Raw genomic sequence first — 72,089 nt, forward strand, 5'->3', positions numbered from 1 at the left:
CCATTATAGGTCGCCAGCCTTTGAGGAATATATAATGCTCAGTGGAATACCATACAAAAGTCATAATGGAGAATAGATAAGTGTAGATGTCGCAAACAAAGAATTAAGGAAGAGGGAAGAGGAAAAAATAAATTAGTAGAAGAGAACATCCGATCTTTAGATGACTATAGTACCCTTCCTATATCTTTAGAGGTAGCATCTCATGACCATGAGCTTATTAGGAGAAATTCTGAAGATGCTACCTTAGAATTATCTAAGGAAGTTGGAAGTCAAGTCCCCACTCGACCCATAGACTCTAAGGGTGATACTTTTCTTAAGAGCTCCAGTTTGCCGAACCTTGCTATGCAAGCTCGTATTGATCCCACAATCATAACAATGCTATCACGAATGAAGGATAAAATGGTTAGCTTCCATGAAATAATAAAGAAGATGGAGAACTCTAGAATTATAGAGCCTAATAGGAAATTGACTAAGGAGGGGGAACCTTTATCCCAACGCCCCGAACTCGATCAGAAATTTCAGAAGGGGGACTATCTAACATTAGCATAGAGTTGAAGAGGATTAGAGAGCCAAAGGACCCTAGATTATTATGTGGGATTACAGGAAGTAAATTCCACAACGTGATTATAGATCTAGGGTCGAACTGTAGTATCATCCGTCCATTTGTCTCAGAGCGACATCCTATAGGTAAGGTGATGGCCTCTTCCCACATTACAAGCTTTAATGATGCGATTCATATCTCTTCTAGAGGCAAAATCACCAATGCATGTGTTGATATTAATGGATGTCGATTTATATCTGATTTTTTCATGTTAAAGGGAATGACAAAGAAGGATCCCATTTTTTGGGGAGATCTATTTTAAAATCAGCAAGAGAAATTGTAGAGATTGAGGATAGGGAAGTTATCCTTATCGAAGTTTATATGAAAATTACCCCTAAGCTAGTTCACCTCTCTACGAGTAGCAGTGGACACTTTAGGGTTGACGTTTAGGAAACCTCTAAAAAAATATCAAGGAGGAAAATCATGCCTCGATGACCAATTCCATCCTCAAAATCAAAATTTACATGTCACCACCGACTAGTTCGGTTACCCAAACTTATTGTAAACCCTCATGTTTGCACTCCCAAATAGGAATTTTAGCCTTGGCAATAGTTAATCAGAACTTAAAGGATGGTATTAAGGCATCACTAGAGGAAAAGTGTAAAATGAGAAGGATCATAAAGAAATGTAGGCTGGAGAATGAAACTCTGCATCAAGAGATTGCTGATATTCCCTCAACCTCCATGCCAAGGGTGAAGGGCTAAAAAACAAAAAAAAAAGAAGGAAAAAATCTGGCACGAAGAGGATCTATGTGGACGATAGGAATGATCAAGCGAAAAATGAAATGCGTGAGCAAATGAAATGGAATTCTAGGGGATCATTTTATCTGAGGCCAAAGGTCATATCGACCCCAATGTCGGGCCACTGATTATGGATTCCTTAATCTATCGTAGAACCCTTTAATGTATTATCACCAAAGGCATTATGGATCCCTAAATCATACTAGAACCATTTGTTTGAATCCTTTCAGATTTCATTTTTATCTTTAATTTTTTGTACGTTTTAGTGTTTTGTGCATTTTGCTTGCTTTGTTTTTTTTTTTGGCTTTGATTCAGGAATGGGCCTTGTATTCACAACTCTCACGAATACGACCCCCAAATGCAGCCACGATGTATTCAGGATTTTTATATCCATGATTTCAATAGCGAAAACTTCCACCCCCACTGTTCCACATCATTTCCATCAACTTTCCCTTCGGTTTTTTGTTCAGTTATGCATTGGATGTCATGCATGTTCTAGTGGGGGGGGGGGGTGCTAGTTCATTTTATATGGCAAACTGTTATTTTAACCTGCTTATAACGATGAAAAATATTACATGAACTGAACCTGCTTATAACGATCATTAACATGCAAATACATGAATCAAAATTGTCTTGCGTTGGTTTGGTAACGTGTGTAAAGAAGTTAAGCCCCAAGTGCCGATAAGGAGCATGCTTCCGGTGGAACACGTGATATTGGGCATGTGGTTTAAACATCTTGTCCACTACCAAGGATACACCTATCTCCAATGAACCTCTATCTTCCTTTCCACGATATCACTCCGATATTTCCTCTTTGCCTCTTTTTTTGGCCATGCTTCACTCCATAGTATCTCATTCTTACTCTTTTGTTCTTTCCATCTTGACCAATGTCGTTGTTACGTCATTCATGGTAATTGTGATAAGATGTTTAGAAACCATTTATAGGATGGAAGGTGTTTTATTTTTGTCGTGCCCCTCTTCTTCTAAAAAAAAAAGAATAAACAAATAAAAAATATATATTGAAACAAAATAAATAATAAAATAAAAGAAAAAAGGGGTTTTGATGAGTATGATTTCTTATGTGACTATCCCATTCATAGGAGTGTTGGTCTACATGTATGTATCATCGTACTGGTCACATCTTTTCTATGTGCCCCACTTCTTCTAAAATCTTAAGAGTAGGTCATCTTAGGTATCACGGCCTCCCTTTGACCATAAATTCACCCCATTGTAACAGCTACCCCATCTCTCCTACCACAATCCCAACAACTCTACAATATATTATTCTTGTTATCTTCCATATTCTGTGTTCAACCCGATAATGAAATTGGCTTATTCTATTATTGGGTAGGAGAAAGCTAATGGGGAAACAAGTACTAGGTGGCTGCCACCTCGGGAGAGAGTGATCTTGCTTGCGAAAGATGTGTGGCCAGTATCAAATGAGTGGAGCGATGTTATTTTTGGAGTATAGTGTCATACCTAGCAACAAGTACACTCCGTTTTCATGCACTTAGACATCAAAACCAAGGAGAGAGAAAGCCCACATTACTAAAAGGTCATCTCACTTTGTGATTGATATGTTTACTGCTTCCAACACTTGGTTCGTTGACCCACAGAATGAAAAAAAAAAAATTGAAAAATTACCTAGATGTTGTTAAGGGAGTTGCAATGTCTAAGTAAGGAGGTATATGATAACACCCTAAGTTCAATCTTTATTTCAAGCAATTAGCACAATTTTATGCGTTTAAATAAATTTTACTTCAATCGTATATTACATGTTAATTATTTTTCACATGTGAATTCTGATGTTTGCCTAATTTTATGCAAATTTATGAATTTGAGGGAATTCATTTAAGCTTGGAAAAATCCTGTTTAAATGAAATGGCAGGTTTAAAAATAGTTTTAATGTTAATTAACGTCTGACGAATTACTGAATTATATAGAATTCCATGGAATTGTGTGAAATTCTTTGGGAATTTATTCGAGGAAGAAGTGATACTTTGAATGAAAATAAAGTATATTTATAAGGAAAAATGGAGTTTTAAGCAATTTCTAAAGCTCAAGGGATTTTCCTTAAAATTTCGTTGCAATTATCCCCTCAAAATAGTGCGGTTTTAATCTACTATAACCAATTAAAACAGTTGCAAGGTTTTGTTGAAATTCATTAGGATTCTTTTCATTGTTTTTGTAGGAAAGACATATGGATAAATATTTTCTTGGCAGCGTCTGTCAGGGCACGCATTTTTAATCAAAGACATTTCTTAAAAATACCAGCAAATTCTCTCTACGGGGTGTTGGGGGGGCGGGGGGGGGGGGGGGGTTTACCTGGCACTATGAGAATGAACCCGCCATTTTTAATTTCAAATGCGTCGGCAAATCAGAGAACACCCCAACATTGCGTGTAGGAAAAAAGTTAAATAAATAAATGAAAATTGATCCAAGGGCTTAGATTAGTCGATTTTCATTTATTAATAACTTTTGATTGGGAAGTCCAATTGAGGTGATTTTTTATGGATTTGTTTCTCTTCATTTCCTCTTGATATATTTACAATTGGATTGTTTAGATCAATCCTACTTTAATGAAACAAGAAATAAGTACTGGTTAAGAGGTAAATTGGTGATTTTTACCATTTAACTAAGGTTTTACAGCTGAACTTTGAGAGGTGGAGGCCATTATGGATGTGGCTCTATCATAGCTACAAGACAAGAGGATCTTCATCCTGGATAAACTTTATTAGATGCTTTTTATTTTATTGTATTTGATTTTTAGTGTAATTTGGATGATTGCTTAGTGAATTCCTTCATCACTTTTCTTGATCAAGGACTGAATTTCTAAACGCTAGGCTTAAGAAGAATGTACAAGGCCTCACTAGGTTTGAAAGGAGAGAATATAAAATTTACTTAGCGATTCTATTTGCATATTAAGATATTTATGAAAGTTTAATTTCCAGGTGATAGTTGATTGCTATTATGATGTAATAATTAGTAAATTGTGTTACCAAATTTCTGAAAATTAAACTAGATCCAAATCAGATTTTGTTATAATCTCCTTTAATTAACCCCTTTGATCCTTTTGATTGGATCAAATAAGTGAATTTGGAGCTTCTTACTTCTTCTATTGCTCGCATCTCTTCTACCCTTGTTTTCTAAATGCTTCATTTAACTAGAGTTATTTGATATTCACTGCAGATCAATTTAGCTCTAATTAGGGTCAAAATTATTCAAGCAGATCACAAACAGTATTCTTCATTAGCTTCCCTTGGACAATACCCATAGTTATCACCATACATCTTAAGTTAGGTTTTTATAATGTTTATTGTATAACCAAAACTCAAGAACTACAACGGATTAAATTTTCTTTTAAAATTCACCATTATTTTATACTTATCAAATATCAAATACCATGATGTTCGTGTAGAAGACACTGAATGATATTTCATAGAGTCCGATTAAGAATTTCAGCGTCACTATTGGACTGAGTGTGAAAGTAGCTATAAAATAAAGTTTGGTGCCCTTGTGATGCCACAATGCTTTCAAAGAATAGCTAATGTATAACATCACGGTCAGAGACAATAGTTGTAGGAATTCTATGCAGACAGTCAATTTAGTGAAAGAAAATATGAGCGACATGCAATAAAAGAATGAAAGAAAACAATAGTGTGGCATCCGAAATTTACGACTTGCATGAAAAGGAGCCAGTTTTGAGAAACCACCGACTATAACAAAAGTAAACTCTAATTTCCTTGGGGTATTAGAGAGTCCTAAAATAAAGTCCATGCTAACACCTACAGTGCAGGGACGCGGACGGGACGGTTTTTTTGTCTCAGGACGGAAAAAACCGTCCCATTCAAGGATACTAGACAAATTTCGGGACAAAAATTCATCATAGGAGCATCAGATGGGACGGTTTTCGTCTCGCAGGATGAAACAGTTGTCCGTCCGGAAGCTCCAGACGATGGACGAACGAATCTGGACGGACAACCGCCAGATTCACATCCGACGGTTGAGATGTTGCCACGCGGCCTCGCTATGACCATTCGCATCAAAATCCCTGTATTTTAATCTATATTAATATATTAAAAATATTAAATATATATTTTTCTTTCAGTAACATCATGACATTCTTTATCAAGTTTGTTAACACGTTCCAAACCAAGACTTTGACTACCAGGAACAAATAACAGTTGGACATTTATACTTAAGTTATTGACATCCTTGTTTTCTACTCCAGGTTCGTGTTTGATAAACAAATTATAAGATTGGATATATTTGAACTATTTTCCATGTCTTCCATTTAATTTCATTTCGGAATTCAAATAACTAAGAGCCTCACAGTCAGATTATGACAATAAATACTGGCCCCAATACTTAAGAACATGAACAAGTGCACGTAGTTTTTTAACACAAGAAAAATACATGAGTTTAGCATCATTTAATTTCTGACTATGAAAACCAATATGATGACCCTCTTGGCGCTAGACACAACAAATAGATATTCCAGAAGAATCACATGCTATTTCAAAAATCTTAGAAAAAGTAAAGTAATTTAAGAATTGGAGCCTGGGTCATCTTGATGTTGATGGTTTCCAATGGATATTTGGGCTTCATCTGTCCAGATAAAATATCCTTTACGTAAACAACATGTAATTCGAGCCATAATTGACCTAAAGTCACTGATAAACCATATATAAAGTGTGGCTAGCCCATGAAAACTTCAAAATCACAAACCTTGTGAGGGGTTCACTATTCTAAAATGGATTTAACTTTTTTAGGATCAATAGAAAATCCTTGAGACAAAACAAAGAATCCTAAAATGGTGACATGACGTTGATAGAATGAACACTTCCTAATATTAGCATAGAACTGGTTTGATTTTGTTGTATGGCATACCATCCTGAAGTTAGAATCATCTTTCTTTCTATCATTGCTATAGTCTAAACGATCATCCAAGTATACAACGAAAAAACATTCCTAGATATTCTTGAAGGGTGTGGGTCACTACCCTGATAAATGTACTAGCTGCATTTGACGAGGCAAGTGGCATAACTAACCCTCCACAAAGACAATCCTTAGTTTTTAAAGCAGTTTTCTGTCCATCTTCTTCGACTATCGTTACTTGATGAAATCCACTTCTCAAATCAATCTTAGAAAATAATCAAGCACGAAAAGCATATCAATAATGTCATCTTGTACAGAATTAGGAAAACTATGTTTGACATTGATCTTATATATGCATCTAGCATCAATACACATTCTCGAAGTTCTATATTTTTTTGGAGCGTGCAATGTCAGGACGACACAAGGTCTTGGACTCTAACAAATAAACCCTTCATTAATAAATTATTGATTTTTCCATTGCAATCATTTATGCTTGGAAGGACTCATTGGATGGTGGGGAAAATTTGAAAGGGATAAACTTTCGATAAGATCCATGCCTGTTGGATATTTCGAAGTGGGGGAAGGGCATTGGGTACTTCATTAGAGCAGATTTACTGAAATTCTTGGATGATGGTAAGCTTGGGGTATTCTTTTACACCGACAAATGCATAAAAAGAGGAATAATACGAAACTAGGGTGACAACTTTCTCTAATCTACTTTTAACGAAATGATTAGAGGCCAAATGGAGGGGAGTAGGACAAACTTGCTTAGAAATTTGTTTTTGTACACAACATTTCCGATTGATTTTTTTGCCCTTAAAATGAAAGAGCATGAGTTAAATTTGATGGATATTATGTAGCCGTCAAACCAATAACACCACCGTGTTTATATATGCTTCATTGAATAAAATATTATGTTTTTTGTTATTCCAGTACGAGGATTAAGAAAAAGTCCATGACTACGTGCATTGACACAGTGAATAATGATGAGATCACAATACAATGAACTCTAGTCTTTAAACATCTATTCTAAATAACTATGTTCGATGGATAGTCCAGATGGACATTGAATTATCCATATAGAAAAACATAACGAATCATATTTATAAAATAAGTTTAAGTGGTCTTATCGCTATTAGTATGACCACTTTAAAGACATATAGTGGGTGCTCTTTGAAAAATCCCTGAATGGTATTATGGGTAAACGCCAGTCAGATTGACTCATTTCACATTTATATTAGTGATCTACTCACTTGAGACACCAAGGACATCTTGTGATTGGACGACTACATGTTGGTTGTGACTTAGAAGCCTTTAATCATGGTATTCAAACAAGTCATAGCTCGGATGTGGTAAGAAGCTCACGGGGATGATTATGTGGTCAAGATGGGAACATTCGTCCTTGATACCAAATGAGATTAACTCCATGAAGATGGTGCAGAAAATCCCTTGCTAGGGTATTAAGGATATTGGAGGAGTTCTCCAATGATTCTAGTTATGCCTCCATACTAATCAAATGACATATTAGGAGTTGACGATAAACCACACCCTAAGTCATTTGTGAATCTCGACCAGGTGATGGACTATACATATACGATAATGAATGGCGGTAAAGGTTCCCTGAGTGAGTTCAGATGAACGATGGATTAGGGTTTCATGACAAACCACACTACTATGTATCTTGTAGACCACGAGGTGTAGCTTGGCATCACGCGAGCTGGAAACTAAAGCTATTGATTGTTTTAACTAACTCCCTAGTTAGTTAATTTATAGGCTGATATAGTTAATTAATAAAATTGGTGAATAATTGTTATTGTGCCACTAATGTTTATAACTAGAAGGATACAAGGGCCAAGCGGGTCACACACCTAAGATCATAAGGGCATTGGTGGATATATTTTACTTCATATGATTTTTGAGGAAAACTTAAGTAAAATAGAAATAGGCACGAGGTACTTATTTTAAGCCCCAAGATCAGTTAGATTTGAGAGCCCTCCCTTTTCCCACCCTCTTCTCCACTCAACCAAGCGTAGGGTCATCATGCTAAGAGGATCTCTATGATGTTCAAGAATAGTTGAAGAAGACAAAGTGGAGATCCAAGCGCCAAGTTACCGACTGGATACTTCTAGAGGGCGGTCACATAAACGGCTTTAGAATGGCCTCAAAGTGAAAAAGGAAATGGTGGAACAAGTTCCCCACAAGGTACATTTGCCGTATGCATTTAAAGATTGATTATAGAGTCGATTAACACGCTTCCGCATATATGGAATCATTTTTTTCATGTATGAACAAAGGCAAAGAACCCAACACTGGCATAGGATCCAGGTTCTGACAGGTTTGGTTTAAAGGGATTTGAAAACCCTTTGAAATAACGTTAAAATTTTGAATTTTGAAAGGCCCTAAAAACATTTGAAGCCTCTTGTGCAGCCCGTTTCGGCGTTGCGCACAGCCCTAGGTGGCAGGCCTGGTGCAGACCACCCACGGCTGCACACAAGGCACCCACAAGTGCCCACGAACGCCCATGGGGACCCCGCTATCACACAACGCCACTGTACTCATGCGTAGACATACATAGTGGGGCCCTCAACGACAACCATGGGGGACCGGCAGCAATTGCTTGGAACTATCAGTGGCTCTGTGCAGTTAGCCGCGCCAGGCGACTCCGATCTAGTTTCAAGAGGTTTTGAAAGCTGTCAATGCTTTGGGTCAAGAGGGTCAGAACCAGATTGGATCCGAGTAGATTGGATTGCCGTCACAAATCTGGTTCAACTAAATTGGTCGGTTTACTAGACGCGATCTGACCAGATCCGATTAGGGCATGAACATTGATAGGATTCAATCCCATCTGATTGGGTTGGGTCAAATGTAAAAAAATAAATTCTAATTTTAGGGAATGTGGAATCTGTGTACTGAGCAGCCTCCTGCGGTCCCGTTTAAAAAAAAAGGTGTTGCACTACAACTCTTACATGTTATATGTATATATACAATAGTTAAATAGTTTTGATGTAACTTATTAGTATACATATTTTAAATTTTTTATAAAAATTGAATGCAAAATGAATTGTGTGAATTTTGAGAAAAATTCAAGGAAATTATTTATGTCTTATTAACTAATGTAAATCCAAATATAAATTATTTCAAGTTCATTAAATTATGAAAACATCATTTTGATTTTATTGAATTAAATAATTTAATATCAAAATCATTATGTCCTTCAACAAAATTCCATGAGTTATTTAAAGTTATTGAATTTGAAAGCATGATGCTCTTGTTTCTTTAATACAATTCTGAAGTAATTAAATAATTGTGTTATATTGCATTTGTTAGGTGATTTTATTTGTGATATAGATATGTGGTATAATAAGTATGTTGTGGAAAACAAAAAATTGAATGCACTTAATGTAGGTTTTGTTAATTTAGTGGACCAATTACATGAAAGTGGAGCTGACTATATGAGATAGTGAACTTACACTTTCCCACACAAATTCATACACCACACATAAGACAAAGTGTATGTTAAGATGAGATATTACATGCGTATACGCCATCAAAGATACCTATATAAGCGTGGCTGTAATAAGACATGAAATACTACATGTCCATAAAAAAAGTGTTAAAAATCCGAGTGGTAATGTGAAAGTAACGAACTGAAGAGTTGTCCTCCCACGATATTGTTTTGGGATCCAAGTCCATTTAACCTAGGTTGGTCGAGTCAACTTCAGGCTTATTTATTTAGGATGAGGAACTAAGAAGTCGTGTGTGACACAAGGTCAATATAGATGAACTGTGTAGTTTGGTGGGAGTATACTGTAGTTTGGTTGGGGTATACTTAAGAACTAAGAACTCATATTTTTTCATCAAGTAACGATGGTAATGTGCGGACAAGACTCAGTGGTTAGTAGGGGTATACTACAAGCGGCATAAGTATTGGGGACCAAAACATTATTCGATATTACAAAGAGTTGCAAGTCCCATGAGATGGGTTTTCGATAATGTGTATTGTGATTGGTGGGGCTATACTCGAGATCATACTCTAACTTTTGAAATTCTGAACCCTACTATGAGAGAGCCGGTTTCTCCACTTTCATACACTTGAGGGTTGTATGGAATAATACATTTTGTGGGAACCTAGAATCTGTTTGGACTTGTTATGCATTACACATATTTCGTGCTTGTAAATATATCATCGAGCAACCTGGTTCATGGCATAATGGATCCCAACAAATTGATTGGATTAAATTTTATTAATTGGCTAAAAAACTCAAAGACCCCCCTTAAGTATGAGCACATAACCTACTTTCTTAGGGGTGACGGGCTGAGTGAGAGTGCACCAGATGCAACTAAAGGGGAGAGAATGGAATACAAGAAGTAGAAAAATGATTCCACTACGACCCAATGCTACATCTTAGCTTCTATATGCAATGCATTGCAATGCAGCATAGATATATGTAGGCCAGGCCAATGTTACTTCATTCGATAGACTTAACTGCCAAATAGAGTAGAACTTAGAGATATGAGATATCAAAGAGCTTATTCAGGGCTTGCGTGACCGAGTCGTCTTTACTACACAATCATGTAGGCACGATGGCTGAGTCCACAAAAAGGCTATCAGCCCTGGGAGTTGAACTCCCCACCAAGATGATCACGCAGTTTATTCTTTAATCCTTACCTGATTCATTCTCCCACTTCATTGTTAACTTTGACATTAACAAAATTCAGACCACTCTACTAGAGCTGCTTAGGATGCTTAATACATCCGAGGGCAACCTTCAGAATGACAAGCTTCAAGTTCTCTATGCTACTAGAGCTAAGGAGAAGAGAAAGTGATCTCTGCTTCAGGATGAGGGAAAGGGAAGAATGATGTGAAAGCACCACAGGCACACAAAGACAACTGCGATAAAGACACCTGCTTCCATTGTAGGACCAAGCGCCACTTCAAGAGGAACTACAGGAAGTGCATCAATCAAACAACTCAAAAGAATCATGCGATGCTTCATTTATATACGTTATAGATATTTTTCTTGTAGAGATTCAACATCTTGGGTATTGGATACTGGATGTGGCTCTTGTATCTGCAATGACTTGCACTTGCTAACAAGTAGAAGAAAGCTGAACAAAGGCGAGGTGAAGATGAGAGGTGGGATGGCACAAGAGTTGCTGCTATCATTTTTGGGACAGTGAAACTCAAGCTTCTAGCTGCAGATTTTCTATCTTTAGAAGACTGGGACTATGTTCCTTGCATAACAAAGAACGTTGTATCTGTTTCATGTTTGGATGCACTTGGGTACACCTTGACCATTATGAACAAATATTATTCTATTTATTTGATGAATAAGTTGGTCGCATCAGCACCATTGGTCAATGACCCATACCAGATGGATGTTTCTTGTTATAATCATTAAATAGATGCTGCTATTAAGGAAAGTAAACAATCAGGGAACACAGCCTATTTATGAAACTACATGGGCATGTTGGAAATGGAAGATTTCTAAAGTTGCATGAGGATGCAAACTTGGCTTCATTTGATTTTGAATCATATGCAACATGTGAATTTTACATTCTGGCTAAGTTTTCCAAATCACCATTCTCGGGAAATGGGGAGCATGCCAAGGGCATTTTGGGACCCATAAATTCTGATGTATGTGGTCCTATGCCTTTCCAAGCTAGAGGTGGTTGTTCTTACTTCATTACTTCCACCGATGATTTTTACTAGGTACGGATAGGTATACTTACTAAAGTATAAATCTAAAACTCTTGAGGAATCGAAGAAATTTAATAGTGAATAAGATAAATAATCTCAAAAGTGTAGACAAATATTCGATCATGCCGAGGTGGAGAATATTTGAGTACAGAGTTCACTCAATTCATAAAGCATGATTGTATCCTAACTCAGCTAACTCCTCCATACACACTACAAATGAATAGGTTGTGGGAAAAGTTAAATTAAACCTTGTTAGACATGGCAAGATCTATAAGAATCTTCTCAAAACTACCTGTGTTCCTATGGAGATATGTGCTTGAGACAACAACACATGTTTTGAACATGTTACCCAGCAAATCGATAACTTCCACACTAAATGAGATAGAGTTTGGGGATGGCATGCCCACGTGAAGAGGAATGATCAAGAAAACCTGGAATCCAGAGCTGAGCTGAGTAGATTTGTAGGATAGTGGAAAGAGACACATGGATACTACTTTTAGCGGCCCAAGAAAGGAAGCAATTTGTTTCAAAGAGGGCCATATTCCTAGAGGACGAATATCTTCCAAGAGAAGATATTGGGAGTAAAGTAGTTTTGGAAGAAATCTTAAATTAATAAATACATGCTATCTCATCACATGAACGCTCAGTTCATGAACATGCCCCAAAAAATACAGTAGAGCCACGTAAGTCATGAAAAGTAGCGGCTACCGATGTATTGGAAATACGTATCTATAGAGATCGATCGATAAGGTCGCTACGATTATCGCTATCGACATACGTAGGCACCATTATATAAAGGTTTGGTATGGAGAACTCCAAGAGAGGTCTCATACCGAGGAGACATGGAGTTAAAATATATGACGAGCACTCACCTAAGGCCTCTAAAGACAAAGCAATGATGTCTAAAGTTCCACATGTTTCGGCTATTAGATCCATCAGGTATGCGACGCTATGTACTAGGCCTGACAGAGTAATAGAGAGAGAGAGTGAGTAAGAAAGTAAGAAAGACAGAGTAATAGAGAGAGAGAGAGTGATAGTGAGAGAGATAGTGAGAGTGAGCGGGAGAGTGATAGTAGGGCCCGCTCGTAATGCTCACTTCGGGTGGAGAGAGAAGAGATAGAAAGCAGGGCCATACTCATTATGGGAGAATTAAAAAATCCCAGCTTCAGCCACTCATATGAACCACAGAGATCTAAAGCTTGTATACAGATGAATGAGAAGGAAAAAAAAGAAGGCTACTTCGTTTGGATAACATGCCAGGGGTAGCATAGATGATGGGTGGCGGAGCAGACCTCACTTAGTCCTGATGCCACAATTTCGCCCATTCATTCTTTGCATCGAAGCTTCTCGCCTCTGTTGCTGCCAACGAAATTCCATAATTCAGATCCGCCAAGAGAAATATCTGGCTGCTTCAATAAGAAGAATAATTTGAAATAAAGTAGAGTATAAGAATTTATAAGGACAATAGCAATCAAATTAAGTTTGTTAGCAGGCAAGGATGAAAGGGCACCTAAAACCCATCCCATCGGCATCTGTGCAAAAACAATAATTATAGAACGAGATTTTACAGGTGCGAATAATCAACTCATGAATTAGACCAAGAGATGGTTGAATAACTGAGAACTAAATAAATTATTCACTATTGTACATATGGCATGATTAATCGACCCATGAATTAAATCAAGAGATTCTTCAAGCAGTAGGAGTGAGAAAAATAAGGGTTTCGACAGTGGTACACAGAGAAAGAGATAGAAATTGAAGGGGGAGAGAGAGAGGGAGATAAAGAGAGACAGAAAGAAAGCCAGTAAGAGAAGGAGAGAGTAAGCAACTAAGAGAACTAGTGAGAACTAGATTAATAAGAGAAGAGAGCGAGAGATAGAGAAAGAAAAAGAGGAGAAATAGAGTAAGAGAGAGAGTGAGAGAGAAAGTAAGAGGAAAAGAGTAGGCGAGAGAGTGTGAGCGAGAGTGAGAGAGTGAAAGAGAAAAGAGAAAAAGTGAGAGAGAGAGTGAGAGGGAGAGAAAGAGAGAGAGAGTTAGAAAGAGAGTGTGAGCGAGAGTAAGAGAGTGAGAGAGAACATGAGAAAAAGTGTGTGTGAGAGATAGAAAGAGGGAGAGAGTGAGAGAGAGTGAGGGAGAGAGTGAGGGAGAGAGTAAGAGAGAGTGTGAGAGAGTGTAAGATAGAGAGTGAGAGAGAGCAAGAGAGAGTGTAAGAGAGTGTAAGAGAGAGAGTGAGAGAGAGTAAGAAAGAGTGAGAGAGAGTAGGAGGGAGTGTGAGAGAGTAAGGGAGTGTGTGTGTGAGAGAGAGAGTAAGAAAGAGAGAGTAATAGAGAGAGAGTGAGAGTGAGAGAGAGAGTGAGAGTGAGCGAGAGAGATATGATAAAAGAGGGAGTTAGAGAGTTGGAGAGCGAGAAGAAGACCGCACGTAGACCTAAGGTTTTCAAGTTTCTGGAGAGAATTTTGGGGTTTCATACAAATAGAGATAAAGAGATAGAAAGAAGCCTATACGTAGACCTGAATGATTCTGTCCATTTGTAGGAGAGAGAAAAAGTGTTTCGACAAAAGCAGAAAGAGAAAGAGATAGGAATTGAAGTAGAAACCCGAGGGCCGAGAGCGATAGAAAAACGCATTGGTAAAGAGAGAGAGAGAGAGAGAGTAGGAGAGAGTGTGAGAGAGTAAGGTAGAGTGTGCGAGAGAGAGAAAGAAAGAGAGTAATAGAGAGGGTGAGTGATTGTAAGAGAGAGTGAGAGTGAGCGAGAGAGATATGGTAAGAGAGGGAGTGAGAGAGTTGGAGAGAGAAAAAAAACTGCACGTTGGCCTGAGGTTTTCAACTTTCAGGAGAGAATTTTGTGGTTTCGTACAAATAGAGATAAATCGATAGAAAGAAGCCTGTACGAAGACCTGAATGATTTCGTCCATTTGTAGGAGAGAGGAAAAAGTGTTTCGACAGAAGCAAAAAGAGAAAGAGATAGGAATTGAAGTAGAAACCTGGGGACAGAGAGCGACAGAAAAACACATAAACAAAGAGAAGGAGAGCGAGAGCGATAGGGAGATAGAGCGAGGTAGATAGATAGAGATAGAGAGATATATAGATAGATAGATAGATTTAGATAGAGAGAGATAGGAAGAGATAGAGAGAGATCGAGCTAGATAGACAGACAGAGATAGAGAGTACATCGAGATAGATAGATAGAGATGGAGAGAGATAGAGCGAAATAGATAGATATATAGATAGGGATAACGAGAGATAGGGTGAAACAGAGAGAGATAGAGTGAGATAGAGAGAGATAGATAGAGATAGAGATGGAGAGATAGAGCGAGATAGATGAAGATAGAGTGAGATAGAGCGAGACAGATATAGAAAGAGGGAGCTAGATACGATTTGAGAGAGACAGAGTGAGATCTATACAATTGAGAGAGACAGAGAGAGATATAGAGAGACAGTTATATAGATGAGAGAGAGTGAACCAGAGAGATATAGATCGATCGAGATAGACAAATAGGGGAGAAAGAGAGGAAATAAAACCTGCAGGCGTTGCCGGAGAGGAAATCCAGGGAGCTTCGAGGACGTGGCCGCCGCCGTGAATGACGCTGGAGAACCAGTTGAACCCCGTTCTCTGATGAACGTGCGTTCCAGTTGACCCCAGCGCCTTTTGTTTCAGTAACCGATTTCCATAAAAGAGCATTTCTGATGGGAAACCCATGAACGGAAACGATTATCTTCTCTTTCACCGATGAAGGAAGGTACAGCCAGTCAGAGGCCAGGATGAACATCGTTTGTTTTCTTCAATCAAATTGGCAAATATACGTCTCACTTTTTCTCTCTCCCTCTCTTTCCCTCTCTCCCTATCCTTCTCCCTCTCTCCCTCTCTCTCTCTCTCGCTCCCGCTCTCCCTCTCGCTTTCTCACTATTGCACTCTCCCTCTTTCCCTCTCGCTTTCTAACTATCGCTCCCTCCCTCTCCCTCTCTCCCTCTCTCTCTCCCTCTCTCCCTCTGGCTTCCCCACTGATGATCTCTCCCTCTCTCCTTCTCCCTCTCGCTTTCTCTCTATCGCTCTCTCCCTCTCCCTCTCCCTCTCCTCCCTCTCTCCTTCTCTCCCTCTCTCTCTCTCTACGAAGGGAGAGGGAGAGCATGAGAGGGAGAGAGAGAGAAAGCAAAAGGAAAGGGATAAATAGGGAGAGGGGGGAGAGAAAGAGAAATAGCCAGAGAGGGAGAGGAAAGAGAGAGAGAGAGGGAGAGAGAGACAGGGATAGCGTAAGACAGAGAGTGAGATAGAAAGAGGGAGAGGGGGGGAGAGAGCAATAGCGCAAGACAGAGAGCAAGGCAGAAAGAGGGAGAGGGGGACAGAGAGCGAGAGAAAGAGACTGAGAGAAAAAGAGGGAGAGGCAAAGGGAGAGAGAGATAGAAAGAGGGAGAGACGAAGAGAAAGAGCACGCGGGAGGGACAGAGAGAAGGAGAGAGCATGAAAAACAGAAAGAGAGACCGATAGAGACAGAGCGAGAGAGAGAGTGAGAAAGAAAGAGAGAGGGGAGAGAGAGCGAGAGAAAGAGAAGGAGAAAAAAAGAGGGAGAGACAAAGGGAGAGAGAGAGATAGAAAGGGGGAGCAATAAAGGAAGAGAGAGTACGAGAGGGACAGAGAGAGAGAGAGAAAGAAAGAGATACATAGAGATAGAGCGAGAATGAGAGAGTGAGAGAGAAAGAGGCGGAGAGGGAGAGAGAGCGAAAGGAAGAGGAGAGAAGAAGAGGGCGAGACGAAAGGAGAGAGATAGATAGAAAGAGGGAGCGATGAAGGGAGAGAGAGAACGCGAGAGGGAGAGAGAGACCAAGAGGGACAGAGATAGAGAGCAAGAGGAAGAGAGCGAGAGACGCACAAATAGAGACAGAGCAAGAGGGAGAAATTCCGAGAAAAAGAGAGAGGGGGAGAGAGAGCGAGAGAAAGAGAAGGAGAGAAAAAGAGGGAGAGACAAAGGGAGAGAGGGAGAAAAAGATGGAGCGACGAAGGGACAGATAAACTTTTTCGCTGCTATAACTGTTTTTTGTAACCGCTTATCCCTCACTCTTTTCTCTCTCACTCTCTCTCTTCTCTCTCACGCTCTGTTTAGCCAATCAGAGGTCAGGAGTGCACATGTATTCCTCTGTTAGAGCGCGAGCGAGAGAGAGGGAGAGAGAAAATAAGTGGGCGCTCTAAGAGAGAGAGAGAGACAGAGCGCGAGCGAGAGAGGGAAAATAAGAGGGCACTCTAAGAGAGAGAGAGAGACAGAGTGCGAGCGAGAGATGGAAAATGAGAGGCCGCTCTAGCAGAGAGAGAGAGAGAGAGGGAGAGAGAATAAGAGGCCGCTCTAAATGAGATAGAGAAGAGGGCGAGAGAACGAGGCAAAATAAGAGCGTCCTCTGAAGGAGAGAGAGAGAGACAGAATGCGACCGAGAGAGAGAGAGACTCCAATGGCATTATTTTTTCCGTCTATTGATTATTTACTAAAGCCCTGCTTTCTCTCTCTTCTCTACCTGAAGCAAGCATTGCTAGAGAAAGAAAATAAGAGGGCGCTCTAAAAGAGAGAGAGAGAGAGAGAGACAGAGTGCGAGTGAGAAGAAGAAAATAAGAGGGCGTTCTAAAAGAGAGAGAGAAAGAGACAGAGCACGAGCGAGAGAGGGAAAATAAGAGGGTGCTCTAAGAGAGAGAGAGAGAGACAGCACGAGGGAGAGAGAGAAAATAAGAAGGCACTCTAATAGAGAGAGAGAGAGCGAGAGCGAGAGCGAAAATAAGAGGGTGATCTAGGAGAGAGAGAGAGAGACACAGCACGAGCGAGAGAGAGAAAATAAGAGGGCGCTCTAACAGAGAGAGAGAGAGAGAGCGAAAATAAGAGGGCACTCTGAGAGAGAGAGAGAGACAGAGCACGAGCGAGAGAGGGAAAATAAGAGCGCGCTCTAAGAGTGAGAGAGAGAGACAGAGCGCGAGCGAGAGAGGGAAAATAAGAGGGCGCTCTAACAGAGAGAGAGAGAGAGATAGAGAATAAGTGGGCGCTCTATCAGAGGGAGAGAGAGAGAGAGAATAAGAGGGCACTCTAAAGGAGAGAGAGAAGAGGGCGAGAGAGGGAGGGAAAATAAGAGAGCCCTCTGAAAGAGAGAGAGAGAGACAGAATGCGACCGAGAGAGACAAAGAGTCCAATGGCATTATTTTTTCCGTCTTTTAATTATTTGCTAAAGCCCTGCTTTCTCTCTCTTCTCTACCCAAAGCCAGCATTGCTAGTGGGGCCCACTCGCAATGCTCCCATAGGGTAGAGAGAGAAGAGTGAGAAAGCAGGGCCGTTCTCATCCTGGGAGCGAAGATAATCAATATCTTGAATTTTGGAAATCTTTAAAAATCAGTCGGAGGAAAGCAGATCGCTCCTTCCCTCCACCCTTGCAAAACGCTGTCGGACATTTCTGCCATCAGCTGAAATCGTGGTGAATAAAAAAACCCATCTTCAGTCACTCAGAGCAACAACACAGAGATGACCTGAAGATGGAAAATTGAATTAAAAAAAAACATTTTCATGTCATGATAATTTTAATTGAAGGAATTAAAAATACCATTCTAGGGCTGGTGTAATGAGTTGATATGTAGTCCAACAGATGCTTCTGAGTAATGGTATTCACATTCTGGGCTGAGCCCAATATTGTCTGGTGCGATGGAGTGTATTGGAAAGCCGTCGCCTGTAAATGGTCAGGATACTTCCTCAGCCTGACCTTCCACCTGAATGGAAGGAAAATACAATAATTATGAAGATGAAAATGAATAAAAATTGTTAATTTGCCCTTTAAAACTGTATTTGTTCAATCAAACCGTGTGATTTTGGAAGAAATACAGGTTTTAAAAAAGCAACCGAAGATCAGGGAAGAATCACGTAAAAAAACATAAATTTTGCCTCGATTTTGACATCAGAAAGTGAGATGAGCCATCTGAGTCAACTGTATTGGAAGCAATACTGATTTGAGAAAGGCAAAAAAGCAAGATGAAGATGGCATTGTTTTAAATAATGTGTTTTTGGAGCAATTCATAGCTAAAAAAAATGAAATTAAGACCGTTAGATTTTAATGAAGCAGTTTTTAATCAAAATACTGGAATCAAATAGAAGAATCAATTACCGGGAGATAACTTAAGAGCCAAAAGTAAGTTAAAGGCAAATGTATTGGAAAGCCCTCGCGTATAAATGGTCAAAGATAACTTCCTTGGCCTGACCTTCCACCTGAAAGGTAGGAAAGAACAACAAATTATTAGGATGAAATCGAATAAGAATTTTTCAGTCACCTTTAAAAACTGTATTATTTCAATCAAACCGTGTTATTTGGATGTTTTGAAAGAAACACAGGTTTCAAAAAAGCAACTGAAGATCATGAAAGAATCCCATAAAAAATAAAAAATTTTGCTCAACTTTGAGATCAGAAAATGAGATGAGACGTCTGAGGCAACTATATTTGAAGGAAAACTGATTTCAGAAAGGAAAAAAAGCAAGATCAAGATGATATTTATTTTTAAAATGTGGTTTGGAGCAATTTGTAGCTAAATCATTTCAATCAAACAGTTTTTACTCAAAATACTAGAATCAAAGAGAAGAGCCGACTACCGGGAGACAATTGAAGAGCCAAAAGAAGACATAATTCCCAAAAAATGAGCAGAATTAGAAGTAAAAAATAAGAAGATACCATCTCCTCCATCCCGCGAAGAATGACGTTGTGCTCCCGATTGATGTGGGCTTCGCTTAACCTCAAATTCTGAAGAATATCTGCAAGAATCTCCATCGCCTTGGGCACATCCCTGGAATTAGAAGCCGAAAGACGATGAATACATCTACTTGACTACAGTGATAGGGTGGAATGGACAATAAAGATGTTGTCCACAGTGACAAAAAAGATAAAAACTTCTGCTTGATCAAAATGGCAGGGTGGACAGAAAATTTATACGTGATCACAATGGCAGGGTGGATGGAAAATCTATACTTGATCACAATGGATCAGTGGAATAAAGAAATCATAGTTAATGGCCAGACTAAGCAGCAGGACAATGAACAAAAATGTATTATTGATCAGAAGACGGGATAGATTGAAGGAAAAAGTTATCTAGTCACAAGGCTAGAGTGATCTTCCGATGCAGCGCCATTCATGGGAAGAGAATCGCTGCACGTTTCGTGGATTTCGCTCTGCATAGAAATGATAGAATAAATCAAACTCTGGGTTTTTTTCTTGATTTATTTGGAAAATATCTAACATCAGTAAGAAAATGGAAACTATGGCGCACCACTGATGTTGATTCTTTGCCATTATCGAGTGAGCCGGTGACGAATGAACTGGCGACGGGAGAGATGAACTGGGTCGTTGGAACCCTAGTTCCCATTCTTTACAAAACCCTATCCGTGAATGATTCAACCGGCTAAAACCTCTATATCATTTGCCCCGTTCATCCGCCATCTTCCACCAACATCTGAAGCAATGATTTCTCCTTCGCACATCACCACTTCAATTTTTCCTGCCTGTGAAAATGGATAAATCATAGGGAAATTAGATAGATGGATGGAATGATTGGATTGGTTGATGAGCGGATGATGGGGGTGCACATCCCGGAAGCAACCTTGGCATAATACGTCGTCTGCTCCCTAGAAGTGTCAGCATTCAAATGCCCGCCCATGTTCTTAATATCCTCCTCCACCTGTCTCATGGTCCAATTCTCAGTCCCCTTGAATATCATATGCTCCAAGAAATGGGCAACCCCGTTGCTCTCTTCACTCTCAAACCGGCTTCCGATGTCGATCTAGACACCGATGCTGGCCGTCCGGGAAGCAAGAGTCGACTCCGTGGCGCCCCTCAATCCGTTGCTGAGAGTGGTGACCCGCGTTTTCGGCGGGGAGAGGATGGTGGCGTGATCGATCAGAGTGGGAGCGGAGATCTGTAGCGGAGAAATCGGTGGTCGGAATCGGCCAATCGCTTCATCTTGGAGCGGGTTGTGCTTCGTGATCAGAATTTTTCTCGATCTCTTCATCTTTTGTGAAAAGATGAAAAGATAAAAATAAAAATCAATTGAAATAGGAGATAGGCTGAATGTTCACCTTTTGCTCAAAGCAACTCTCGACAATATAGGACTTCTCGATCAAAAAATGCAGGACTTCTCGATCAAAAACATTCAGAAGCTGTCGATGACAAAACCGTTCTCAACCGTTTCTCTTCTCTCTCGCTCTCACACACTATTTTGTCAGCCAATCAGAGGCCAGAAGTGCACATGTATTCCTATTACGGTAGTATAGATAGATGAATATTACATCTACAGATAACTATTTCTAATACATGGTGGCTATCATCTACAGGGTATTGGAATCCAGTACCATGCGAGATAAGTGTTATCAAAATTATAGATGATACTGATCGCATGTTGCCTAATAAATCCCAAAGTCAAAACACCAGATAGTTATTGAGCATTGTCTGCCTTAATGCTTCAAGTCCTTTCAACAACAACCTAGTGAGGAACTTAGTGCCGCACATTCATGGGGGTCGTGAAGACGGAGAAAGCTCGCCATCTGCATAAGTAGGAAACTTAATGAAGATTAGAGAGTAATTATGCACGTATTCTATACTCGTTAGGGATTAGACAAAATAGGAAACATACAGGTTCAAACATAGATCGGGATAAAAGATAGATAGGATCAAAAGATAGATAGGAAGAAAATCCTGGACGATTAATATCGGACGTAGCAGTTATATCAATAAGGACTATGCTTTAAACAGATCGAACAGCCTAAACCGTTCGTTCCTCAGCCATTATGACAGGTACGATTTAAACCGAGAGAACGGTCTAGATGGTTCTCTCCATAGCCGTTATAATAGTTATAACGGCTATGATTAAAATAGATTGAAACGGTCTATGGACCGTTCGATCCTCAAACCGTTAGACTATAACAGACTTTCTATATATTTAGTACGATACATCTATATAAATACAAACCAATTGTTAAGATCACATATGTGGGAATAAGAAGAGATCTTCATCCTACTGTCCTGTGTTTCTCCTTGATCCCTCTCTTTTCTTGTCCCTCTTCTTTCTCTCTTCTCAATCTCTTCATCTCAATGCGAGGATCAACCTTTATAGGTCGAAGGGTAAAACCCGAGGGACATAACTATAGATAGAAGGCTTTGAATTATCGGAATGGATATCCATAACACAGAGAGACCCTTGAATCAAATGAAACAGGTCTAAAAGCATATGATATCCAGAAAGACGGCATAGATGAAACTTCCCATTAGTCGATTTCTCAGTTGGGCAAAAGAATTTACTAAGAGTAGCATAAGTACCCGAGTTATCCATAGGCTTACTTGGTAGTATTATAGATCCCGCACGGTCACCGTAATGGACTGGCAAGCAGTGTAAGCCGGTGCTGACTGGACGATGTTGGGATTTTGTGCCAAAACAGGAAGGAAGTAGAAGAGAAGGAGAAGGTAGGAAACAAGAAGTTGTCGAAGGCCTTGGTCGAGTATCATATTAATCCATCAAAGAATCCTTTAACAATGGGTTTGTATTTATCCTATTTAGTTAATAGCCATTAAATAGTTAGTTACTTTGTTTCAATCATAGTCGTTTTAACTAAATACAATGGCTATTAAAACAAACTATGACCATTGGATTTAACGTCTATCTATATTTAATCTTAACGCTTTGTTGAGTCTTGTCTATGTTTAATCCTGGCCAACTATATCTGAACTTATATTTGATCCTAACAACTAATTCTCCAGAACAAATATAAGATACGTCGCTCATTTTTACTAGTCTACTCTTTATGTTAAGTCGTGTTCGTTATCACCCCCTATCAAGCTCAGCGGAGGAGTCTCGAAGACGCTCAGCTTGCTCCTTAATTCTATGAATCTGGTATTGGGTAGAGGCTCCTTAATTGTTGATATGGAGGCTGATGTGTGAAGAGTTGTGAACTTCGTTACCACCCCCTGTCAAGCTCAGCGGAGGAGTCTCGAAGACGTTGAGCTTGTTCCTTACTAGTATAAATCTGGTATTGGGTAGAGGCTTCCTGAGAGCATATGCAAGTTGTCCATACCTTCTAACAAACCTGATTTGTAGATTTCTGTTGGTGACTTTCTCTCGTACGAAATGAAAATCTCTCTCTATATATGTTTTGTCCTTGCGTGGAACACTAGATTGGCAGCAAGATACGTGGCTCCGACATTGTTGTGCTATAATATGGGATGATTTGTTGATAATTGTTGGATTTTTTTGAAAAAGGACTGGACACAGAGAACTTCTGAAGCACAAGTTTCCAAGGATTTGTATTCAGCTTCTGTACTGGAACGAGTGACCGTTGGCTGTTTTAAAGAACTCCAAGGCACAAGATTTTTGTTGATGTAGAGTAAGAAAGCTCCGGTAGATTGCCTGTTAGTGCTATCCCCCACCCAGTCAGTATCACTGAAAGCATCGATAGTGACGTTGGAATGACAAGGAAATAATAAACCACACAGAATACTTACTTTAAGGCATTGTAGGAAATGATTTAGAGCTCGCCAATCACTAGTGGATGGTGAATGCATCTTTTAACATGCCTTTATTACCACAAATGCAATGTCAGGTCTGGTTAGGGTCAGATATTGGAGCGAACCAACTATTTGTTAATAAAGTACTACATAGTTGGATGATGTCTCATTGTTTAAGATGGGAGAAACATCACAAGGAGTAGGAGTGGGTTTACAATGTTCCATGTTTTCTCGATGTAAAAAAGATGCTATCTATTTGGATTGAGATAAAACATATCCTTGTTCATGTTCAATCAACTCAATTCCAATAAAATGTGTTAGTCCTAAGTCCGTAATAGCAAAAAGAGAGTTCAATTGATGCACAAGTTTAGATATTTAAGAGATGTTAGGGAAAATGTCAAGATTTCATCGACATATATTAAAAAAAAATGGGATTGGTTTCTAATTTAAAAAATAATGAGGTGTCTGGCTTGGAAGCGATAAATCTGAGTTCTAAAAGAGATTGAGTTAGTTTAGTAAACCATGCTGTTGGGGATTGTTTGGGCCTATGTTATGTTTTACGTAAACGACAGACACGATGTGAATGTATTTTACTCTTAAATCTCACAGGCTTCTCCATATATATTTTTTCATGCAACACCACGTAAAAATGCATTAGAAACATCCAACTGATAGATATCCCCCCATTGCTTATAACTAAGGAGAGTAGTAATCCGATGGTTGTATGCTTAATAACTAGACTAAATGTTTTATCGAAATCGAATTCCTCTTGTTGGTTATACACTGCAACCAATTTGGCTTTATACTTATTTGATTTACCTGTAGGTTAATATTTTAATTTATATACCCATTTACATCCAATGACATGAAAATAGTCTTTCAAGGTACTAATGTCCATGCGCTATTGGATAGCAAAGCCTCCTATTCCAGATTCATAGCTTGCATCCAATATGCGGTTTTGGATGCAATTGTAAATGAAGTAGGTTCAATTGTTTCAACAAGATTAGAAGTAAAGCATTTGGGAAGATGCTGTATGATTAAAAAAACATTTAAAGTTTGAGGATTTTGGTCAGTAGTATCATATGCTTGATAGATATTACGAAGTGCTTTATCTTCATAATAACTGAACGTTCAGGTGTTTAATGTAAGGTGGGAGAAATATATGGGAACCTCTCTTAACATATTATCAGAATTAATTCTTAGTATCTGGTGTACCTGGCGATGTCCTTCTGTTAAACTCATCTAAGATGTCTGAGGATTCTGGAGTTTCATCTGCTGTATAAAGTTTCTTAGAATGTGTATCCTAAGTGTGGAGCTCGAGTCCCTGATTTGAATGATGATGAGTAATCGGATATGCTCCAAGTATAACTTGCTTAGCAGTTTGTATACTTCACTGAAATGGAAATGACTTCCAAAAAATATCACATGTCTAGAAATAAAAAACTTACCTAATTCCAGAGAGAAGCAATAATATCCCACTTGTTAGTAGCTGTAGCCCATAAAGACACATTTTTCTGATCTAGAATCAAGTTTACTCACATAATCTGAACGTAAGGATAGCATAAACGTCCAAAAGTCATTAAGAAGTTATAGTTTGGGGGTACTTTAAAAAAAAATTCATAAGGAAATTTGTTATTGAGTTTTGGTGTGATAATTCGGTTGATAATCCAGGCTGGTGTAGGAACAGCCTCATCCCAGAATTTAGAGGGCATATGCGCATTCATAAGTAAAGACTGGGCTGTTTCTACTACACATCTATGTTTTTTTCTATGGTTACGTTTTGTTCTCGGGTATGAGGACAAAAACTTTACGAACAATCCCCTTAGTTTTAAGGTAGAAATGAAGAGATTGACATTCCCCATCCCAGCCTCACTGTAGGCAACATATGTTTGCGGTTTTTGATTTTCAAATCTGGTTTGAAATTCCATGAATGTTCGAAAAGTATCATTTTTCTTCTTCAAATGATATAGCCATGTATATTCACTAAAATCATCTATAAATACCGCATAATAAACATATTCTGACTGTGAAATCACCAGCACTAGATCCATTGGTCTGAATGAATACTTTCTAAAGGGACTAAAGAATAATGATTTGTTGGAAATAAGGGAAGTTTGTGTCACTTGGAAATATGACTGAGTTGTGGGTAAACTGTGTTTTCTAACAACAGAATGTAAAATGCGTGGTTCAGGATGTCAAATTCTATTTGTGCCATGTTTCTGTTGATGCTTTTTCACCACCTAATGCTGCCTTATTCCAAGAACGAGGCTTAAGAAAGTAGAGATTATCTCTAACTGTTACCATGAGGAGGATCTGGTGTGTAGCTTTATCCTTCACACGACAAAAACAATTATGAAATTCAATGTAAACATTATTATCCATTGTTAACTTTTGCATGGATAACAAATTCAAGGTGATATCAGGAACATGTTATATATCTTTTAAATAAAAATGTGTGGACTAAAGTAGGACTTTCGGATAATCCAATAGATAAAATTTTCAAAGTTTTCTCATTACCAATATGAAGCGTTTAATTCCCATGATATTCTTATCTGGAGGTGACATTATTTCAGTTGGAGATAATGTCGTGTGTTGCACTACTATTATGGTACGAGTCTTGTTGCACTGGTTGTCTTGGAATTGATGCTTGTGCTATTTGTGCCTCTTTACTGCTATTTGCGGATTTCCAGTTTTGAAACTACCATAAAGCTCTGGCATTCTCTTGCTCTATGCCCAAATTTTGTACATAATTATCAGCGGGGTTGGAATCTATGACTCCTTTCCCTTCCGTGTCCACAATGCTGGAAAGTTCCACAGTTGTGATTGTATTCCTTATTTTGTAAATAATGTGATGATGACGATCTATCTGTTGAGCATTATTTGTAATTGGTGGGAACTTGCTGTTGTCATCTTCTCGTGTGAACAAAATGAAAGCATTATGTGCCCTGAGGTTTGTGATGATTTCATCAAATTTCAAATTCCCCAAATTAGCATTTGTGCTTACCATAAAATGTGCATTTGCTGCACCTTATCCGCTTAGAAAAGTACTGGTTTTAACAGATGGATATGGAGGATGACCAGCTGCTTCCAAGCCCTCCACTGAAGATCTGAATTACTTCACATATTCATCGGTACTCATTGTACCTTTTTCATATTGTGGAATTGTTGTTGGCATTCCATTATCCGAGATTGATCCCACCCAAGAAACACAGCTTCTAGATTTTCCAAGGCTTCCTTTGTAGATATTGGTTTTCCGTTGTAGGGAGAAACCCAAGCACTTGTTGATCGATTCTCCACCACTTTTTCAACTGTGGGTTCTCAATACTGTTTCCCGGATCATCTGTTATTGAAACAGGTGGAGGAGAATGGTTAATAAATCATATGAGATCATACCCATGAACAAGTGGAAGCGTTGCACTCTTCCATATACAAAATTGCTGTCATCGAGCTTGTTGAGCTCCATGGCTCCTGTCGGAATGATGATTGGGACTTGTCCCATGCTTGTGGCGAGTGTGCTAAGCTCTTTTGGAGAGGACGAGAAGGCAGCAGATGATTGTTCTCCCCTTGTGTTGGTAATCTGCCTTGGCTCTAATACCATGTAAAATTTTGAGCTATTATGCAGAAACAAGGAGGTAGAAGAGAAAGAGAATTTAGGAAACAAGAAGTTGAAGCCTTGATGGAGTATCATATTAATCCATCAAAGAATCCTTTAACCATGGGTTTGTATCTTTCATATTTAGTTAATAGCCATTAAATAGATAGTTACTTTGTTTTAATCATAGCTGTTATAACAATACACAATGGATATATTAAAACAAACCATGACTGCGGGATTTAATGCCTATCTATTTTTTATCTTAACACTATATTCACTCCTGTCCATGTTTAATCCTCGCCATCTATATTTGAACTAATATTTGATCCTAAACACAAATTTGCCAAAACCGATATAAGATACGTGTCTCGTTATTACTACTCTATTCTTTATGTTACGTCTTGTTCGTCCACATGTTGTTGATCTGGAGGCGGAGGCGTGAAGAGTTATGAACTCCATTAGCACTGACACTTTATGAATTTTCTCTTATAAGCTATAATAAGATGTCATTATATTTATGACTCTTTTACTGGTGGCCCTAGTGGGATGAAATGTTTAATGACAAAATGTTGAGGAGTCTTACTTACCATCTCAGTGCCACATCAGCACAAGCAGGCCAATATGACTTATTATACAATTAGTATAGTTATGAAATGACACTCATCCTATACCCTGCTTAAGAGATATAGCGGTTCGGGATGAACATAAGAAAACATATCCGGGTTGGATTAAACATAGTTAGGAAAAGACGAACTGATAAGATGAAATTTTCATAGGTCTTTTATAATTGCAATACCAGTCAGGATAAGTTGACAAACTACCATATATTGCAACGAAAATATATGTTATAAATACTTAACTCACATACTATATTTTTATTTTGTGGGAAATACAACGATCTTAACGTCTTGTCTATTCTTTCTTTCTCCTCTCTTTCGCCTCTCTTCATCCTCTCTGCTGGGAATTGGTCACCCCCTTAGCGAAGGAATGCAAAATGGGGGGGGGACTTGACTAGTGAAAGCCCCAATAAGAGAGGGGCGTATGAGAATCGACGCGGGTACCTTCTCTTAATGTCCTCTTGGGATGAAATGACCCACTTGGGGCCCATTTCCCTCTTATTTAAAGGGGTTTTTATCCCCTATGAACCCTAATCACTTTTGCAGCCGTCAATTATTTCTGCTTGTTCTTCTTGTCTTTTTCTCTCTTTTCCTCTCTCTCACTCTCGTTTGTTATCTTCATTACTCCTTGGTGGTTATGCCCGCTGGCTTGGGAGTTCAAGAAGGAGGTTTGCTACTGCATCCTACGATAAGCAAGTGGCTTGTAATGAGAGCCTTGGATGTTGGCACCATGCCGGTAACCCAAGGAGGTTCTTGTTATCTGTCTCCATACACTGACATATTTATCTTGTTTGAGTCGATTGCACTTCTACCATTGCATCTAGGGTTTGGATTTGTTCCATCCAGTAATTTCTTTAACACACACACACACTCTCTCACTCTCCTTCATGTTTTACTTCCTTCATCTCTCTCCCATGTACTTCTCAGAGCCCAACTAGTTCTGAAGACATAAATCATATTTTTATTTAATCACCTGCGACTAGTTGGCGATGGCTCAACTTATCATGGAACTTTGAAATACTACATATATAGGGAATTTGAGATTTATGAAAAAAGTTGAACTTAAAAGTTTTTGCTTCGTAAACATTGTAGCTCTGAACATCGTCTCATTTTGGATTCTGATCTGATTTTGTCTGGGCCTTTTCTTAGTCCCCAAACTTTGTGCAGTATATATCAAGGGAAGCGGAATATATCATATGTTGAATAAGCAGTACAAGAATGTAGTTGCAGATGACAAAGATACATAAAAGGATACTCAAATACAACTCCACTAGGCCCTTACCCTCACTCTCTTTTATTAATCAAACTTAATGCTTCACTTACATTGTGAATAAATGGATGCTTAGAAAAAAGTGCCTAACGTTGATAATAATTGACTGTGCAAGTCTAGGATAAATTTTGTGCTTCAAGTGCCCTCCTCTGGTATTGGCTGAACCTGCTTTCTCGATCTAACCCTTGATTTGGGAACTACCTACTACATAATGCATCCCATGATGTTTTATGCTTTCAAAGATCACCTAAAAAATCTGCTATTCTGTAGTTGAAATATATTTTCTATAACAGATTTATGGCATATTTGAACGATTTAATAGGGCTTTATAAAAACATGGTTTAACAGGCTTTGCTTCTTCTCGTCGAGAAGAAGATTGCTCGAACGAATGAACATAGCTGAAAGGTTCTATAAGTCAAGGTATTTTAAACATATTCAGAATATGTAAAATATAAGTTCTTTTCATTTTATTTTAAACTTCAAGGACCGTGCATATAGTCTTTATCTCTGGTTCCTCTGGAACCTCATGAATATATAAAACTGTTGAAGATAAAACGATTCCAAACAAGAGAACGGTTTATACACGACAAAGGTCACCGATAGTTTTCTCAATTGTCAATACTTCTTGGCACTCATGATGGTTCTCTTTGCCCAAAAGGTGCTTCCCAAGCTTATATCAGCTCATGTATATCAAAGGTTAGAATATACAACAAAGATTAGTTATTCCTCTTGCTCTGTCGTTCAGAGATTCTTCTCATGGTATCAGAGACATCCCGATAGCCTTACTATCACAGCGAATAGCATCACTAGCATCTGATTCAAACATTACAGGAGTTTCATCCACCTCTCCGTCTCTCTAGATGTCAGCACTAGTATCTGCCAAGCAGATAGAGTAATAGCAAAAGCTTGCCAATCACCTTATAGGGACATTAATAAATTTTAGCGAATAACAAAAGAAGCGTGCAACATATACTAGTTAGAGATTCGCGAAATAAAAAAATATAATGTTAAAGATAGATAGGATGAAATATAGAAAGGGCACACATAGATAGGACCTAACAGCTACGACTTAATCAGGACAGAGCCGTTATACTAGTTATAACGTCTATGATTAAAATGGATCGATTGATCTATTCTGTTCGACCCATAGTCATTATAATAACGTTATAACGGCTTTTAGTTTTCGAATCTTACTATTTTTAGTAATACCATACATTATATAATACACACCAATGTTGTAAGCCAGTGGATAACCAAAAGATCTTGTAAATATAGGCTTACGCGTGTGTCTCCTATTCGTCTTCCTCTCTATCCCTCCTTCCTCTCTCTTCTCTCCTCTTTGCTTTCAACTTACACACGCGCTTACATGGTATCAGAGCCAGGATGCTTGGCGATCAAGATGGCTCAAGAGTTGTCTACAGCGTCTATTAATCCAATTGTGATGATCGGTGAAGCCTCTACAACAACAATTAGACAAGTCCAAGTTGCAATCCTTCTAGGAATCATCATCAATCCCCTCCGAGACTATGAGAACTATCAAATGTGGAAGAGCTTGATGCTGCCAGTCTTTTACTGGTATGATTTAATGAGATTTGTAGAAGGGATCTCGCATCCTAATGTGATTGCGGATGCTCAAGGAAGCATGATAGAAATTCTTGACTTCAATAAGTGGTGGAGAACGGATCGGCAAGTGTTGAGGTTTCTTCACCAGACAATTTCTGATTCAGTTTGACCATATATCAGAAAAGCAAAGTCGTCACGAGAAGCATGGGAATGCCTATAAAACACATTCATCGGTTGGAACCAGTCCAGGGTAATGGAGCTATACAGAAAGTTCCACAGCATCAGAAAAGGTACCCTTAATGTTGATTTCAAAGAAGTAGTAGACTCATCGGAAGAGATGGGTCATCCTGTAGATGAGTCATCCGTTATCTGCACATTTTTAAGAGGATTAGGGTCAGCATGCTCCCATTTTGCGGTCAGTATCGATGTGAATCTTTATCATCTCAAATTTGATGAAATAGTTGCTAATCTGGAATCACATGATGCCTTCCTCGTCTATGAGCAAGAAGAAGAAAGAAACTCATTTCCACCTATGGCTAACAATCTGCAAATCTTAAGGACTCAACCAGTATACAACCATCCAAGAAGATACACTGGGCAAAACAGATTCTATGCCCATAATAGGGGGCGAGGAAGGGGGAGAAATCAAAGATTGCAGCCTAGATGTCAGATATGTGCCCAATTCGGCCACAGACCAAGTGAGTGTCCAGAATTTCAAAACTCACGTAGAAGAAATGCTCAAGCTCTCATAATAGAAAATTGAGAGTAGTGTCCAGATAGTGGAGCAACACACCATGTGACTGCTAACCAGGGAAATTCGCCTCAACCAAGATCTTACACTAGGAACAATCAGGTTCAAATCTGTAATGGGTCAGGTTTGAAAATTCTATCCCTAGGCTCATCCAAAATTACCACTTCTAACCAAATTTTATATCTTAATGATATTCTTCACCAACCAGAAATCGCAAAAAATCTTATGTCTACTCATAATTTTACGAAAGACAACAATGTTTTCATTGAGTTTCGGCACTTTTACTGCCTTCTAAAGGACAAAGCAACCCACCAAGTACTGCTCAAAGGGACAGTTAGCGACGGCCTATATAACCTCGAAAGTCAACATACTTCAAAATGTGCGCTAGTAGGAGAAAAATCATCATCGGAAATATGGCATTCTCGCCTAGGACATCCTTAGCTTTGAATTTGAAATTCAATTCTGAACTAAATTTGTCTTCCCATTTATCCATAGATTTCAGGTTTGATTTGTGAACCTTACAACCTCATTAAATCCCATAAATTACCTTTTGTTTCTACAAATCATGTTTCAAAGAAATGCTTAGAAATCATTCATTCTGACCACGGAGGGGCCTTCTCCCATTTTATCTAAATTCGGTTTTTCTTACTATGTTATTTTCATCCATGATTTTCCCAACCATACGTGGATCAATCCTCTTATAGAACTGATCTATACTATGTCTATATTCAATTTAGAGTCGTGTGAAAAAACAACTCAATGCTGTTATTAAATACGTGGAGTCTGATTGGGGTGGTGAAGTCCAATCACTAAATTATTTTTTAAAAGTAATGGAATCATACACAGAGTCTCTTGTCCTCATACCCCTGAGCAGAATGGATCTGCAGAAAGAAAGCATCGTCATATCATTAAAATATCACTTGCCCTCCTAAAACATGCAAACATGCCTAAATATTTCTTGGATGAAGTTGTTGACACAACTGTTTTTCTAATTAATCATCTTGCTATTCCTATTATGAAAAATAAGTTTCCATGTGAACTATTGTTCAAATCTCCTCATGATTACACCTTTTTACATACATTTGGCTGTTTATGTTATCCGTACCTTAAACCGTGTGCTAAAAGTAAACTCGAAGACAGGTCCGAAACTTGGATTTTTTTGGGGCTACAGCTCTATGCATCATGGGTACAGATGCCTTTCTCTCCAAACAGATAGACTCTACATCTCTCTGCATGTTGTTTTTTATGAATATAATTTTCCTTTTCAGAGGCATGAGAAACATCTGTCATGTGGTATTATGAGTTCCTTTCCTCAAAATGTTTTTCAAAGTAATAAAGATACTTCTTACTCCTTGTATTCACAAGTATCTGATCATCTCAAATGCTAGATACTAACCAATGGTTCAATAGAGTCAGAGAATGATTGATCTGAAGAACGGATGAAGCTCTCAAACTCTAATTCATCCATACAAGATTGTCCAGCAACCACAAACTCTCAATCTGATTCTATAATTACTCGAGTTTTACATAAACGTAATCCAGATATATTGACCAAGGAATATCCTGGGATTGTCTCAACAGTTGATTGTACTCCAGAGTCTGAGGTAAAGCTGAAAGTTAAATGACTCCTTGACATTAATGATGTGTCGATTTGTACCCCCATAGAATCATTCTTATGCACTACAGTACGTCATCCAATATGTCTCTAGACAGAGAAACATAATATCTCTGAACCTACTTCATTTACATCTGCATAAAAAAATATAAATTGGATGCAAGCCACGGCTCTAGAATGTCAGGCACTCGTGAAAAGCAACACCTGGACACTTTTCCTCGTAACCCAAATGTCCATAGTATTGGCTGTAAGTGGGTCTATAAGTTGAAATTTACACCATCAGGGGATATAGACAGATACAAGGCTCGCTTAGTTGCAAAAGGGCATAACCATCAAGAAGGTTTTTATTTTAATAAAACCTTCAGTCCGGTTATCAAACACACAACAATTAGACTAATGCTATCTTTAGCTATTAGTCAAAACTGGCATATTCATCAATTGGATGTCTCGAATGCCTTTATCGATGGCGAGTTAGATGAAACCATCTTTATGGAACAACCTCCAGGCTCTAAAAATAAAACTTTTCCTTATTACATATGCCGTCATAACAAATCTTTGAATGGTTTAAAACAGTCTCCATGAGCTCGGTTCACTAAACTGTTAGGTAAACTACTCACACTTGGTTTTTCTTGTTCAAAGACAGGTACATAATTATTTTTTAAACTTGAGCCTACTCCCATTTTCATCTTGATTTATGTAGATGACATTCTAGTTATGGGACACAATATTCTTGATATTAAGCTTCTTGTAACCCAATTACATCTTTAATTTGAAATTAAAGATTTAGGTCCGGCCCATTTTTTCGTTGTCATCGAGTCCTTAAAAAGCAATAACGGATACTTATTGACAGAATCTAAATACATTTTGTCTATTCTTGAATGAACAAAAAATGGAATACTGTAAACCATTACCTACACGATGTACTGTTTCGGGTTCCAAAACAATACATGCTCCTCTAACATATGGAACAATCTGCAGACAAACCTGTGGATCATTGCACTATTGGACTTTGAGATGACCACATATTGCATTTGCTGTGAACAGAGCATGTCAAAAACATGCATTCAGCCACTACTACTGATTGACATTTTTTAACACACTTAGTGCGTTATGTAAATGGTACTATTCATCATGGCGTCAATATGTATAAAAGTTCCAATTTTAAATTACAAACATTTAGTGATACTGACGGGCAGGCAGTAAAACTAACGGACGATCAACAAGTGCTTTCTTATTGTATGTAGGAAAGAATCTTGATTCATGAAGTTATAAAAAGCAACAAACCGTAGCTCGCTCTAGTGCACAAACTTTGTGGAAACAATCATTTGTCAAAGAAAGCAATATTCACTCTAACCAAAATCCAACATTATGGTGTGACAACATTGAAGCTACGTATTTAGCCGCTAATCCTGTTTTTCATGCCAGAACTAAACATGTGGAAATAGACTTTCATTTTGTGCGTGAACAGGTAGCAACCAAAAACATTCAGGTGAAGTTGATAAAGGGAGATGATCAGCTTGCAGATGCTTTGACGAAGTCGCTGCCTCGTCCTTGTTTTAAGATGCTTCGAGACAAGCTAAACGTCGGGAGCCGTCCGTTGTGCTTGAAGGGGGATGAGGACAAAGTAGATAGAGTGACGACGGAAAATCGCCAAGCAGCTAATAGGGACATTAATGAAGATTATCGAATAGTAAAAGAAGCACGGAACATATACTCCTTAGAGATTAGAGAAATAAGAAAATATACCGTTAAAGATAGATGGGATGAAATATAGAACTGGTGTATTGTTATCTCCTTAACGCCTCCCTCTCGTTCCTCTCTCTTACCCTCTGCTCTCTCTCTCTCTGTCGTTCCACTCTCTTACGCTCTTCTCTCTCTCTCTCTGTCGTTCCTCTCTCTTACGCTCTACTCTCTCTCTCTCTGTCGTTCCTCTCTCTTACGCTCTTCTCTCTCTCTCTCGTTCCTCTCTCTTACGCTCTTCTCTCTCTCTCTCGTTCCACTCTCTACGCTCTTCTCTCTCTCTCTCGTTCCACTCTCTACGCTCTTCTCTCTCTCTCTCGTTCCTCTCCCTTACGCTCTTCTCTCTCTCTCTCGTTCCACTCTCTACGCTCTTCTCTCTCTCTCTCGTTCCACTCTCTACGCTCTTCTCTCTCTCTCTCGTTCCTCTCCCTTACGCTCTTCTCTCTCTCTCTCGTTCCACTCTCTGCGCTCTTCTCTCTCTCTCTCGCGCTCTCTCGCTCCTCTCTCTTACGCTCTTCTCTCTCTCTCTCTCGCTCTCTCGTTCCTATCTCTTACGCTCTTTTCTCTCTCTCTCTCTCTCGTTCCTATCTCCCCGTTTTTCTATCTGTATCGCTCTTATATCTCTCTCTCGCGCTCTTCTCTCTCCCACTCTCTGTCGCTCTTCTCTCATTCTCTTTCTTGCTCTCTGTCAGTCTTCTGTCTCTCCCTCTCTCTCTATCGCTATTCTCTCGCTTTCTCGCTATTCTCTCTCCCGCTCATTCTTCCCTCCCTCCATTGACTACGTTGCTCGGTCTTCTATCCCTCTCTCTTTTTGTATCGCTTTTCTCTCTCTCTCTCTCAGTACCGGTGGCTCTCTCCCCCCTGTGCGAATTTGTGCGTTGTGCGATACGACTTTTTCGCACCACTTCGCACCGGTCCTCGAACGACCCCTTTCGTGCGATAAAGAAAAATGCACAGCGGCCGAAAGAACGGGCCGGACCGCACGACCATCCCCATCGAATATAAGACGAGTGAAAGATTTTACTCTTCACAGTTATGATATAAAACTTCACTGGACAGGGGTGCAATAAGATGAACTAGAATTAGAAAAGAAGTAGGATAACGCCTACCGTCTTGATTCCAAGATGGTATGCAATGAGTCCTCCAAAGTTATGCACAGCCCAGCCCAATGGGAATTGGGATGCCGCAAATGTTCAGCAGGATCTTGATGTCCCCCGGGATGCTAACAGTGAGCCCCAGAACGCTTGCCTTCGCCGCGATGCAGAGGCAAGACTGCAGATTGTTGCTAGGAATCTGCTTGACGACGTTGCAGCATATGGAGCTATCGAGGGAGATGCCGAGCAGTTTACGGAGCAGGATAAAAGGAGTACAAATGGCCAGGCTTAGAATGTTTATGACGCATGTAAAGAGGTTGAGCGGAGGTGGGGGCGCAGGCACTGGGGCCGCCGGAGGAGGCGGCGGTTGGGCGGGCACTCCAGATATCATGGAAAATAACACAAGATGGAAAATATGTATTAATGCGATAAGAGTGACTCGGGAAGGGGAACCCATATCTATACTCGACGATAAAAGGATGGGTGATAAGAGAAAACAAGTGGGAAGTACCCTGTGTGAACTTTCCTCAGAGTACTACTTCGTATTTATAGATGTCACGATGTTTGAGTTCTTGTTATTTTGTATCATGCCTTGAATACCCTACGGTGCAAGAAATAGTTGGGAGCTGAGCCTTAATGGGTCTTTAAGCCTTTGACGGGAACAATATAGTGAGCCCGACTGAAGAGGAATCATTCGGAATAAATAACTGAAACCGCTGGAGCCCCTTGTTTCAGTACGTCGAAGGTCAGCGCCCCCAAGCAGTATTCTCTCTTAATTTCTGAAAATGTTTAGTGCGATTGAGCTTTAGCGTATATATGACTTATCTCCAGAGGATTGGGCGTGTACGTGTGATTCGTAGGATTTTCAGTCACCAATCTCCCTTGAAAACTAAATTTCGCAGCGAGATATTAAGGAATGAACAATGAAATTTATGTGATAACATATATGGAAACTTATAAAGCTAAAGCATATAGTTTAGTACTTTCACTCGTTACGCGAAAGTTACAACACCAAGCATCATGAAGGGCAAGCGTGCGACGTTCAAAGATTCCGCAATAATATAAAAGTTTGAAAGCACTAGCCCATTTGCCCGAAGATAGTAAACAGCTCGGCCTACAAAAAGCTCGATTTAATGAAAGTCTTGAATCCATTATGACATAAATTGAATGGGAACGTAACTGATCCTGGCAGGCCGAACCCAATTGGGCGACATTTGATGAATCTTCTTACGAAGTCCAAGGAAATAAAAGCAATGTAACGGGTAGTTGGTTGTTCAACAGTAAGAGCTGCGGGCCGTCTACGGCAACATAGCGGGTAGTGATGTTTAGATTAACGCGATGACTTAACCCCTTCCTGTCCATCTTATTTTGGCACAACCATTCAGGGCCTGTCAGGGTACAAAGGACCTCAACAGTGTGTCTTTTAGTCAAATATCTTAATGGGGAGCAATGATTTATGAATGACGTTAAACAATCGGGTCAAAATTTATCGTTCTGTATTTCAATGACCTCGCACACACGCATGTTTTATAATAACTCTTGGAAACGCCTTTTGACTGACGAAGAACGGATGCGTGAAAAGCTGTGATTGGCAACCGGACTCCGAGAACGGATGCGAATCGGAAACTCAGTTGTAATGGGTAATACTACTTATACGTGTACTACTTATACAGGTAAGTATTACTTCTCCACATTTCTGATACAAGAAAGGTTTACTTTGTCTGATACATGCAGGCTATCATCAGCAGGGTATTGGTATTGGAATCCGTTAAGCATGCGAGGTAAGCGTCCTCAAAGTTATACATGATACTGGTCCCAGGTAGCCTAATAACTCCTAAAGTCAAAATACAATACAGTAATTGTGGGAATTGTCTGTATTAATGCTTCGGACTTATAAATTTGATACGGTGCCCTAAAGGTCAACGTTTCTGAGGCTCTATCCGATGATCTTTCGTCTCTTCGCTTCATGCACTGCAATAAATTAAAGGGACTCTGTAATCCCTGATCTATCCTGCAAGTGACAAGTGGCGGTAAGCTGGACGACGACTTTGTTAAGAACTTAGTGGCGCTTGTTCATGGGATGTCGAAGGGTAAAACCAGAGAGGCAGAACTTGAGATAGAATGTATTGGATCATCGAAATAAATATGTAGAACTCAGAGAGATACCCTTGAAATAAATGAAACAGTTCTAATAGCATATGATCTCCAGAAACACGGAATACTTTGGTGCACATAAGCAGTTGCTTAGAACCACCTAAGTACGCAACTTATCGATAGGCTTAATGGGCAGTATTGTCGATCCCGCAGGGCCAGCCTTAATAAACTGACGGGGAATGTAAGCCGGTGCTGACAACTTATGATTTTTTCTTAGAATCTATATTAAGACGTCTTTTATCTTTCCGCATGTTGGGACATTTAGGCGTCCATCATCTGTATGTCAATAATAACATTATGATAGACAATAAAACAATCGCTCTACATGATCCTTTATGACTCCTTTACTGCTGGCTCCATTGGGTTCAAATGTTTCGTTTCAAAATGTTGTTGAGTCTTACTCACCGTCTCAGCGCCACGTCAGCACAAGCGAGCCAATACGCCTTATTGTAAGACTATTATAGTAAGAATCTGACGCATGTCCTATACCATGCTAAAGAGACATAACAGGGTTGGATTAAACATATAAGGCAAAAGATAGATGAATAGGATTAAATCTTGATAGGACCGTTATAAATGTAATAACAGTCAGGATCAGTTCGCAAACTACCGTATAGTGTAACTGATATATCTTTAGTAAATTCTAACTCAACACATAAATCCTCTCTCTCTCTGTGTCTCCGTGTGTCTCTCTCTCTCTCTCTCTCCTTCTCACTTAACGCATTGTTTAGTATTAGCCACCTTTGTTTTTTCGTACTATGTAGATACTGTATCTCTGATCATTGTTTTATTTGTACTTTGATCTGCTTTTGTCTGGGTTTTTGGGTATTCACCAAACTGCTTGCTGGGATTCAAGGGAAGCGGACAGTATCATATGTTAAACATACCGTACAAGAATGTAGCTGCAGACAGAAAAGATACACGGGGGAAACTCAAATATAACTGTACTAGGCCTTCACTCTCGTTCTAAGTCATCAGTCGAATTTTATCAATGACTATTGTTGGAGAGTTAATATTGACTTAGTTAATTTAGGAGTTGGTGTTTTGAATAAGTCAACAAAGAACAAGTCAGCATGGTATAGGGTGATGTGGAGGCAGGAGCTGAGCTCAAGGAGAGCCGAAGACTGGGTTTCTTGGAAGACCAAGTACATGGACAGGTGTGTGGCCATGGTGAGTTTAGATCCATTGGCAGTTATGGGGAGTGCCTCTAAATATGTAGGTGTTCCATTGTTTTAGTATGCTGTGTGTATGAAGGTTCCTTTCTCTTTCATAGTGTTCTTGCATTTTGTTTCTCTGTGTGAGATCAGGAAAGTGAGGGCTTAAAAACCTTTTTCTCTTTGTGAGATCAAGAGAGTGAGTGCTTGTCCTTCCCTTCTCTGTGTGCGTGGCTGAAGTGAGAGAGCTAGGTTTCAACAACTAAAACATGTGAATAAGTGGACGCCTAGGAAAAAGTGCTCAATGTCGATCATAATCCATTCTGCAAGTCTGAGATGACTTCGTCGCTCAAGTGCCCTCCTCTGGAATTGTCTGAATCTGCTTCTTCGATCTAGTCCTTGATTTCGGAACTAACGACTACATTATGCATTCTAATCTTTAAGTGCATGCCATGGAATATTGCGCTTTCACACAACACATAAAATGATCAGGTAGCAGATTTTTTTGTATGCAGATACTATAGTTCTAAAATATTTTATATAACATATGTATTGACCTTTTTTAACGGAGTTCATAGACCTATAGAAACATTCGGTTTAACAGTCTTTGTTTCTTCATGCAGATACATATGTATTGACCTATAGAAACATTCGGTTTCTTGAATCATTGGTGGCATTCTTCTCATAAGAGGTCAATCGTTGTTCATCTTCCAATTCAAAGTAATAGCTTATTGAATCATTGTTTTTTGAAGACCTGCAGAGATCAGATGATATAAGTATGATCAAATTTCTTCGCACTTATCTGACCATTTCGACCCTAAATTGGGACCATCTCAACTAAGGGTTTTTAGCTAAATAAACTTGATGTCTCACTTAAAAATCGAGTCCGTGAAATTAACAAATTAACTCAAATATATTATTAATCATGTTTCCTTGAGGGTGATCAGATTTTGCTGAAATCTTTTAGAAATGGAGCAAGTCAACGGGACAAGGATTTAACAAAGACACTTTAGTAATACATATGATATTCATAACTTAATGGAAGTAGGAGAATTCAAATACAAATTAACCCAAAGTTTAGCTTACGGAAATTCTAAAGTAAAAAACTAGTCATACAAAATTAACCATTATCAGGAACCTTAATTATCTCAAGGTTAAAGTGTCACAAGGTACCTCAGAGATGGAAACCAATACCTTGATTGTTCGGATGTTCAATGGCCTTGATTGATCTCGATCTGCAGCTCGGCGAGCGTATGTGAATAAATAGAGGAAGGTGTGGGAGGTGGATAAAAGGGAGTGTGAAATTTGATCAACATGCGAAGATGTTGATGTATAATGTGAAAGGGGTGGAGATGAAGTGTGAAAATGGCTTACACATTGGATGGGAGAAGGCGCAAGACTCGGGGAAGTTACCAAGAAGAGAGACAATGAAAAGTAATGGAGATGATGCGGCATGATGAAGGGTTGTGTTTAATGGTAACAATGATTCGGATAAAATGACAAGACAATGATGGAGACAATAAAATATGGAGAAAGGGAAACGAAGAACCCAAGAGAAGTTGACAATGTTGATGAAGATAAGCCCTCGTAGCCATTCCCCTGACGTTCCACACCCGTAGTTGCCATAATATCACCAAGGAATCACTGTTTTCTCACGAACAACTTCACATTAATTCTCAAACAAAAAGTGTCCTTACAAGTAGGCACATAGCCCCTTTTCAGGAATAGAAACATGTAGTTAGAAAGAAAATAAACCGTCAATAGTTTTAAGGGAAAGTAGTAAAGAGATTGGTGATCCACATGGAGGAAGTTTTGGGGAAAGGAGAGAGAGAGAGGTTAGAGAAAAGTAATTTCAGAAGTTATATAAAAGAGAAGGAGAAAGACAAATAGAGATGGAAGAGAATGGTGTAATAGTCAACAGTAGTGGGCAGGGGAGAGGGCGAGGGAACCGATATGAAGCAAGGGCTAAAGTGGAGAAGAATAATTGAAGAAGAGAACTGAGTGAGGAGAGATAGAAAAGAACTTGATAAAGAGAGGAGGGACGTTAAAGAAAGGGCATGAGTGAAGAGTGAGAAGGAAAGAATGCGAATGATTGAGAGAAAAGAGAAGGGATAGAAGAGGGTGGAAAGTGCTAAGCATTTCCCATCATTTTCCCCTAGATGGGCATTAATGTTCTTTAGCTCTTTGTGGTTTTATTGTTCCAACATTAAATCATCTTGCATTTCTTCTGGCCATATGAAGTTGTCAAAGTATCCATCTGGTTGCTTGTTTTCACATCCAAGATCACTTCTCTCATCTTTATTTATGTCGTCCTCAATATCATCCATGTTGTTCTGATCTTTAATGTCTTCATCATCTGTCATTTACACTTGCTCCTCTTGATCTCCATCGTTTTTGCCATCATTAAAGTAACTTAGTTGGGAGGAGGGACAAATAAGAGTATGTAGAAACATTAGCATTGTACGCATACGATTCACCTCAGCATTCCTTCTTGCTATAGGCTGACTTGGAATGACAAATGAAAATTTGAGTTCCTCAATTTTTGGTTTCTCGTGCAATGGTTGTTGATCTACATTAGTGACAATGATGTCTTGAGTCTCGTCCATTCCTTATCGGTTGGACTAATTTGTTCTTATTTAACAGTCCATTGGAGCAGCAAAATAATTTTCCAGCAAGTTTAGTGCAAGGTCAAGTAATTCAGGTAATGAGATCCAACAAGCATCTAAAAGTGATATGTTAGAAATTTTAGAAGAAACCTATGTCGATCGCCTTCAGGAGTAGGGATAGATTGGTCACTGATAATATAATCAATTCCCTATTTCTCACTTAAACATGGAATATTTATTGGAATGGGGTTTGTATTGCTTTGAGGAAAAGGGGAAGGCTCAACCGACTCAACAAAAATATTAGGCAATTCTTTATAGTCAATTAAGTTAGAGAGATTGAATGTGGAACTCATACCCCAATCGTGTGTTAGATAAACAACTTAAGCATTTGTCCCTAACTTCTTTTCAATTTTGAAGGGCCCAGCTCCTCAATAGCAAGGTTTAGAATATAACTTGGGCATTCTAGGTGGATTAAACCGTAGCATTACTAGATCACCCTTTTGGGATTCTTTACAGCGACGATCTTAATCAGCCAATTTATTAGAAATCTCATTTCATAAAGATATTTTGTTTTCGATCCCAACCTTGTAATGCATGAATATGTTGTACAAATGATTTAGCAGATAAAGATGTTTGATCATGGATGCTATTTGGACATAAATCTATTGGTCTACAAGGACTAAAACCATTGACAATTTCAAAAAGGAGTTTACACATTGACCAATTTACATAACTGTTATACCCAAATTCAATCTGAGGAATTAAGAAGCCCTAAAAACACCCTTGATGGTGCACGCAATCTGGACCGGTTGAACCGTCATGAGAATCCCCATCATTGTTGTTGACTGCCCGCTGTCGCACCCAGCCGGCCAACATGCCAAGGCAATGAAGAAGAATCCGGGTTTAATACTACGGGGCAAAAGCACGAGTACGACATAGATTGATTTGAATTTCTAGCTGGCTCTTGCTCGCTTCATTCGCCAATTTATCGTGTTTTCTTTTTTTGTCGTCCATATCACCGTGTCCATTTGTATCGTCATGGTCATAACACGTCTGTATCATCCTGTTTTGGTATCTGTCTGTATTGTTTTACTTTTGCGTCTTTTAATTTCCTATTTTATTTATCTGTGTTGTAAAATAGTTGGTCTCTTATTGGACTCCCTTTGTTAGACCCATTGTAAGGGGCCCATCATGGCCCTACATAGGGACACGATTGCTCCATGTTCTTGGTTAGATCTGGAAGTCCTTTTTCGTAGTTACCGTCGTTGCTTTCAGATCTCACCGTATGAAGAATAATGAAGAAGAGAAAGTAAGGAACAGGGAGGGGAGAAGAAAGCGTGCGTGGGTCTGGACAGAAGCTTTCCACGGTCATGTAGGGTCATGGATCAGCCATCTCACCTTACCCTGACGTTTCTGCCTACCCGTAGAACTTTGTCGATCACGCAGGATAGTGCCTACCCGAAGTCAATCAACGGATGCTTCCCACCCATTGACTGCTCTTGATAGAGACGGGGAAGGTTCCTCTACCGTGGAAATGGGAAAGGAGGCCACTGATGACATGAACTCACGGCCTCTCCTTAACCCTGTTGTTGTCGACTTCCAGCATCGTCCGGTAACCGCGTAGACTAGGTACTTTCGGTGAATCCAGAAACGGTGGAAGGGGCATGATCATTGGTCCCCAAAAGAAAATGACAGAGTGAACCGCGCCCAAAAGTGGATAACTCAGAGAAGGGGAATCAAGTGTTCAACACCCGTTCAACCCCTCCCAGTCCTATCTCTCTTGACGGAACCTAGTGCAGGACGGCCTGGCCACTAGTCGCTCGTCCTAACCCCCGATAAGACCGTAGCTACGACTCGTTAGTTGTGCTAACGGCGTCTCCGTCGCCCATTCTCTGGGTTACTACAGCCACACCCTGCGGAGAGTATCATCGTCTCTCAATCCATCGAGTTGGTTGATTTCGTGGCTCTTGCCCCCGCTTGCCTCGCTGCCCTTGGCCGTCCTCCCATCGCAAGGACGCCCATCTTTCTGTCTGACCGTTGGGTTCAGCCAACAATTGCTTTCCTCATTCCAGGCTTCCTCTCTCTGCTTATTGCTCCACCTTTGTGCCGAGACCTGCTGTGGAGCAATCTCTCATCATTCCTGTCCCTACGCCTCATGCCGCGTGTCACCTTTGACGATGAATTTTGGTGACAAGCCACGCATTGAAGAGGTACGCCGTCCTCTTGCATGCTCGTTATATTATCCTCTGCACTATACTCTCGATCGTCTCTACAGCACTAGGGCAAGGTAGCTGAGAGAGGTATTGTTAATGAAACTACAATATATTTGAGTGTCTTACTGGCACAAGGAAGCCCGTCCATTACGTGCGAGGCCTATAGATTTAGTACGTTCCGTTGTAGACGTCTTTGTCTCTCCGACGAGGATTAAGAGAGCACCTTCACCGTCACATAACAACCCCTTTTGAGCACCGATCTGGGCACCTCCCTCTAGTCGGAGCCTGCACGTACGACACCTAGGTCATTTATTCAGTGCAATATAGTCACATCGACCCACTAGGGTTTATCACTCATAGGATGACATCGTCGACGTCCATATTCCTATCTATTATTGGTACCGAGCCATCATACTCCCTGCCAACCAGACAATGTCCCCGGTGACATCCGACATGAACCCTAAATTCAGTATTTATTTAAAGCAATTAGCCCAATTGTATGCATTTAAAGAGTTTATAACCAGGTTGTTATCATATATTACATGTTAGTTAATTTTGGCATGTGAATTCTGATTTTTCGCTAATTTTCTGTTAATTTATAAATTTTGGGAATTTATTTAAGCTTGGAAAATTTCTGTTTTAACGAAATGGAGGTTTAAAAATTAATTTTAATGTTAGTTAATGTGGGACGAGTTACTGAATTTTCTAGAATTTTATGTCATTGTGTTGGATTTTTTGGAAATTTATTTAAAAAAGAGGTGAAATTTTAAATGAGAATAAAGTATATTTATAAGGAAAATAGGAGTTTTAAGATATTTGTAAAGTTCAAGAGATTTTCTTTAATTTGTTGTTGCAATTATCCCCTCAAAACAGCCCTGGGTCGTCGTTGTAACTAATTAAAACACTTACACAGTTTTTTGAAATTAATCAGATTTATTTTCATGGTTTTTGTAGGAAAGACATATACATAAATATCTTATTGGCACCGTCAGTGTGCGCACGCGTACATAATTCGAGGACTTTTCTACAAATTTGAACAAATCTTTTACGTCCTTTCTATTTCATTTTGATTTTTTGTGTAACTCGGATGGTTGTTTAGAGAACTTCTTTACCACTCATCTTGTTCTAGGACTGAATTTCTAAGGGCTAGGATTGAGAAGAATGTACAAGGCCTTACTAGGATTGAGAGGAGAGAATATGAAATTTACTTAGCTATTCCATTTGCACATTTAAAAAATTATAAAAATTTTAATTTCCAGGCGAAAGTAAATTGCTACTATGATCTAATAGTTCGTAAATGTTGTTACCAATTTTATGAAAATCAAACTAGATCCAAATCAGATTTTCTTCTGACCCCCCTAATTGAGCCCTTTGATCCTATTTATTGGGTCAAAGAAGTCAATATGGAGCTCCTTACTTCTTCTATTCATCCCATCTCTTCTACCCCCTTTTCTAAACTCTTCATTGAATTAGAGTTATTTTATCATCACTGCAGATTAACTGAATTCCTTATTGGCTCCCCTTGGACGATACCCATACTCATTAGTATACATTTTAAGTTAGGGTTTTATAAATTTGATTGTGTAAGTTACATTCAACAACGACAAGGTTTTAAAAAAATTGCAAAATTCACCCTTAGTTTTTGCTTATCAATTGGGGTTGTTGCCGGGGAAGCAATGCTAAGGTGATTCAAATGGTTTTTATTGTTGTCACGTGAGTGTGTATGAAGTATTTTGAAATCTTAAATGTGTTATTGATTTTGGTGATTTTTTTGGCTTAATTTTCAATGACTTTAAATTTATAGTAACTATTGAATTTGAATGGAGGATATCAGATTTTATTTTAAAAAAATATTATATTTAATGAGCATATGATTATTGGGTTATATAGCTTCTTTAGTGCCTATTTTGAGGAAAGCATTACTGCCTTACCCTAACTCCTACTATCCATCCTTTGATGACTGTAACTAGATTTTCTTAAATGTCAAATGTCCAGGCAAAGGTAAGAATGACCATGGGAGAGCGTTTTATGCAAGGGGCAAGGAAAGGCGAAATAGATCTAAATAATGTGTCGACATCTTCTGCTTCTATGAGCGCTTTTACAGACCATAGCAACCACCTTGGGCGAACAATATGGGACCATTATAGGTCGCTAGCGTTTGAGGAATATATAATGCTCAGAGGAATCCCATAAAAAGTCTTAATGGATAATAGATAAGTGTAGATGTCTCAGACAAAGAATTAAGGAAGAAGGAAGCGGAAAAAAATAAATTAGTAGAAGAGAACATCCGATCTTTAGATGACCGTAGTACCCTTCCTATATCTTTAGAGGTAGCATCTCATGACCATGAGCTTATTAGGAGAAGTTCTGATGATGCTACCTTAGATTTATCTACGGAAGTTGGAAGTCAAGTCCACACTCGACCCATAGACTCTAAGGGTGATACTTTTCTTAAGAGCTCCAGTTTGCCGAACCTGGCTATGCAAGCTCGTATTGATCCCACAATCATAACAATGCTATCACGAATGAAGGATAAAATGGTTAGCTTCCATGAAATAATAAAGAAGATGGAGAACTCTAGAATTATAGAGCCTAATAGGAAATTGACTAAGGAGGGGGAACCTTTATCCCAACGCCCCGAACTCGATCAGAAATTTCAGAAGGGGGACTATCTAACATTAGCATAGAGTTGAAGAGGATTAGAGAGCCAAAGGACCCTAGATTATTAGGTGGGATTACAGGAAGTAAATTCCACAACGTGATTATAGATCTAGGGTCGAACCGTAGTATCATCCGTCCATTTGTCTCAGAGCGACATCCTATAGGTAAGGTGATGGCCTCTTCCCACATTACAAGCTTTAATGATGCGATTCATATCTCTTCTAGAGGCAAAATCACCAATGCATGTGTTGATATTAATGGATGTCGATTTGTATCTGATTTTTTCATCTTAAAGGGAATGACAAAGAAGGATCCCATTGTTTTAGGGAGATCTATTTTAAAATCAGCAAGAGAAATTGTAGACATTCAGGATAGGGATGTTATCCTTATAGAAGTTTATATGAAAATTACCCCAAGCTATTTCACCTCTCTACGAGTAGCAGTGGACACTTTAGGGTCGACGTTTAGAAAACCTCTAAAAAAATATCGAGGAGGAAAATCATGCCTTGATCACCAATTCCATCCTTGAAAATAAAATTTACACTTCACCACCGACTAGTTCGGTTACCCAAACTTATTGTAAACCCTCATGTTTGCACTCCCAAATAGGAATTTTAGCCTTGGCAATAGTTAATCGGAACTTAAAAAATGGTATCAAGGCATCATTAGAGGAAAAGTGTAAAATGAGAAGGATCATAGAGAAATGTAGGCTGGAGAATAAAACTCTGCATCAAGAGATTGCTGATATTCCCTCAACCTCCATGCCAAGGGTGAAGGGCTACAAAACAAAAAAAAAGAAGGGAAAAATCTGGCATGAATAGGATCTATGTGGACGGCAGGAATGTTCAAGGGAAAAATTAAATGCGTGAGCAAATGAAATGGAATTCTAGGGGATCAACTTATCTGAGGCCAAAGGTCATATCGACCCCAATGTCGGGCCACCGATTATGGATTCCTTAATCTATCTTAGAACGCTTTAATGTATTATCACCAAAGGCATTATGGATCCCTAAATCATACTAGAACCATTTGTTTGAATCCTTTCAGATTTGATTTTTATATTTCAAATTTTGTACATTTTAGTGTTTTGTGCATTTTGCTTGCTTTGTTTTTTGTTTTTTTTTTTATTCAGGAATGGGCCTTGTATTCACAACTCTCTGGAATAGGACCCCCAAATGCAGCCACGATGTATTCAGGATTTTTATATCCATGATTTCAATAGCAAAAACTTCCACCCCCACTGTTCCACATCATTTCCATCAACTTTCCTTTCGGTTTTTCGTTCAGTTATGCATTTAATGTCATGCGTGTTCTAGTGGGGTGCTAGTTCATTTTATATGGCAAACTGTTATTTTAACCTGCTTATAACGATGAAAAATATTACATGAACTGAACCTGCTTATAGCGATCATTAACATGCAAATACATGAATCAAAATTGTCTTGGGTTGGTTTGGTAACGTGTGTAAAGAAGTTAAGCCCCAAGTGCCGATAAGGAGCATGCTTGAGGTGGAACACGTGATATTGGGTATGTGGTTTAAACATCTTGTCCACTACCAAGGATACACCTATCTCCAATGAACCTCTATCTTCCTTTCCACGATATCACTCCGATATTTCCTCTTTGCCTATTTTTTTGGCCACGCTTCACTCCATAGTATCTCATTCTTACTCTTCTGTTCTTTCCATCTTGACGAATGTCGTTGTTACGTCATTCATGGTAATTGTGATAAGATGTTTAAAACCATTTATAGGATGGACGGTGTTTTATTTTTTTCGTGCCCCTCTTCTTCTATAAAAAAAAAGAATAAACAAATAAAAAATATATATTGAAACAAAATAAACAAAAAAATAAGAGAAAAAAGGGTTTTGATGAGTATGACTTCTTATGTGACTATCCCATTCATAGTAGTGTTGGTCTACATGTATGTATCATCGTACTGGTCACATCTTTTCTATCTGCCCCACTTCTTCTAAAATCTTAAGAGTAGGTCATCTTAGGTATCACGGTCTCCCTTTGACCATAAATTCACCCCATTGTAACAGCTACCCCATCTCTCCTACCACAATCCCAACAACTCTACAATATATTATTCTTGTTATCTTCCATATTCTGTGTTCAACCCGATAATGAAATTGGCTTATTCTATTATTGGGTAGGAGAAAGCTAATGGGGAGACAAGTACTAGGTGGCCGCCACCTCGGGAGAGAGTGATCTTGCTTGCGAAAGATGTGAGGCCAGTATCAAACGAGGGGAGTGATGTTATCTTTGGAGTATAGTTTCATACCTAGCAACAAGTACACTCCGTTTTCATGTACTTAGACATCCAAACCAAGCTGAGAGGAAGCCCACATTACTAAAAGGTCAACGCTCAAATTGTCATTTAGTGTTTCATCTCACTTTGTCATTGATATGTTTACCGCTTCCAACACTTGGTTCGTTGACCCATAGAATGAAAAAACAATTTGAAAAAATACCTAGATGTTGCTAAGGGAGTTGCAATGTCTAAGTAAGGGGGTATATGATAACACCCTAAATTCAATCTTTATTTCAAGCAATTAGCACAGTTTTATGCGTTAAATTTTATTTTTTTTCAATCGTATATTACATGTTAATTAATTTTCACATGTGAATTCTGATGTTTCCCTAATTTGATACAAATTTATGAATTTGAGGGAATTCATTTAAGCTTGGAAAAATCCTGTTTAAATGAAATGGCAGGTTTAAAAATAGTTTTAATGTTAATTAACGTGGGACGAATTACTGAATATTCTAGAATTCCATGGAATTGGGTCAGATTCTTTGGGAATTTATTCGAGGAAGAAGTGGAACTTTAAATGAAACTAAAGTATATTTATAAGGAAAAATGGAGTTTTAAGCAATTTCTAAAGCTGAAGGGATTTTCCTTAAAATTTTGTTGCAATTATCTCCTTAAAACAATGCGGTTTTAATCTACTATAACCAATTAAACAGCTACAAGGTTTTGTTGAAATTCATCAGGATTCTTTTCATTGTTTTTTTAGGAAAGACATATGGATAAATATTTTCTTGGCAGCGTCTGTCAGGGCACGCATATTTAATCATACATTTATTGAAGATACCATAAAATTCTCTCGACGGGGTGTTGGGGGGGTGGGGTGTTGGGTGGCGGGGGGGATTCACCAGGCACTATGAGAATGAACCCGCCATTTTAATTTCAAATGCGTCGGCAAATCAGAGGACACCCCGACATGGCGTGTAGGGAAAAAGTGAAATAAATAAATGAAAATTGATCCAAGGGTTTTGATTAATCGATTTTCATTTATTAATAACTTTTGATTGGGAAGTCCAATTGAGGTGATTTTTTATGGTTTTGTTTGTCTTCATTTCCTCTTGATATATTTACTGTTGGATTGTTTAAATCAATCCAACTTGAATGAAACAAGCAAAAAGTACTGGTTAAGAGTTAAATTGGTGATTTTTTCCATTTAACTAAGGTTTTAAAGCTGAACTTTGAGAGGTGGAGGCCATTATGGAGGTGGCTCTATCACAGCTATAAGACAAGAGGATCCTCATCCTGGATCAACTTTATTACATGCTTTTTATTCTATTGTATTTGATTTTTAGTGTAATTTGGATGATTGCTTAGTGAATTTCTTCATCACTTTTCTTGATCAAGGACTGAATTTCTAAACGCTAGGCTTAAGAAGAATGTACTAGAGAATATAAAATTTACTTAGCGATTCTATTTGCATATTAAGATATTTATGAAAGTTTAATTTCCAGGTGATAGTAGACTGCTATTATGATCTAATAATTAGTAAATTGTGTTACCAAATTTCTGAAAATTAAACTAGATCCCAATCAGATTTTGTTATAATCCCCTTTAATTGACCCCTTTGATTATTTTGATTGGATCAAATAAGTGAATTTGGAGCTTCTTACTTCCTCTATTGCTCCCATCTCTTCTACCCTCATTTTCTAAATAAGTGAATAGATGGATGGAATGATTGGATTGGTTGATGAACGGATGACGGGGGTGCACATCCCGGAAGCAACCTTGGCATAATACGTCGTCTGCTCCTTATAAGTGTAAGCATTCAAATGCCCGCCCATGTTCTCAATATCCTCCTCCATCTGCCTCATGGTCCAATTCTCAGTCCCCTTAAATATCATATGCTCCAAGAAATGGTCAACCCCGTTGCTCTCTTCACTCTCAAACCGGCTTCCGGTGTCGATCCAGACACCAACGCTGGCCGTCCGGGAAGCAAGAGTCGACTCCGTGGTGCCCCTCAATCCGTTGCTGAGAGTGGTGACCCGCGTTTTCGGCGGGGAGAGGATGGTGGCGTGATCGATCAGAGTGGGGAGGGGAGATTTGTAGCGGAGAATCGGTGGTCGGGATCGGCCAATCGCTTGATCTTGGAGCGGGTTGCGCTTCATGATCAGAATTTTTCTTGATCTCTTCATCTTTTGTGAAAAGATGAAAAGATAAAAATAAAAATCAATTGAAATAGGAGATAGACTGAATGTTCACCTTTTGCTCAAAGCAACTCTCGACAATATAGGACTTTTCGATCAAAAAATTCAGGACTTCTCGATGGAAAACATTCAGAAGTTGTCGATGACAAAACCGTTCTCAACCGTTTCTCTTCTCTCTCTCTCTCTCGCAGTATTTTTTCAGCCAATCAGAGGCCAGAAGCACACATGTATTCCTATTACGGTAGTATAGATAGATGAATATTACGTCTATAGATAACTATTTCTTATACATTGTGGCTATCATCTACAAGGTATTGGAATCCAGTACCATGCGAGATAAGTGTTGTCAAAATTATAGATGATACTAATCCCATGTTGCCTAATAAATCCCGAAGTTAAAACACAAGATAGTTATTGAGTGTTGTCTGTATTAATGCTTCAAGTCCTTTCAACAACAACCTAGGGAGGAACTTAGTGCCGCACTTTCATGGGGGTTCGTGAAGACGGAGAAAGCTCGCCATCTGCATAAGTAGGAAACTTAATGAAGACTAGATAGTAATAATGCACGTATTCTATACTCGTTAGAGATTAGACAAAATAGGAAACATATAGGTTCAAACATAGATAATGATCAAAGATAGATAGGATCAAAAGATACATAGGATTAAAGATAGATAGGAAGAAAACACTGGACAATTAATATCAAAGCCATTATATCAATAACGGCTATGATTTAAAACAGATCAAACGGTCTAAATCGTTCGATCCTCGTCCATTATGACAGGTAGGATTCAAACCAAGCAAAACGGTCTAGATGGTTCGCTCCATAGTCGTTATAATAGTTATAATAGTTATAATGGCTATGATTAAATCAGATCGAAGGGTCTATGGACCATTCGATCCTCAAACCTTTATACTATAACTGACTTTCTATACTTTTAGTACGATACATGTATACAAATACAAACCAATTGTTAAGATCATATATGTGGGACTAACAAGAGATCTTCATCCTATTGTCCTGTGTTTCTCCTTTCCCCCTCTCTTCTCTTGTCTCTCTTCTCAATCTCTTCATCTCAGCGCGAGGATCAACCTTTACATGGTATCAGAGCTAGACGCCGTCCCTAAGAAAGCTCAAGAAATTGCTATGGTGCAAGAAAGCACAACGGGCGTTGCTCCGATAATGGCATTGGGAGAAGCAAGTGTGACAACCATTGGACAAGTCTAGGTTGCGGTTACCCTGGAATCATGATCAATCCACGACTGAATAGTCAAAAATTTCAGATGTGGAAGAGGTTAATTCTACCAATGTTGCACGGATATGATTTAGTGAAGTTCATAGAAGGAATATCACCACCTGTTCTTATTGCAGATGCTCAAGGGAACACGATTTAAACCTTGGAGTTCAGGAAATAGTGGAGAATTGATCAGCTGATCCTGGGATTCCTGCATCAGAACATCACTGATTCGGTACGCCCATACCTCAGGAAAGCCAAAACTTCATGTGAAACCTGGGAAAGCCTGGAGAATACTTTGTAAACTGCACTCAATCACTCGTCATGGACCTTCAAAGAAAAATATCAATATGAAGAAAGGTACGGTTAATGTTGAAGATTATATAAGGTATTTGAAAGAAGTAGTAGAAGCGTTAGAAGGAATGGAGCATCCAATGGGTGAATCATCTGTCATCTACACATTCCTAAGAGGACTGGGGTCAGAATACTCTCAATTTGTAGTAAACATCAATGCAAATCCATATCATCTTAAGTTGGATGAGATAGTGGCACACCTTAAGTAGCATGATGCCTTTCTTGTCAATGAACAAGAGGAGGAGAGGAACTCCTTTCCACCTATGGCTAACAACCTGCAGATTCAAAGGAACCAACGAGGTGCCAACTATCAAAGGAAGAATTACAAATGCTGGCAGCCAAAACAGATACAACTCTGCATACAAAGGATGTGGAAGGGGAAGAAATCAGCGATTTCAGCCTAGATGCAAATCTGCTTCCAGGTAGGCCATAGAGCAAGGGATTGTCTAGAATTCCAGACCACTGGATCAAATGCACAAGCTTTCCTATCTACAACTAAAGGAAATCAAGAGTGGAACCCGGACAGTGGGACTACACATTATGTCACAGCAGATCCGAATTATCTGTCTCAACGCAAGCCTTACCCGCATAATGATCAACTTCAGATAGGTAATGGCTCAGGTTTGAAAATTGTATCCGTAGGTACTTCAAAAAATTACTACCTCAAACTGAATTTTACATCTAAAAGATATCCTTCATGTGCCAAACATTATTAAGAACCTACTATCAGTTTATAAGTTTACTAAATATAATAATGTGTTTATTGAATTTCACGATTTTTTTTGTCTTGCGAAGGACAAGGAAACCAATCAAGTTCTACTCAAAGTAGAATTTAGGGATGGACTCTATCATCTAAGTAGCCAAAATTTTTCAAAATATGCTCTCGTTGGAGAAAAGGCTTCTTTAGAAACCTGGTACTCTTATCTTGGTCATCCATAGTTTCAGATTTTAAATTAAATTTTGGATAGATTTGGACTCCTTGTTGTTTCAAGAAATTCGATATTTATCATTGAAGCCTGCAATTTAGCCAAGTGTCACAAATTGCCTTTTACATATACTGATCATTCTTCAAATAAAATTTTAGAAATTATTCATTCTGATTTATGGGGGCCTTCTCCACTGATATCTCGATTGGGGTTTTCATATTATGTTGTTCTCATTGATGATTTTAGAAACTATACTTGGATTTATGCCCTTACAAAAACAAATGATCTTCCTAATGTTTTTATTGAATTTCAAAATCGGTTAGAAACTCAATTATTTCTCTAAATCAAGTATGTTCAATCTGATTGGGGTGGAGAATTCAAATCACTTAACACATACTTGAAATCACATGGTATAATTCATTGAGTTTCCTGCCCTCATAAGCCTGAACAAAATGCTACAGCAGAGAGAAAAAATCGTCATATCATTGAAAGTCACTTGCTCTAATAAAACATGCTAATATGCCTAAATACTTATGGGATGAAGCTGTAGCGACTACAGTATTTCTTTTTAATCGGCTTGTTACACCAATACTTAAAAATAAAACCCCATCTGAAGTGTTATTTTAAAATCTACCTGATTATACTTTCCTGAGTACTTTTGGTTGTCTTTGTTATCCGTACTTAAGGCCATAGGCACAACAAACTCGAATATAGATCAGAAACATGTATATTTTTTGGATACAGCTCAATGCACCTTGGATACTGGTGTCTATCTCTCCAAACAGGTAAACTTTTAATTTCCATGTTGTTTTCTACGAAGAATCATTTCCGTTTAAGATTCACCATATTGATCAGAATGCTGAGTACAATGGAGTTTTAAGTTCTCTTACTTCGGATTTTTTTCCAACCTCACTTGTAAAATTCTTCTACAATCATTGATTCCACAAAAAACATGGATTCTTCAAGTTCAGCATCTCATGATTCTACCCCACCAAAAGACATCGAGTTAAATAATTCCTCAAGATCCAGATCACTATTGGATCGTGTCTTACACCAACAAGAAGAACTAACACAATTAGTTAGTCCCTCGGTTGATACAACTAGAAAACACTATCCAGATGTTCTGACTCAACAATATCTAGATATTGTTATTACGTTTGACCAAACACCTGAACCAGAAGTTGAATTAAAAACCAGGACACTCATGTATCTGTATAAGGATCCAAGTAGTTATCCTAAAAAGGCATTTTCATCTTCTATTAGATATCTGATACCATCGTGTTTTCATGTCATAACGACAAGTGTACCTGAACCAACCTCGTTCACCTCTGCTTCTAAAGACCTAAATTGGATGCAAGCCATGAGATCTTAATTTCATGCACATGTGAAAAACAATACATGGATACTTGATCCTCGAAATCCAAATTTTCATATCATCCGTTACAAATGGGTTTTTAAGTTAAAATATAAACCATATGGAGAAATTGAGAGATACGTGGCTCGATTGGTTGCAAAAGGTTACAACCAACAAGAGGGCTTTGACTTTAATGAGACATTCGGTCCAGTTGTCAAACATAGGACACCTAGACTAATGTTGTCCCTTGCAATTAGTCAAAAGTGGCAGATACATCAATTAGATGTATCCAACGCCTTCCTACATGGGGACTTGCATGAAATTAACTACATGGAACAACGCCCAGGATAAAAGGATAAATCTTTTCCCGATCATGTCAGTGTCTTGAATAAGTCTCAATATGGTTTAAAACAGTCTCCACATACATAGTTTACTAAACTTACTATTAAATTGCTAACACTTGGTTTTGTTGGTTCTAAAACCGACACTTCTCTATTTTTCAAACTCTATCATAGTCCCATTTTTATGTTGACAATATTCTAGTAATAAGTGCAAATTCCTCAGACATCATACACATTGTTCATCAATTACACTCTGAGTTGGTTATTAAAGACTTAGGGTCTGCTCCGTATTTTCTAGGTATTTAATTTTTACAACATGAAAATGGCTATTTTTTGACACAATCAAAATACATTATCTCTATTCTTGAAAGAACAAACATGGAGAGTTGTAAACCTCTTACTACACCTTGCACTATTACGGACTGCAGTAACTTAGATGCTTCAATGAATAATGGGACTATCTATAGACAAACAATTGGGCCATTCTAATATCTCACTTTAACTAGACCAGATATTGCCTTTGCAATAAATAAAGCCTGTCTGAAAATGCACTCACCCATAGAGGGTCATTGACAATTTCTGAAACATTTGCTTAGATATTTAAAAGGTACCATATATCATGGATTACGTATTTTCAATAATCCCAATTTAACTATAAAAGCCTTTAGTGATGCTGATTGGGCAAGCAATAACATATATAGAAGATCCACTAGTACTTACCTTTTATCCCTTGGTAAAAATCTTATTTAATGGAGTTCAAGGAAACAGCAAACAGTTGCTAGATCAAGTACTGAGGCTGAATACAAGGTCTTGGCAAACAGTGCTGCTGAAATCCTCTCAATACAATCTCTCGTTATGGAAATTCAAATTCGACAAGATCATAGTCCGATTTTGGGGTGTGGCAATATAGGTGCAACCTATTTAGCTGCAAATCTCTTTTTTCATGCCAGAATTAAACATGTGGAAATAGATTTTCACTTTGTCCGTGAGCAGGTTGCCTCCAAGAATATTCTGGTAAAGTTTGTCAAAGAAGAAGACCAGCTTGCTGGTGCACTAACAAAGCCACTTCCTCAATGACATTTCTTGGTTCAAAGGTCCAAGCTCAACGTCCTGGATCTCTCATTGCGCTTAAGAGGGGATAAAGACGGAGGAACCTCGCCATTTGCATAAGTAGGAAGCTTAATGAAGATTAGATAGTAATAATGCACATATTCTATACTCGGTAGAGATTAGACAAAATAGGAAACATATAGGTTCAAACATAGATCAAGATTAAAGATAGATAGGATCAAAAGATAGATAGGAAGGAAATTCTGGACGATTAATATCGGACATAGCAGTTATATCAATAACGACTATGATTTAAAACAGATCGAACAGTCTAAGTCGCTTGATCCTCAGTCATTATGACAGGTATGATTTAAACCGAGAGAACGGTCTAGATCATTCGCTCCATAGCCGGTATAATAGTTATAACGGCTATGATTAAAATAGATCGAACGGTCTATAGACCGTTCGATCCTCAAAATCGTTACACTATAACAGACTTTCTATATCTTTAGTACGATACATCTATATAAATACAAACCAATTGTTAGGATCACATATGTGGTAATAAGAAGAGATCTTCATCCTACTGTCCTGTGTTTCTCCTTGATCCCTCTCTTTTCTTATCCCTCTTCTTTCTCTCTTCTCAACCTCTTCATCTCAACGAGAGGATCAAGCTTTATATGTCGAATGGTAAAACCCGAGGGACATAACTATAGATAGAAGGCTTTGAATTATCGAAATGGATATCCATAACACAGAGAGACCCTTGAATCAAATGAAACAGGTCTAAAAGCATATGATATCCAGGAAGACGGCATTGATGAAACTTCCCATTAGCTGATTTCTCTGTTGGGCAAAGGCATTTACTAAGAGCAGCATAAGTACCCGACTTATCTATAGGCTTACTGGGTAGTATTATAGATCCCGCACGGCCAGCCTTAATGGACTGGCAAGCAGTATAAGCCGGTGCTGACTGGACGATTTTGGGATTTTGTGCCGAAACAGGAAGGAAGTAGAAGAGACGGAGAAGGTATGAAATAAGAAGTTGTCGGAGGCCTTGGCCGGGTATAATATTAATCCATCAAAGAATCCTTTAACACTGGGTTTGTATTTATCCTATTTAGTTAATAGCCATTAAATAGTTAGTTACTTTGTTTCAATCGTAGCCGTTATAACTAAATGCAATGGGCCTTAAAAAAAACTATGACTATTGGATTTAACGTCTATCTATATTTAATGTTATCGCTTTGTTGAGTCTTGTCTATGTTTAATTCTGGCAAACTATATTTGAACTTCTATTTGATCCTAACAACTAATTCTCCATAACGGATATAAGATACGGGGCTCATTTTGACTAGTGTACTCTTTATGTTAAGTCGTGTTCGTTGGGTAGAGGCTCCTTAATTGTTGATCTGGAGGCTGATGAGTGAAGAGCTGTGAACTTCGTTACCACCCCCTGTCAAGCTCAGCGGAGGAGTCTCGAAGACGTTGAGCTTGTTCCTTACTAGTATAAATCTGGTATTGGGTAGAGGCTTCCTCACAGCATATGCAAGTTGTCCATCGCTTCTAACATACCTGATTTGTAGATTTCTGTTGGTGACTCGCTCTCGTACGAAATGAAAATCTCTCTATATATGTTTTTTCCTTGCGTGGAACAGTAGATTTGTAGCAAGATACGTGGCTCCAACATTGTTGTGCTATAATGTGGGATGATCTGTTGATAATTGTTGGATTTTGTTGGAAAAGGACTGGACGCAGAGAACTTCTGAAGCACAAGTTTCCAAGGATTTGTATTCAGCTTCTGTACTAGAACGAGTGACCGTCAGCTGTTTTATAGAACTCCAAGGCACAATATTTTTGTCGATGTAGAGTAAGAAAGCTCCGGTAGATTGCCTGTTAGTGCTATCCCCCCACCCAGTTAGTATCACTAAAAGCATCGATAGCGACATTGGAATGACAACGAATTAATAAACCACATAGAATACTTACTTTAAGGCATTGTAGGAGATGATTTAGAGCTTGCCAATCACTAGTGGATGGTGAATGCATCTTTTAAAATACCTTATTTACCACAAATGCAATGTGAGGTCTGGTTAGGGTCAGATATTGGAGCGAACCAACTATTTGTTGATAAGGTACAACATAGTTGCATGATGTCTCATTGTTTAAGCTGGGAGAAACATCACAAGGAGTAGGAATGGGTTTACAATGTTCCATGTTTTCTCGATGTAAAAAAGATGCTATCTATTTGGTTTGAGATAAAACATATCATTGTTCATGTTGAATCAACTCAATTCCAAGAAAATGTGTTAGTCCTAAGTCCTTAATAGCAAAAAGAGAGTTCAATTCATGCAAAAGTTTAGATATTTCAGATATGTAAGGGAAAATGTCAAGATTTCATTGACATATATTAAAAAAATAATGGGATTTGTTTGTAATTTATAAAATAATGAGGTGTCTGGCTTGGAAGCGATAAATCTGAGTTCCAAAAGAGATTGAGTTAGTTTAGTAAACCATGCTGTTGGGGATTGTTTGGGTCTATGTTATGTTTTACGTAAATGACAAACACGATGTGAATGTATTTTACTCTTAAATCTGGCAGGATTCTCCATATATATTTTTTCATGCAGATCACCACGTAAAAATGCATTAGAAACATCTAACTGATAGATATCCCCCCATTGCTTATAACTAACAAGAGTAGTAATCCGATGGTTGTATGCTTAATAACTAGACTAAGCATTTCATCGAAATCAATTCCCTCTTGTTGGTTATACCTCGCAAGCAATTTCGCTTTATACTTATTTGATTTACCTGTAGGTTTATATTTTAATTTATATACCCATTTACATCCAATGACATGAAAATAGTCTTTCAAGGTACTAATGTCCATGCGCAATTGGATAGCAAAGCCTGCTATTTCAGATTCATAGCTTGGATCCAATATATGCTGTTGGATGCAATTGTAAATGAAGTAGGTTCAATTGTTTCAACAAGATTAGAAGGAAAGCATTTGGCAAGATGCTGTATGATTGAAAAAACATTTAAAGATCGAGGATTTTGGTGAGTAATATCATATGTTGGATAGATATTACAAAGTGCTTTATCTTCATAATAACTCCACGTTCAGGTGTTTAGTGTAAGGGGGGAGAAATATATGGGAACCTCTCTTAACATATTATCAGAATGAATTCTTAGTATCTGGTGTACCTGGTGATGTCATTCTGTTAAAATCATCTAAGACGTCTGAGGATTCTAGAGTTTCATATGCTGTATAAGGTTTCTTACAAAGTGTATCCTAAGTGTGGAGCTCGAGTCCCTGATTTAAATGATGATGAGTAATCGGATATGCTCCAGGTATACCTTGCTTAGCAGTTTGTATACTACACTGAAATGGAAATGACTTCCAAAAATATTACATGTCTAGAAATAAAAAACATACCTGATTCTAGAGAGAAGCATCAATATCCCACTCGTTAGTAGCTGTCGCCCATAAAGACACATTTTTCTGATCTAGAATCAAGTTTAGTCACATAATCTGGTCGTAAGGATAGCATAAACATCCAAAAGTCCTTAAGAAGTTATAGTTTGGGGGTACTTTAAATAAAAATTCGTAAGGAAATTTGTTATTGAGTTTTGGTGTGATGATTCGGTTGATAATCTAGGCTGGTGTAGCAATAGCCTCATCCCAGAATTTAGAGGGCATATGCGCATTCCTATGTAAAGGCTGGGCTGTTTCTACTACACGTCTATGTTTTTTTTCTATGGTTAGGTTTTGTTCTGGGGTATGAGGACAAAAACCATATGAAAAATCCCCTTAGTTTTAAGGTAGAAATGAAGAGATTCGCATTCCCCATCCTAGTCTCACTATAGGCAACATATGTTTGACGTTTTTGATTTTCAACACTCGTTTGAAATTCCATGAATGCTCGAAAAGGATCACTTTTCTTCTTCAAAGGATATAGCCATGTATATTTACTAAAATCATCTATAAACACCGCATACTAAACATATTCTGAGTGTGAAATCACTCGCATTGGATCCGTTGGTCTGAATGAATAACTTCTAAAGGGACTAAAGAAAAATGATTTGTTGGAACGAAAGGAAGTTTGTGTTACTTTGAAATATGAGTGAGTAGTGGGTAAACTGTGTTTTCTAACAACAGAATGTAAAATGCGTAGTTGAGGATGTGAAATTCTATTTGTGCCATGTTTCTGTGATGATTTTTCACCACCTATTGCTGCCTTATTCCAAGAGCGAGGCTTAAGATAGTAGAGACCATCTCTTACCGTTCCCACGAGGAGGATCTGGTGTGCAGCTTTATCCTTCACACGACAAAAACAATTATGAAATTCAATGTAAACATTATCATCCATTGTTAACTTTTGCATGGATAACAAATTCAAGATGATATCAGGAACATGTTTTGTATCTTTTAAATAAGAATGTGTAGACTACAGTAGGAATTTCGGATAATCCAATAGATAAAATTTTCAAACTTTTCTCATTACCAATATCAAGCGTTTAATTCCCATGATATTCTTATCTAGAGGTGACATTATTTCAGTTGGAGATAATATCGTGTGTTGCACTACTATCAGGGTACCAGTCTTGTTGCACTGGTTCTCTTGGAATTGATGCTTGTGCTATTTGTGCCTCTTTACTGCTATTTGAGGATTCCCAGTTTTGAAAATACCATGAAGCTCTTGGCATTCTCTTGCTCTATGCCCAAATTTTGTACATAATTATCAGCAGGGTTGGAATCTATGACTCCTTTCCCTTCCGTGTCCACGATGCTAGAAAGTTCCACAGTTTTGATTGTATTCCTTCTTTTGTAAATAATGTGATGATGAAGATCTATCTGTTGAGCATTATTTGTAATTGGTGGGAACTTGCTGTTGTCATCTTCTCGTGTGAACAAAATGAAAGCATCATGTGCCCTGAGGTTTGTGATGATTTCCTCAAATTTCAAATTCCCCAAATTAGCATTTGTGCTTACCATAAAATGTGCATTTGCTGCACCTTATCCGCTTAGAAAAAGTACTGGTTTTAACAGATGGATATGGAGGATGACCAGCTGCTTCCAAGCCCTCCACTAAAGATCTGAATTACTTCACATATTCATCGGTACTCATTGTACCTTTTTCATATTGTGGAATTGTTGTTGGCATTCCATTATCCGAGATTGATCCCACCCAAGAAACACAGCTTCTAGATTTTCCAAGGCTTTCTTTGTAGATATTGGTTTTCCGCTGTAGGGAGCAACAGTCTCTGAAATAGTTTGATGGAGAAACCCAAGCACTTGTTGATCGATTCTCCACCACTTTTTCAACTGTGGGTTCTCAATACTGTTTCCCGGATCATCTGTTATTGAAACAGGTGGAGGAGAATGGTTAATAAATCATATGAGATCATACACGTGAACAAGTGGAAGCGTTGCACTCTTCCATGTACAAAATTGCTGTCATCGAGCTTGTTGAGCTCCATGGCTCCTGTCGGAATGATGATTGGGACTTGTCCCATGCTTGTCGCGAGTGTGCTAAGCTCTTTTGGAGAGGACGAGAAGGCAGCAGATGATTGTTCTCCCACTGAGTTGGTAATCGGCCTTGGCTCTAATACCATGTAAAATCTTGAGCTATTATGCAGAAACAAGGAGGTAGAAGAGAAAGAGAATTTAGGAAACAAGAAGTTGAAGGCCTTGATCGAGTATCATATTAATCCATCAAAGAATCCTTTAACCATGGGTTTGTATCTTTCATATTTAGTTAATAGCCATTAAATAGATAGTTACTTTGTTTTAATCATAGCTGTTATAACAATACACAATGGATATATTAAAACAAACCATGACTGCGGGATTTAATGCCTACCTATTTTTTATCTTAACACTATATTCACTCCTGTCCATGTTTAATCCTCGCCATCTATATTTGAACTAATATTTGATCCTAAACACAAATTTGCCAAAACCGATATAAGATACGTGTCTCGTTATTACTACTCTATTCTTTATGTTACGTCTTATTCGTCCACATGTTGTTGATCTGGAGGCGGAGGTGTGAAGAGTTATGAACTCCATTAGCACTGACACTTTATGAATTTTCTCTTATAAGCTATAATAAGATGTCATTATATTTATGACTCTTTTACTGGTGGCCCTAGTGGGATGAAATGTTTAATGACAAAATGTTGAGGAGTCTTACTTACCATCTCAGTGCCACATCAGCACAAGCAGGCCAATATGACTTATTATACAATTAGTATAGTTATGAAATGACACTCATCCTATACCCTCCTTAAGAGATATAGCGCTTCGGGATGAACATAAGAAAACATATCCGGGCTGGATTAAACATAGTTAGGAAAAGACGAACTGAAAAGATGAAATTTTGATAGGTCTTTTATAATTGCAATACCAGTCAGGATCAGTTGACAAACTACCATATATTGCAACGAAAATATATTTTATAAATACTTAACTCACATACTATATTTTTATTTTGTGGGAAATACAACGATCTTAACGTCTTGTCTATTCTTTCTTTCTCCTCTCTTTCGCCTCTCTTCATCGTCTCTGCTGGGAATTGGTCACCCCCTTAGCAAGGGAATGCAAAATGGGGGGGGGGGACTTGACTAGTGAAAGCCCCAACAAGAGAGGGGCGTATGAGAATCGACGCGGGTACCTTCTCTTAATGTCCTCTTGGGATGAAATGACCCACTTAGGGCCCATTTCCCTCTTATTTAAAGGGGTTTTTATCCCCTATGAACCCTAATCACTTTTGCAGCCGTCAATTATTTCTGCTTGTTCCTCTTGTCTTTTTCTCTCTTTTCCTCTCTCTCACGCTTGTTTGTTATCTTCATTACTCCTTGGTGGTTATGCCCGCTGGCTTGGGAGTTCAAGAAGGAGGTTTGCTACTGCATCCTACGATAAGCAAGTGGCTTGTAATGAGAGCCTTGGATGTTGGCACCATGCCGGTAACCCAAGGAGGTTCTTGTTATCTGTCTCCATACACTGACATATTTATCTTGTTTGAGTCGATTGCACTTCTACCATTGCATCTAGGGTTTGGATTTGTTCCATCCAGTAATTTCTTCAACACACACACACACTCTCTCTCTCTCCTTCATGTTTTACTTCCTTCATCTCTCTCCCATGTACTTCTCAGAGCCCCAACTAGTTCTCAAGACATAAATCATATTTTTATTTAATCACCTGCGGCTAGTTGGCGATGGCTCAACTTATCATGGAACTTTGAAATACTACATATATAGGGAATTTGAGATTTATGAAAAAGTTGAACTTAAAAGTTTTTGCTTCGTAAACATTGTAGCTCTGAACATCGTCTCATTTTGGATTCTGATCTGATTTTGTCTAGGCCTTTTCTTAGTCCCCAAACTTTGTGCTGGGATTCAAGGGAAGCGGAATATATCATATGTTGAATAAGCAGTACAAGAATGTAGTTGCAGATGACAAAGATACATAAAAGGATACTCAAATACAACTCCACTAGGCCCTTACCCTCACTCTCTTTTAATAATCGAACTTAATGCTTCACTAACATTGTGAATAAATGGATGCTTAGAAAAAAGTGCCTAACGTTGATAATAATTGAATGTGCAAGTCTCGGATAAATTTTGTGCTTCAAGTGCCCTCCTCTGGTATTGGCTGAACCTGCTTTCTCGATCTAACCCTTGATTTGGGAACTACCTACTACATAATGCATCCCATGATGTTTTATGCTTTCAAAGATCACCTAAAAAATCAGCTATTCTGTAGTTGAAATATATTTTCTATAACAGATTTATGGCATATTTGAACGATTTAATAGGGCTTTATAAAAACATGGTTTAACAGGCTTTCCTTCTTCTCGTCGAGAAGAAGATTGTCGAACGAATGAACATAGCTGAAAGGTTCTATAAGTCAAGGTATTTTAAACATATTCAGAATATGTAAAATCTAAGTTCTTTTCATTTTATTTTAAACTTAAAGGACCGTGCATATAGTCTTTATCTCTGGTTCCTTTGGAACCTCATGAATATATAAAACTGTTGAAGATAAAACGATTCCAAACAAGAGAACGGTTTATACACGACAAAGGTCACCGACAGTTTTCTCAATTGTCAATGCTTCTTGGCACTCATGATGGTTCTCTTTGCCCAAAAGGTGCTTCCCAAGCTTATATCAGCTCATGTATATCAAAGGTTAGAATATACAACAAAGATTAGTTATTCCTCTTGCTCTGTCGTTCACAGATTCTTCTCATGGTATCAGAGACATCTCGATAGCCTTACTATCACAGCGAATGGCATCACCAGCATCTGATTCAAACATTACAGGAGTTTCATCCACCTCTCCGTCTCTCTAGATGTCACCACTAGTATCTGCCAAGCAGATAGAGTAATAGCAAAAGCTTGCCAATCACCTTATTGGGACATTAATAAATTTTAGCGAATAACAAAAGAAGCATGCAACATATGCTAGTCAGAGATTCGCAAAAAAAAAAAATATAATGTTAAAGATAGATAGGATGAAATATAGAAAGGGCACACGTAGATAGGACCTAACAGCTACGACTTAATCACGACAGAGCCGTTATGCTAGTTATAACGTCTATGATTAAAATGGATCGATTGATCTAATCTGTTCGATCAATAGTCATTATAATAACGTTATAACGGCTTTTAGTTTTCGAATCTTACTATTTTTAGTAATACCATACATTATATAATACACACCAATGTTGTAAGCCAGTGGATAACCAAAAGATCTTGTAAATCTAGGCTTACGCCTGTGTCTCCTATTCGTCTTCCTCTATATCCCTCCTTCCTCTCTCTTCTCTCCTCTTTGCTTTCAAGTTACACACGCGCTTACATGGTATCAGAGCCAGGATGCTTGGCGATCAGGATGGCTCAAGAGTTGTCTATAGCGTCTATTAATCCAATTGTGATGATCGGTGAAGCCTCTACAACAACAATTAGACAAGTCCAAGTTACAATCCTTCTAGGAATCATCATCAATCCCCTCCTAGACTATGAGAACTATCAAATGCAGAAGAGCTTGATGCTGCCAGTCTTTTACTGGTATGATTTAATGATATTTGTAGAAGGGATCTCGCATCCTAATGTGATTGCGGATGCTCAAGGAAGCATGATAGAAATTCTTGACTTCAATAAGTGGTGGAGAACGGATCGGCAAGTGTTGAGGTTTCTTCACCAGACAATTTCTGATTCAGTTTGACCATATATCAGAAAAGCAAAGTCGTCACGAGAAGCATGGGAATGCCTATAAAACACATTCATCGGTTGGAACCAGTCCAGGGTAATGGAGCTATACAGAAAGTTCCACAACATCAGAAAAGGTACCCTTAATGTTGAAAATTACATTCACTATTTCAAAGAAGTAGTAGACTCGTCGGAAGAGATGGGTCATCCTGTAGATGAGTCATCTGTTATCTGCACATTTTTAAGAGGATTAGGGTCAGCATGCTCCCATTTTGCGGTCAGTATCGATGTGAATCTTTATCATCTCAAATTTGATGAAATAGTTACTAATCTGGAATCACATGATGCCTTCCTCGTCTATGAGCAAGAAGAAGAAAGAAACTCGTTTCCACCTATGGCTAACAATCTGCAAATCTTAAGGACTCAACCAGTATACAACCATCCAAGAAGATACACTGGGCAAAACAGATTCTATGCCCATAATAGGGGGCGAGGAAGGGGGAGAAATCAAAGATTTCAGCCCAGATGTCAGATATGTGCCCAATTCGGCCACAGACCAAGTGAGTGTCCAGAATTTCAAAACTCAGGTAGAAGAAATGCTCAAGCGCTCATAGTAGAAAATTGAGAGTAGTGTCCAGATAGTGGAGCAACACACCACGTGACTGCTAACCAAGGAAATTTGCCTCAACCAAGACCTTACACTAGGAACAATCAGCTTCAAATCTGTAATGGGTCAGGTTTGAAAATTCTATCCCCAGGCTCATCCAAAATTACCACTACTAACCAAATTTTATATCTTAATGATATTCTTCACCCACCAGAAATTGCAAAAAATCTTATGTCTACTCATAATTTTACGAAAGACAACAATGTTTTCATTGAGTTTCGTCACTTTTACTGCCTTCTAAAGGACAAAGCAACCCACCAAGTACTGCTCAAAGGGACAGTTAGCGACGGCAAATATAACCTTGAAAGTCAACATACTTCAAAATGTGCGCTAGTAGGAGAAAAATAATCATCGGAAATATGGCATTCTCGCCTAGGACATCCTTAGCTTTGAATTTGAAATTCAATTCTGAACTAAATTTGTCTTCCCATTTATCCATAGATTTCAGGTTTGATTTGTGAACCTTACAACCTCATTAAATCCCATAAATTACCTTTTGTTTCTACAAATCATGTTTCAAATAAATGCTTAGAAATCATTCATTCTGACCACGGAGGGGCCTTCTCCCATTTTATCTAAATTCGGTTTTTCTTACTATGTTATTTTCATCCATGATTTTCCCAACCATACGTGGATCAATCCTCTTATAGAAATGATCTATACTATGTCTATATTCAATTTAGAGTCGTGTGAAAAAACAACTCAATGCTGTTATTAAATACGTGGAGTCTGATTGGGGTGGTGAAGTCCAATCACTAAATTATTTTTTAAAAGTAATGGAATCATACACAGAGTCTCTTGTCCTCATACCCCTGAGCGGAATGGATCTGCAGAAAGAAAGCATCGTCATATCATTAAAATATCACTTGCCCTCCTAAAACATGCAAACATGCCTAAATATTTCTTGGATGAAGTTGTTGACACAACTGTTTTTCTAATTAATCATCTTGCTATTCCTATTATGAAAAATAAGTTTCCATGTGAACTATTGTTCAAATCTCCTCATGATTACACCTTTTTACAGACATTTGGCTGTTTATGTTATCCGTACCTTAAACCGTGTGCTAAAAGTAAACTCGAAGACAGGTCCGAAACTTGGATTTTTTTGGGGCTACAGCTCTATGCATCATGGGTACAGATGCCTTTCTCTCCAAACAGATAGACTCTACATCTCTCTGCATGTTGTTTTTTATGAATATAATTTTCCTTTTCAGAGCCATGAGAAACATCTGTCATATGGTATTATGAGTTCCTTTCCTCAAAATGTTTTTCAAAGTAATAAAGATACTTCTTACTCCTTGTATTCACAAGTATCTGATCATCTCAAATGCTAGATACTAACCAATGGTTCAATAGAGTCAGAGAATGATTGATCTGAAGAACGGATGAAGCTCTCAAACTCTAATTCATCCATACAAGATTGTCCAGCAACCACAAACTCTCAATCTGATTCTATAATTACTCAAGTTTTACATAAACATAATCCAGATATATTGACCAAGGAATATCCTGGGATTGTCTCAACAGTTGATTGTACTCCAGAGTCTGAGGTAAAGCTGAAAGTTAAATGACTCCTTGACATTAATGATGTGTCGATTTGTACCCCCATAGAATCATTCTTAGGCACTACAGTACGTCATCCAATATGTCTCTAGATAGAGAAACATAATATCTCTGAACCTACTTCATTTACCTATGCATCAAAAAATATAAATTGGATGCAAGCCACGGCTCTAGAATGTCAGGCACTCGTGAAAAGCAACACCTGGACACTTGTTCCTCGTAACCCAAATGTCCATAGTATTGGCTGTAAGTGGGTCTATAAGTTGAAATTTACACCATCAGGGGATATAGACAGATACAAGGCTCGCTTAGTTGCAAAAGGGCATAACCAACAAGAAGGTTATTATTTTAATAAAACCTTCAGTCCGGTTATCAAACACACAACAATTAGACTAATGCTATCTTTAGCTATTAGTCAAAACTGGCATATTCATCAATTGGATGTCTCGAATGCCTTTATCGATGGCGAGTTAGATGAAACCATCTTTATAGAACAACCTCTAGTCTCTAAAAATAAAACTTTCCCTTATTACATATGCCGTCTCAACAAATCTTTGAATGGTTTAAAACAGTCTCCATGAGCTCGGTTCACTAAACTGTTAGGTAAACTACTCACACTTGGTTTTTCTTCTTCAAAGACAGGTACATCATTATTTTTTAAACTTGAGCATACTCCCGTTTTCATCTTGATTTATGTAGATGACATTCTAGTTATGGGACACAATATTCTTGATATTAAGCTTCTTGTAACCCAATTACATCTTGAATTTGAAATTAAAGATTTAGGTCCGGCCCATTTTTTCGTTGTCATCGAGTTCTTAAAAAGCAATTACGGATACTTATTGACAGAATTTAAATACATTTTGTCCATTCTTGAATGAACAAAAAATGGAATACTGTAAACCATTACCTACACGATGTACTGTTTCGGGTTCCAAAACAATACATGCTCCTCTAACATATGGAACACTCTGCAGAGAAACCTTTGGATCATTGCACTATTGGACTTTGAGATGACCAGATATTGCATTTGCTGTCAACAGAGCATGTCAAAAACATGCATTCACCCACTACTACTGATTGACATTTTTTAACACACTTGGTGCGTTATGTAAAGGGTACTATTCATCATGGCGTCAATATGTATAAAAGTTCCAATCTTAAATTACAAAATTTAGTGATACTGACGGGCACGCAGTAAAACTAACGGACGATCAACAAGTGCTTTCTTATTGTATGTAGGAAAGAATCTTGTTTCATGAAGTTCTAAAAAGCAACAAACCGTAGCTCGCTCTACTGCATAAACTTTGTGGAAACAATTAATTGTCAGAGAAAGCAATATACACTCTAACCAAAATCGAACATTATGGTGTGACGACATTGAAGCTACGTATTTAGCCGCTAATCCTGTTTTTCATGGCAGAACTAAACATGTGAAAATAGACTTTCATTTTGTGCGTGAACAGGTAGCTACCAAAAACATTCAGGTCAAGTTGATAAAGGGAGATAATCAGCTTGCAGATGCTTTCACGAAGTCGCTGCCTCGTCCTTGTTTTAGGATGTTTCTAGACAAGCTCAACGTCGGGAGCCGTCCGTTGTGCTTGAAGGGGGATGAGGACAAAGTAGACAGAGTGACAACGGAAACTCGCCAAGCAGCTAATAGGGACATTAATGAAGATTATCGAATACTAAAAGAAGCACGGAACATATACTCCTTAGAGATTAGAGAAATAAGAAAATATACCGTTAAAGATAGATGGGATGAAATATAGAACTGGTGTATTGTTATCTCCTTAACGCCTCCCTCTCGTTCCTCTCTCTTACCCTCTTCTCTCTCTCTCTCTGTCGTTCCACTCTCTTACGCTCTTCTCTCTCTCTCTGTCGTTCCTCTCTCTTACGGTCTACTCTCTCTCTCTCTGTCGTTCCTCTCTCTTACGCTCTTCTCTCTCTCTCTCGTTCCTCTCTCTTACGCTCTTCTCTCTCTCTCTCGTTCCACTCTCTACGCTCTTCTCTCTCTCTCTCGTTCCACTCTCTACGCTCTTCTCTCTCTCTCTCGTTCCTCTCCCTTACGCTCTTCTCTCTCTCTCTCGTTCCACTCTCTCTCTCGTTCCTCTCCCTTACGCTCTTCTCTCCCTCTCTCGTTCCACTCTCTGCGCTCTTCTCTCTCTCTCTCGCGCTCTCTCGCTCCTCTCTCTTACGCTCTTCTCTCTCTCTCTCTCGCTCTCTCCTTCCTATCTCTTACGCTCTTTTCTCTCTCTCTCTCTCTCGTTCCTATCTCCCCGTTTTTCTATCTGTATCGCTCTTATATCTCTCTCTCGCGCTTTTCTCTCTCCCACTCTCTGTCGCTCTTCTCTCATTCTCTTTCTTGCTCTCTGTCAGTCTTCTGTCTCTCCCGCTCTCTCTATCGCTATTCTCTCGCTTTCTCGCTATTCTCTCTCCCGCTCATTCTTCCCTCCCTCCATTGACTACGTTGCTCGGTCTTCTATCCCTCTCTCTTTTTTTATCGCTTTTCTCTCTCTCTCTCTCAGTACCGGTGGCTCTCTCCCCCCTGTGCGAATTTGTGCGTTGTGCGATACGACTTTTTCGCACAACTTCGCACCGGTCCTCGAACGACCCCTTTCGTGCGATAAAGAAAAATGCACAGCGGCCGAAAGAACGGGCCGGACCGCACGACCATCCCTATCGAATATAAGACGAGCGAAAGATTTTACTCTTCACAGTTATGATATAAAACTTCACTGGACAGGGGTGACATAAGATGAACAAGAATTAGAAAAGAAGTAGGATGACGCCTACCGTCTTGATTCCAAGATGGTATGCAATGAGTCCTCCAAAGTTATGCACAGCCCAGCCCAATGGGAATTGGGATGCCGCAAATGTTCAGCAGGATCTTGATGTCCCCCGGGATGCTAACAGTGAGCCCCAGAACGCTTGCCTTCGCCGCGATGCAGAGGCAAGACTGCAGATTGTTGCTAGGAATCTGCTTGACGACGTTGCAGCATATGGAGCTATCGAGGGAGATGCCCAGCAGTTTACGGAGCAGGATAAAAGGAGTACAAATGGCCAGGCTTAGAATGTTTATGACGCATGTAAAGAGGTTGAGCGGAGGTGGGGGCGCAGGCACTGGGGCCGCCGGAGGAGGCGGCGGTTGGGCGGGCACTCCAGATATCATGGAAAATAACACAAGATGGAAAATATGTATTAAGGCGATGCGAGTGACTCGGGAAGGGGAACCCATATCTATACTCGACGATAAAACGATGGGTGATAAGAGAAAACAAGTGGGAAGTACCCTGTGTGAACTTTCCTCAGAGTACTACTTCGTATTTATAGATGTCACGATGTTTGAGTTCTTGTTATTTTGTATCATGCCTTGAATACCCTACGGTGCAAGAAATAGTTGGGAGCTGAGCCTTAATGGGTCTTTAAGCCTTTGACGCGAACAATATAGTGAGCCCGACTGAAGAGGAATCATTCGGAATAAATAACTGAAACCGCTGGAGCCCCTTGTTTCAGTACGTCGAAGGTCAGCGCCCCCAAGCAGTATTCTCTCTTAATTTCTGAAAATGTTTAGTGCGATTGAGCTTTAGCGTATATATGACTTATCTACAGAGGATTGGGCGTGTACGTGTGATTCGTTGGATTTTCAGTCACCAATCTCCCTTGAAAACTAAATTTCGCAGCGAGATATTAAGGAATGAACAATGAAATTTATGTGATAACATATATGGAAACTTATAAAGCTAAAGCATATAGTTTAGTACTTTCACTCGTTACGCGAAAGTTACAACACCAAGCATCATGAAGGGCAAGCGTGCGACGTTCAAAGATTCCGCAATAATATAAAAGTTTGAAAACACTAGCCCATTTGCCCGAAGATAGTAAACAGCTCGGCCTACAAAAAGCTCGATTTAATGAAAGTCTTGAATCCATTATGACATAAATTGAATGGGAACGTAACTGATCCTGGCAGGCCGAACCCAATTGGGCGACATTTGATGAATCTTCTTACGAAGTCCAAGGAAATAAAAGCAATGTAACGGGTAGTTGGTTGTTCAACAGTAAGAGCTGCGGGCCGTCTACGGCAACATAGCGGGTAGTGATGCTTAGATTAACGCGATGACTTAACCCCTTCCTGTCCATCTTATTTTGGCACAACCATTCAGGGCCTGTCAGGGTACAAAGGACCTCAACAGTGTGTCTTTTAGTCAAATATCTTAATGGGGAGCAATGATTTATGAATGACGTTAAACAATCGGGTCAAAATTTATCGTTCTGTATTTCAATGACCTCGCACACACGCATGTTTTATAATAACTCTTGGAAAAGCCTTTTGACTGACGAAGAACGGATGCGTGAAAAGCTGTGATTGGCAACCGGACTGCGAGAACGGATGCGAATCGGAAACTCAGTTGTTATGGGTAATACTACTTATACGTGTACTACTTATACAGATAAGTATTACTTCT

At 38.8% G+C, this 72,089-nt stretch overlaps 2 protein-coding genes across 2 annotated transcripts; both read right to left on the bottom strand.

The window, feature by feature from the left end:
- Nucleotides 1-13,137: 13,137 nt before the first annotated feature.
- LOC144714613 (uncharacterized) lies at nt 13,138-18,837 on the bottom strand. Its single transcript, XM_078589393.1, has 4 exons — nt 18,824-18,837; nt 18,555-18,651; nt 15,444-16,938; nt 13,138-13,279 (listed from the first exon to the last, which is right to left on the bottom strand). Exons 1-3 carry the CDS (start codon nt 18,835-18,837, stop codon nt 15,862-15,864), a joined length of 1,188 nt encoding a protein of 395 aa, XP_078445519.1. The 3' UTR covers nt 13,138-13,279; nt 15,444-15,861.
- LOC144714832 (uncharacterized) lies at nt 18,495-20,927 on the bottom strand. Its single transcript, XM_078589624.1, has 6 exons — nt 20,524-20,927; nt 20,194-20,425; nt 20,024-20,095; nt 19,602-19,713; nt 19,044-19,144; nt 18,495-18,651 (listed from the first exon to the last, which is right to left on the bottom strand). The coding sequence occupies exons 2-5, from the start codon at nt 20,287-20,289 to the stop codon at nt 19,113-19,115; spliced, it is 312 nt and encodes a 103-aa protein (XP_078445750.1). The 5' UTR covers nt 20,290-20,425; nt 20,524-20,927; the 3' UTR covers nt 18,495-18,651; nt 19,044-19,112.
- Between the last annotated feature and the right edge of the window lie 51,162 nt (nt 20,928-72,089).

This window comes from Wolffia australiana, chromosome 2, assembly GCF_029677425.1.
Source record: "Wolffia australiana isolate 7733 chromosome 2, ASM2967742v1".
NCBI lineage: Eukaryota > Viridiplantae > Streptophyta > Magnoliopsida > Alismatales > Araceae > Wolffia > Wolffia australiana.

What these genes read in the sequence shown, in the direction of transcription:
- LOC144714832 (XM_078589624.1), bottom strand. Translation starts at nt 20,289, where the DNA reads ATGGGAACTAGGGTTCCAACGACCCAGTTCATCTCTCCCGTCGCCAGT. An exon ending in GCAAAGAATCAACATCAGTG is followed by an intron (nt 20,096 to 20,193) that starts GTGCGCCATAGT and finishes ATTTCTATGCAG; the next exon opens with AGCGAAATCCACGAAACGTG. An exon ending in TTCGCGGGATGGAGGAGATG is followed by an intron (nt 19,145 to 19,601) that starts GTATCTTCTTAT and finishes CCTACCTTTCAG; the next exon opens with GTGGAAGGTCAGGCCAAGGA.
- LOC144714613 (XM_078589393.1), bottom strand. An exon ending in TATTGGGCTCAGCCCAGAAT is followed by an intron (nt 16,939 to 18,554) that starts GTGAATACCATT and finishes CAGTTATAGCAG; the next exon opens with CGAAAAAGTTTATCTGTCCC.